Source organism: Chenopodium album, chromosome 11 (genome assembly GCF_948465745.1).
Source record: "Chenopodium album chromosome 11, dcCheAlbu1.1, whole genome shotgun sequence".
Taxonomy (NCBI): Eukaryota; Viridiplantae; Streptophyta; class Magnoliopsida; order Caryophyllales; family Amaranthaceae; genus Chenopodium; species Chenopodium album.
In genome coordinates, this window is record NC_137844.1 from 57,033,653 (window position 1) to 57,098,691 (window position 65,039).

Consider the following 65,039-nt stretch of genomic DNA (forward strand, 5'->3'; position numbering starts at 1 on the left):
TTAAATTAAAATCTTTTCGAGCTGTTTAGTGTTCTGAAGAGTCCGCATCAAGTCTTCATCACCCACATAATCACATTCACTTCCCCTTTAACTCTCTGTTTATCTCTCCTCACTCTCTCTCTCTCTCTCTCTCCAACTCACTTACCCGCCATTAAATTCAATAATTCCCAATTTTTTGATTTCTTTATTCATTGAATTACAACAATTGAACCGTTCAAAAAAAAAAAAAAAATTACAACAATTGAAGGTTTTATTTGGGATATTAATGTCAATTTTCCAAAGAAAATCTGTTAAATTTCTTGATTTGGGTGTCTTCTTACTCTGATTTCCCCTGTTTTTTTCGATACCCAGTTTATGAAACATGGAGTACGTACCAATAGGGAAGAGAACTAGGCTTCAAAAAACCCTAAATAAAGAGAATTTTTTAAATAATTCTGGGTTTTCTTCGAGTGATGATGATGATGATGATGATGATGATGATGATGAGGATGAATGTTGTTCCATTGATGAAACAGAGTTCCTGAAATCAATAAGTAGAATTCCTGAAAAAGTTTCCGCAAAATCTGAGTTGGGTATTGAAAAAAATATTCTTAGTAATTTGGGTAGGGTTTATGAAAATCATGGTGAAATTTCTAAGGGTTTGGATAATAATGCTGAGAGTACTAAGAATGATGATGATGATGATGATGATGATGAAGATGATGATGAGGAGGAGGAGGAGGATGAGAATGTATGTATGCTTGTCGATGATGATGGGAATGCTGGTGTTCTTGTTGATGATAATGGGAATGATGGTGTTGGTGTCGAGGATGATGATGATGGGAATGATGGTGTTAGTGTTGTTGTTGGTGATGGGAATGGCGGTGTTAGTGTTATTGACAATGATGATGATGATGGGAGTGATGATGTTGGTGTCGATGATGATGATGATAATGATGGGAATGGCGGTGCTCGTGTTGATGATGATGGAAATGTCGGAGTTTGTATCGATGATGTGAATGGCGGTGTTGGTGTTGGGGATGATGATGTGCAAGATGGTGTTGGGGACGATGATGATGATGGGAATGATGGTATAGGTGTTGAAATTGATGGAAAAATTGGTGTTGGTGTTGATGATGATGATCAAAATGATGGTGTTCATGTTGATGATGATGCGGAGGTTCCTCTAGTTAAGTCACCTAGGAGACTATTTGAGGGAGTGGTGTTGCCAAAATACATTGCAAAAGATGTTGGGGGAAATGATTTTATTGGAAAAAGAACAAGGTCTCATTACAAGTTTAGGAGTAAAATCAAGCATCATGGAACCCCTAATTCCCCTATCAGCATTGATATAGACGACGAAGACTCCTCTTCCTCTCATGACGAGGAGGACCATGAGCCTAATAGTCGCGAGCATGGTGAAGGAAAAAGAAAACGAGGCAGGCCGCCTTTGAAGAAGGATGAAAAAATGAGGTTGGATCTTGATGTGGATGAATCATCCTCATCTGAGGATGAGGAGGAGCACTTTGAGTTCAATAGACGTGTGAAAAGTCAGGAGGATGGTGGAGGAAAAAGAAAACGAGGTAGGCCGCCTTTGAAGAAGGTTAACAAAGAGGATTTCGAGCTTATGAAGCCAAGAGGAAAGAGGCTTAAAACTAAAGAGGTTCAAAATGTTCTGCTGAACGCGATTTTGGAGAATGGAAAAAATGCAGGGCTAAATAATATTGCCTCTACTTTTAGTGAGGCATTTCTTCCCCTTAAATTTAAGTATGGAATTGAGAAATCATCGGTGCCAGAAACTTCAGAAGAGGAACAAGAAGTCGAAAGCCTCTTTGCAAATATGGACTTTGTTCTTGGAGTTTCTGACATTGGATTTGAACCTTCTTGTTTGGTAAGGTTTCTCTAATCAGTAATCATACAACAAATTTATTATGAGTACTTGTTTGGTTGTTAGCTTTTCTATAAGCTTGGATTAAATATCATTTAAGGCCTCTTTGGTAGGCAGTGATGAATTTGTGTGTAGCTAGATTATACTCTAGTTATATTATGCCTGAATTTTCCTTTAATATTGTGAACTTTCTCTATATTGTAATGATGTCTTCGCTTCAGCACAATGCATTACGCATTGAAGTGATAACAATCGACTATATCTTGACTTGATTGTTGATAATAGTTAGTTAATGTACTTGTAGAGTTGTAGCAGGATTTATGAGATTTGACGTGCTGTACTTAAGTGAAAGATATGTTCTTTCATTTCCTTTTCGGAAGTGTAACACTAAGAACAGCAGCACAACTTTGAAATTTCAATTTGTATGCCATATTTTAATAAGCAATTGAGTCTCTAATGTATTTCATTGTTATATAACTTTGTAGCTCTATATCTACTTACTAACAGGCTTCACAAATGAGTTTGCAGGATAACGGTGATGATGAAGATGATATTGCTGTTCTATGTGATAGCGCGGTCTTGCAAGAAAAGCTTTGCCTTAAAGGAAAGCACTACTGGATTTATGATGAATTGATTGGAATCAAATGCAAGTTCTGTTCATTTGTGAAGCTTGAAATACAATATGTCACACCTGATTTTGTAAGTCATTACAAAATCACTCTTTTCGTTGATAAATTTACTGTCATTATTGTAATTATATATTTGCTTATGGTTGCACATCATGTTCCAAATGCTGTTCAATTTATCCGGTCAGTCCAGCATCTTTAACTGATGATTATTTACATAAAACATATATATAGCTTTATATTATGCATAGACGTAGTATGTAAAAGGGGCGAAATTTAACAAGTAAAGCTAAGCCTGTTAATCTATTGATTATATCAGTATGAAACTGGTAGTTGAATGTCCATTTGAAGATTGCTTTTGATGTAAACTACTTTATAAACTAAATACAATTGCATGTGTTTAAGTACAAATGTACAATTACTTGAACTATTTTGTTTTGATCTTTTCATTTTGTATTTCCATCTTAATGACTTGAAAATTTTGATTTTCCATGTGAAGAACAAGAATCCGTTTGGGAGGACAAAAGACGCGAGATACTATGGGCAATTCCCCTACAATGATAGCAAAGTTTCTGACCGATTTCAGTTTCCGGATTTGAGCTATGATATCCGAGATGAGCCTAGTATTCCAAATGATCATTTTTCGGGCACAGTGTGGGACCTCATCCCAGGGGTTGCAAGGACTTTATACCCTCATCAGCGCGATGGGTTTGAGTTCATCTGGAAAAACATTGCTGGAGGGATAAGAATCGACGAGCTTGCTAAGCCCACGGAATCTGGTAGTGGTGGGTGCATCATATGCCATGCTCCGGGGACAGGAAAAACTCGGCTAGCAATTGTTTTTCTGCAGTCCTTCCTGAGGCAATACCCTAAGTCGAGGCCTGTTATTATAGCCCCTTATAGCATGCTTCGTACTTGGGAAGAGGAGTTTGATCGATGGAACGTTGACATTCCTTTCTTTAACCTGAACGAGAAGGAACTGTCAGGGAAAGAAGACCTTCCTCTGCTCAGAGGTCAGAACATGAAGAATTCTATGAAAGACGAGTATTCAATTCGAATGGCTAAGCTTCTTACTTGGTCTATGGGGAAGGGTGTTTTAGCTATTAGCTACGGGCTTTTCCAGAGATTAGCAGGTGATGGGAAGAGCGTTGATGAGAAGGTTAGGAAAGTTTTTCTTGAACAGCCTGACCTCTTAGTGTTGGATGAAGGGCACACGGCGAGAAATGATAAGAGTGGCATAGTTAAAGTGCTGTCAAAGGTTGCAACAAAGAGGCGAGTGATCTTATCAGGAACGCCTTTTCAAAATAACTTTGAGGAACTCCATACAACAATTGCCTTGGTTAGAGAAGAGTTTGGGCTTCCGTCTTGTAGTCATTTGAATGAGGAACGAAAAATCGAGAAGCTAAGGAAACAAATTGGTCCCTTTGTACATGTTCACAAGGGTGAGATCTTAAGAGATACTCTTCCTGGATTGTTTGACTCATTAATTGTCCTAAGACCCTCAGATCTGCAAAAGTACATTTTTGCTCACATAGCAAGATTAAGAACCCCATTTCTCAAGTTCGACAACCAGATATCTCTGGCCGGTGTTCACCCCTCAATTTTATGTGAGACAGATTCAGGGTATGCTGTCGATAAAGAACAAGAAACTTTGCTGAAAGATCATAGAATGGACCTTGATGTTGGAGCAAAAATAAGGTTTCTTGTAGAGCTCATTAAGCTATGCAAAGGAGAGCGAGTTTTGGTGTTTGGGCAACGCCTTCTCTCCTTAAACTTCATAGGAGATTTGCTAGAATCTCTATTTGAATGGACCATGGGGAGGGAGTTGCTTTACATTGATGGAGGTCAAGATATGAAGGAGAGGCAATCATTGATTAAGCTTTTGAACGACCCTGGGAGCGAGGCTAGGGTCCTTTTGGCTTCCACCAAGGCATGTTGTGAAGGGATCAGCCTTGTGGGTGCTTCTAGGGTGGTCTTGCTTGATGTCGTGTGGAACCCCTCTGTGGAAAGGCAAGCCATAAGCCGGGCTTATAGACTTGGACAAAAAAAGGATGTGTTTGTTTATCACCTAATCATGTCGGGGACCCTGGAGGAAGACAAGTTCCGCAGGCAGACAACAAAGGAACATTATTCAAATCTTCTGTTCTCTTCCTCTTCTCCTTCAGAGAATGAAACCACCATGCACAAAAAGAGTATTGGATCGAGGATGGTTCCTGAGGATCATGTACTGGAAGCAATGACCCATCACGAAAAAATCAATTACATGTTTGAGAAGATTATCAGCCAGCCTAAAGCTGATGATGATATGGTCAAAAGTTTTGCTAGTTGAGATTCTTTTGTAGCCATCTGACAGTTATCTGAAATACTAATACAGTATGGTTTCGTTTATTCTGATTTCAGCCTTTCATTCTGTTTGGACCAGCTATCTTTCTTTAGGAGTTGCTGTAAATACTGCTGGGAAGATAAGAGTGAGGTGAACTAGCTGATAATATAACCGTGATTTTTATCACTAACAGCAATAACATATTTCTTATCACTAACAGTAGCCAGGCCAGTTCACAACCCACTTCTCTGCTCAGCAGTATTTACAGAAACTCTCAAGAAAGATCTCTAGTCTAAATAGAATGTAGGGTAGAAATCAGAATAGATAATCCCATATTTCTTCGGCATTTCAGAAGATTGTCAGAAGACAACACTATATCTTTTGCTTAGGATATCATGATACATTGAATTAAGGTTAACACAGTGTTTCTGTTAGGGGTTAGATAATTGATTGAAAGTAGGTGTTACAGGTGATTGAAGTTACTTGAGACTCTTTGATGTTAGCAAAGGTTGTATTTTGTTGGCAAGTTTTCTGTCAAATGTTTTCTTCAATATATGGTTTATACCGTGACAGATAATCTTCTAGGGAACTCCTTTTAAAGCTGTTATTATAAAGCTAGCCTTCTGTGCAGTGATTTTTCAGAAAATGAGCTTAGTATACTGTATTAATGAACTTTTAAGCATATGTTAGGCTAATTGGTGAATAAACTCGAGTTTAAAGTGCTTGTGATAAGAGAATATGCTGTGATTTGGGGACTGAATTTCCTTGAAATTTATTCAGGTAAACTGTTAACCATTTTGTTTTATGATGAATACAATTGGGTGATCTAATTACTTAGAAGAATAATCCATTTTTAATAAACAGCTGAAAAGCAGAAGTTGGTGTTACCTGAGCTTGAAAGACGAAGCTCCAGCTGTAGCAATAAAAAGGACCAGCGCCAAACCTCTAAATACACCAAAAAGAGCTCCAGCTAACAAAGACATAAACACAGTTCCTGGATTCATGAAAGTCCAGCGCCAAACCTCTAAATAATTTTTTTTTTTTTTTTAAATGTGGCGGAAATAAAGTTGCTCATGAGTTAGCTCACTTTTAAGTTTCAATCGTAGGAAATGAAGCATAGTTTATAAGAATCAATATCTCGGATAACATTATGGTCTAGCTTCTAAAAACCCACTAATACAATTTTTTGATATGGTGAGATAGTAGTGTCCACTTAAAACTTAAAACACACATCGCGTGCATATAAATCTAATTTCAACTAATTCAACAACACTTCACAAATACGAAGTATAACATTTGTGCTCATTTATCTAGCAAAATTGCACGATCAAATTTTGTATGAAAAACGTGAAAGTGTTAGCATGTATATGTCCCTCTAGATCTGAGTCTTCATACGGTTGATGAAGTGTTCCTTAAAAAAAAAAAAAAAAAAAAAATTGTTCCTTTGGTGTTCTCAGTTTGTTCCCCAACAAATTGGAGCTTTTCACTTCTACGCTGCACTCCCTCTCTTTCTCTTTCCTCAATTCCTCCTTTAAAACGTACTCTTGACTTCTCCATTGAAGCTGCTTCAGAAGTTTCTCTTCTCCATCGAAGCAGCGATTGAAGTAAGATGTTTATTCCTTTTCTTTTTTCATCTGATTATAGAAAAATTAATTTCAAATTGCTTTGCTAGTTATATTATTAATCCAGAATTATATTTAAGCTTCAATCTAAATTTGATTTTCGAAATGCTGCTGAATTTATAATCTGTCTCTTCAAATTACAGAATGAACCAAGAAAAGCGTAACTTGATTTTACAATCTGCCTCCAACTTCCCACCACCCAAAGGTACAATCTTTCCCCAATTTCCCCTTCAATTTCAATTAGTTATTTTGAATTAATCAAACAAGAAAAGTAAATTTATTCTTTCAATTTGATAATAAAAACAAAAAATGCAGGGGTGAAATTATCGTATGGAACAGCAGGGTTTAGAGCAGATGCAACCCTTCTGAGATCAACAATGTATAGGGTTGGAATCTTGGCTGCTTTAAGATCCCTTAAAACTCAATCATTGATTGGGTTGATGATCACAGCTTCCCATAATAAGGTTTCTGATAATGGTGTCAAAATTGCTGATCCAAATGGTGGAATGTTGTCTCAGAATTGGGAACCCTTTGCTGATTCTCTTGCTAATGCTGCTGATCCTCTTCAACTTCTTCAGGTTTATCTGCTAATCATGTTAAAATTATTCTTTTTTTTTTTTTTTTTTTTTTTTTTTTTTTTGGTTTTGTTTAGTTTGCTCATAGAATGTTGGAATTGTGCTCAATTTGCAATTTGTTTTTGTGGGTGTTTAGTTGATTTATCTAAGTTATAGTATGATTAGTATCTAATCCTGGTTGAAGTTTATCATGTTGCCTAGATTTTGTTTGACATTGGAGTGATTTGAGAATACCCTTCATAAATGTTATTCAGACTTGGTTACTTGTGTCAAATACGGGCATATGTTCAAGTAATCGACTCGGCTATTTAAGGAAAAAAAAATATATCAATGTTTTTGGTCCAAAGTGATGTATTAAGTGTTGATACTACCTATGTTGTGTGTCAAGGATATGATATGGGTACTTGAGATGAAATGAAGAGTTGAGTAGCATAGCCATTATATTATATTTGATAATATCAGTTGAGAATAACTTGAAATCACCATTATAGTGGAAATTGGAATATTGGATTTTGTTGGACCTATCTTTCTCTAATTTGGTCGTTTGATATTTTGATGGTGATGATTGAACCGTTGCTACTATTGTTCGTGGCTTGTATTGCTTATATTGTAAGCTTGCAAACAGGATTGTATTGAATATGAATTCATCAATACCCATATTGTTTTATTTTGAAAAAAGACTGTTGTTTATGGGTTGTTCCTAAGTTAAACTCATTTTCAAAACAGCTTATTGAAGAATTTGTGAGGAAGGAGAACATCTCATTTGACAATGCCCGTTCAGCAGAGATCTTGCTGGGAAGGGACACCCGGCCCAGTGGAGAGTCTCTCCTTGAAGCTGCAAAGCAAGTAATACTTATCTCTTCCTGAGCAATCTATTGATACAGGCATAGAGCAATGCCAATTTTGTAGTTCTTTGAATTATCTCCGAAGTATTAAATTACCTGCTTATTCCATTCAAGGGAATCAGCTCTATAATCGGTGCAATTTACCATGATATGGGAATTTTAACCACCCCGCAATTACATTGGATGGTCCGTGCTAGAAACATGGGTATGAATTCAACAGAGCAGGATTACTTTGAGCAACTCTCACATTCCTACAGGTTAATGCACGCACCATGCAATCTTTATTACATTTCTTCTTGAATCACCCAATTTATACCAGTCATAATTGGTTTAGGTGTTTAGTTGAATTGATCCCAGAGGGGAATAAAGGGAGAAAATCCAATGATAAAGTGGTAGTTGATGGGGCTAACGGTGTAGGAGGTGATAAACTTGAAGTTTTGAAAGACATGTGCGGTGGTCTATCAATAGAAGTAAGAAATTCCAGCAAAGGAGAAGGTGTTCTGAATGAAGGAGTTGGAGCTGATTTTGTGCAGAAAGAAAAGGTCATGCCTTCTGGGTTTGGCCCTAATGATGTTGGGCTGAGGTTAGTCATCTCTTTTTTCATTTGGTATTATTAGTATTGCTTTGTTTTCAACTTTTCACTTGATTCTTTTGTATCTGGTGGTGGTCTGGACTCTGGAACATTAAGCCTCCTTTTAACTACATGAGAATTCAGTATGTGCTTTCTTGGTCAAGTGCTAAAATTTGACGCAGAAGACAGATATATCTTATCAAAACTTTTAAAAACCTCTAGTCATGAATTTTAGGCTTTCTTACCTGGTAAAACTGTTTGGGATGAATTGATGTAATTTAACTTGGTTCATTTAACTGGAGATACATTTTTCAGTTTTATATTCTGGTAATGTCAATATCTCAATTCCCACCCTGCTGTAGATCATTCAAGTAACAAGAGAACTGCTTTTTTGGCTGGGATTGGTTAAAAATCTGGATTCCATGCCAAGCTTAGTATAGATTTTTATGTAAAAGTGGAATTTAAATCTTGTAGAAAAATAATCTATGTTTCTGCTTGATGGCTTTGGTGTAGAACCCCAAATCATTTTGCGACTAAGGCTTTGTTGTTGTTTGATTCTGCTTGATGGCATTATGGAAACCAGGAAATTTGGTTTTCAGGTTATCACTCTTTGTTTTACTCACATTGCTATAGATTAATTAGAGCCCAAACCCAAACCCAAACCCAAACCCAAACTAGCGTACAAGTGCTGTGAATGAAATGTGAAATGAAAATTTCTATAAATGAAACAGACGAGGTAAATTAAATAAGCAGTGAACTAGACTTATCAATACTAATATACTAAAGTAATCCCCAACCCTATCCCCCAAAGTACACATGTCGCGTTTGTATTAAAAAATTTCCCGCCAAAAACCTTTTTTTTTTCTCTCTTTTTTGTTCATGAAAATTAATAACATAGCTGATATATATATATATATATATATAAAAGAATATGCAACCTAAAAAATAAAGCAACAATAACAATTTAAATAAATAAAATATTTTTTTGTATATTCCCTTGAATCTTTAATCGTTAATATATAAAATGTATTGTTCGTTTTCTACTCTAAAAAGGATTTTAAGTCAATTTAAATTCATAAGATGTCAGGAAACTAAAATTAGAGATACGTACTCTATTACCTTATCTAATCTGTAATAATTTGACAACATAAATAGATACTTCTCAAACTTATAGTAATTTATAAAAATAATTTTTTTTTTTCTTGTGAATATCCAAGCATTGCTCGGGCAAAGAACTAGTTACTACTGAAGTTAATCTGTTATCCCTGCATAGTTTCATTTCATATTTCATGACTGAAAAGAAGTCCACCTTCAGTTCTCCTGCGAACTTGCTAAGTCTTCATAATAGATTTTCCATTTAAAAATTTAACTAATTAGTGTTGAATGATAATATTGGTTAGTATTCCTTTAATTAAGGTAAATTTTCAAATGTAGAATCCGGGCTAACTGTTGATGGTTCTAGCATTTCAGGTGTGCAAGTTTTGATGGGGATGCAGATAGGCTTGTATACTTTCTTGTGCAACCAGACAGTAAAGTGATTGACCTTGTTGATGGGGACAAGATGCTATCATTATTTGCTCTATATATTAAAGAGCAATTAGATGTTCTCGAAGACATTGATTATGAAAAATCATGCGAACCTTATCATCCACGTCTAGGCATAGTGCAAACTGCCTATGCTAATGGGGCATCAACTGATTATCTGAAGAACTTGGGATTAGATGTTGTCTTCACTCCAACTGGAGTGAAATATTTACATGAAAAGGCTTCTGAATATGATATCGGTATATACTTTGAAGCAAATGGCCATGGCACCATATTGTTTTCTGATAGTGTTTTATCTTGGTTGGAGGCTAAAAATAGCGAGCTCTCTTCCTCTTCTACAGGTCAGTTAGTGTATAATGTCATTGCCATTTATTCTTTTATGCTTCTTAATCAGACTTCCTAAGCAATGTTTCTTGCCTTTTTCAGGCTCGGAATATAAAAAGGCTGTGTTGAGATTATTAGCTGCCAGTAAACTAATCAATCAGGCTGTTGGTGATGCTTTGAGTGGATTATTATTGGTAGAAGCCATCTTACTATATACAGGATGGTCAATTCAGAAATGGAATGAACTCTATAAAGATCTGCCTAGCAGACAGCTTAAGGTCTGTCACTTTGTTGTATTCTTCATTGGAAAGTAATTGAAATATTCGTAATGACAGAATTCTCAACTCTGTTTGCTGGTTTCATTTTAATCTTTGAAAGTTTTCTGAGAGATCTTGATCTTTGGGTTTCGTTGATTTACTGCAACTACTTTTAGGTGAAAAGTTATTAACTGAGCTTTCACTGCATACTAACTACTAAGGGACATGTGTCTTGTAAAAGGAAGTTCCAGAGTAAATAGTTTGTTAGCTTAGAATTGTTTTGATTCTTAAGGCTGAATACTATTTCTATATACTCTGTAGTCTGTAGAGTTAATCAAGATACATCCAGTAAATCTTTGCCAATCCTGTTATCACCGTTTTTTATTTAGTTACAAAAAACACACTCTAAATTGGACTTTGACGTATTAGTTCCTGCCCTTTCACTGTGAATTGTGTTTTTTTTCTTTTTAGCTGTAGATTTATCTACATTAATCACATCAGCCCATAACAGTTTTTTTCTGCGTTGGAGTTTCAGGTCAAGGTTGTCGACAGAACAGCTGTTGTCACTGCAAATGCCGAGACTATAGTTGTGCAGCCTGCTGGCATCCAAGATGCGATTGACACTGCAACTGGTAAAACCTTCACTCTCTAAATTTGAATTCAAGTTCTTTTATGAGTTGGTGAAGTAAATTTGAATATTTATTTATTCCCTTTTTCATATGGCAGTTTTTTTTCCCCCTACTATCTTTGAGTGATCATCTAATTATTGACATTTTTTGCTTGAGAGCAGCAAAGTATCATCATGGACGTTGTTTTATCCGACCATCAGGTACAGAGGATGTCATTCGAGTGTATGCGGAAGCCACCACCCAGGAAGAGGCAGATAGTCTAGCTAGTGATGTAGGGAAGCTCGTAGATCAGTACCTTGGATTCGGCTGTTCTCAATAAACAAATTGACTGGCTGATTTTTGCTGTTGCAGAATTAGTTATAACATGGGATTAGCCTGCCAATCCCCTTTTTATAGATCAACATCAGAGATCCTTTTTCTCTTGACATATTTATAACTGAAATAATTGTATGTTCAAAGGTTTTACACAGAAACAAGTTTTCCCCTTGATAACAGAAGTGACATTAACAGATTTCCTCGACAATAATGCATTTTGCTTACATAAAAAGCATTATATTGTCAATTTTGTGATGTTTTCATACGTATTTGTCAAATTAATTCATACAAGTTTGATAAAATTTGATGCTACTAAATTTCTGTCTTTGATAAAATTTGATTCTTGATAGAAACTTAGCCCTTACTAAAAATGCCATATATGCCAAATATTTACATACCATATTTTCTTTCTTTATGGGAACTAGTACAATCAGAAATGTTTTATGGTGAAATTACGTCATAAATTTAGAGTATGTTGCTTAGCCCTGATCTCATCAGGTTATTTTCAGTTCAGCTTTAATAAGTTCAGTTTAGTTTAGTCCAATTCAGCTCCGCTCCTAATTTTCTTCTCTCATAAAATATTCAGTTCAATTCAGCTCAAATAAATTTAGCTCAGTCAATGAGAACAAGCCCTTAGTAAGCTCATGCTAACATTGTTATGTTCACGCTGTATAAATTATTGTCAAAATATGGCAATGTTCATGTTACCTGCATCCTTGTCAAGAGTATGGCAATGTTCATGCTGTATTCTCTGTAAGCTATACTAACAGTCCTAACAGACACAGTTCAGAAGTAGTTAGATCACTAGCCTTTATCTTAATATCAGCTATAATTTGCTCAATTCAATGAGTTAAAGGGTTGAATGGTTGATCCTCAAAAGAGGTAATAACAGAGATCCTCTCGTATCATCTAGTGCCAAGATATATCTACAATTCATCCTTTTGTGAAATCTTTTACACATTGCTTGGATTGAGAGAATTGGAGGGAAAGGAAGGGAAGAGAAGAGAAAAGAAGGGATTCATCCTCCCTTCTTTGGATACCTTTTGATAGGAGGGAAGGAAGGGAAATGGAAGGATTCATTTTCCCTCCCTCTTTAATAAACCAAATCCTTCCAATATTGGAAGATTTGGAGGGAAAATGTAACCTTACCTTCTCCCTCCCCTTCCATTCCTCCCCCTTCGTTTTTCTTCCTTCCCTTCCCTTTCTCTTCCACTTTGCTATCCAAACAAACTATAAGGAAAAAAGAAACTAGGCAAGTGTAGACATGTGCATGAAATATTGATGTTAGAGCTTCGACATTATCTGGAATTATCAACCATAGATAGACTTCAGGATAAGAACTCACAGAATAATGAGAAAAAAGAAAAAACAATCCTCTATTTTTCATAGTTTCATAGTTCTTCTGTTAGTAAGGGTATGTAATTGGACTATGGGGGTGAAAGGATAAATAGGAAAGCAAAGTCTCTTAATAGAGCACATTATACATTTCAAGAATCTGAGTGCATGAGATGAATAGGATAAAGGGTATGCATTAGTGCATGAGATGACCATCAAGAATCTGAGTCATTATACATTTCATCACACCTCATACCACCTTGAATTCATCCAATTTCAATGGTTTTTTCTGTAGAACACCGCCTATTTAGTCAAGAAGACCACAGATTGAAAGAATTATGCAGAAGGACGGTACAGGAGAAGTCCAACTTTCCTTAAAGATCCCTGATTCCCTTCCTATGAAAAACTAAGGGATAACTGTTTTCAACAACCACGAACCACGCACCCTCAACCATTATTTCTCCTCTCTTTCGACTCAAATTCATCCATAACTATCATAGCAGCAAAGGGTATAAATTAGATGGATTCTAGCTTAGAAATGGTAATTGTTTAAGTCTCAAACTGTCAGCAATTCCTAACCTCTCAGCATGCATAATTGACAATCCACACATCCTTACACTCTTACACTTCACCTACCCTAACACTTACAAAAATGACTAATCAACAAAAGGTTCAGCTTAAAATACACTCACTACATTAACACACAAAACACTAACAAAAAGCAATCATTTATAACCCTAATTCAATCAACAATTGAAATGCCATGAAATCAATCAGCCAACAAAAATTCAAAATCAAACCCCAAATTTCCTTTAGAATTTTCCATTAATAATAACATTCAGATACAAGAAAACCCTTAATTCCATAACATTGAAAAAAAAGGGAATGATCAGAAAACAACCCGAAATTGGGGGGCATTAGAATCATCAGCAGGGAGAATTTCCCAACGACAAGGCTCGAGTTCTTCAGAAACAGGGCAATACCCAGCAAGCGTAACCTTATCCGTGGAAGCAGCAACCGACCCGAATTCAAAAACGGTTACCTCCGTCGTAGCAGGACGCCGGACTTCAACGGCGCCGTTCAACCCTTCGACCGCTTCGCCGGGTTTTGATTTGGAATTCTCCGGTGGTGGTTTTGTCTCCGGGGACTTGTCCTTGCGCTTCCACCAGAGAATACCCATTTGGTTTGGTGATGCGGAGGAGAGAAAAAATAAGAGAGCAAAGTGGTTTGAAAGATTTGAAACTAGGAAAGGGTTTATCTTTATCCTTGGGAAGGAGAGGAGAGAGTTTTATTACTCCGTACGTGTGCGTCTTATTAGGCTCGGAACCTCTAGATTTTGAGATACGGAGTATAATCCTTACCAAATGCTATTTGAGCCGGCCAATTTGGCTACATAGTATTACAACATGAGAATTTCAAGATTAGTTTGTTCAACTTATTTCCACCTACAATGTTGAAAATTTTAAGTAAACTTATTTCAATTGAAGTAGTAAATCTAGCCAATTGCTTTGATCTACTATCTTTATGATTGTATATATATGAAAGAATGGAACATTCCTTCAATTTGATGTACGTTTATCTTTAGTTACCTTATGAACTTGTCACATGTTAAATGGTATCATGTTTCTGATAGAGATGAACTTTATTTTTTATTATTATTTTTTTATATATATACAATACTACTTGTGCAATCTATGAATATGAGGTCGAGATTTATGTCGAATGTATCTCATGAAATATTAGTGTCACTAGGGAAGAGCAAATCAGATACCTGGTCAAAATTTTAGGAGTATTTTCAAACCGGATTGGAATTTGTCGGGTTAATTTACTCTTTTTTGCAAAGAGTTAAAGTAACAAAAACTAGTAACAAAAACTAATGAGCCAAAAACAATATTTTCCCATTAATGAGCTGAAGCAAAAGAAAGCATCACAATTTTCCTAGAAAATTAATAGTTGCAAATTGCAATGACAACCTCCTCGACCCCTTCACCTTAATTTGAAGTTGATAATTGTGACAAACAATTTCATTTACTAATTACACATCACAAAATTACATACACAAGGGAAAAAACACATCCCATAAACAGCATATATCAACCTTCCTGGACCGAAAACAAGACCAAGATATATCAAAGGCTAGCATATTCATCATAGTCATCCATTTTCATGAAACACATAATGGCTAAAATAAATACAAAAAAGGAAGAAAGCTCCATGGTTAGGGCTCCCCAACCAATAATACCAGCGTGCTTTAAGATAGTTGGTATTGCAATACTGCCAACCACTGAAGCTCCCGTTAAAAATTTGGTCGCGTTCAACCAACTGTTTGACAAATAGAAAGAGGGGCACAAGAATGACATTCAGTATTGTTAGTTTGTGACATTAGAAAATCTCACAGTATTTTAGTACTAATACCTGTTATCAGAGGCTTCCGTAAAGAGCGAAGAGGCATCAGATCCAGCAAAGAACATCATGGGCATAGGGAGGAGGACATACATTATAACTGCAAATTAATAAACCCGAGCAATGTCAGAGTCTAGCACAAAAGGTTCAGCATTTGACACATCAAAACTTACTAGAAGAATTATGCAATTCAACTATTTTGTAACAAACCATTTTCCTAGACAAGTCACATTGACAAAAACATGACCTGTACTAAGGAAACATAGCAACGAGATTAACATTGACAAAAATGTACATGAACTTTAAGCATCCCAATAGTCAAGCTCAACACCTTCTCCTTCAATGTATATGCTTGTGCATATACACAAAATTGAATGGAGTACATAGTATATTCAATCATTTGTACCTGTAAGCATCGGCCACCAGTTATTGTACAGAGCACATGCCTGCGAGCAGCATAAAGCAGCTGTAACTTGTAAGACATTGATTAATCTATAAAAGATTCAAAACAATGAAAGGAAAAGATGATTTTGATACTGACCAAAATTTGCAATACAATTCCTCCAGACACAAGAATTGCCAGAAAAGCAAGCTTCCCACTTTGCACACAAGTCACCATATAACCAGGTAAGTCTGCCATTATGTTGTCTCACTCTCACCACATAGGTTGAAATCCCTGAAACTGAAATAGAAAGAAATAAACTAAAGTGACGAGTAGCAAATCGATCTATAAAGATACCCTAGTTATTATTGTGAAAATCGTGGTACAGCAATTTTGCAGACATACTAATAGCTCCATGCCTTATACTATTTCACCACCATTGAGTCCACGAGACAATATGCAAACATACAATCATTTGCACTACCATTTGTATCCCCCCACAAAGCTACAACTATGGCAGAATAGCTCTCAAATATTTCTGAAGAAATCCACAATTTTGCGCAATCTCCAATTTGGTAATGATGATGGGGCCATTTCTTGTCACAAATACGCATTCCAGGCCATGAGCCCTTGAATCCATTTGAGCACTGAGACTATATCTAATCATGCTAGAATTCTGAGTTCCAAGTCTTCCAACAACGAAAAATACGAAGCTTGACAATAATATACTGCTCATTGAAGAAACTATAACTGAACTGAAAAACCTTTCACAAGCACGGCGACAAATATGTGAATTGGACTAAAAATGAAGTTCCACTGTCTGTTTCAGCTTGTAAGGTTTTCATCTTCCATTGCTCAACCCTATTTCATGCTTGAGATACACCCATATATGAATATACACCAAATGCAACCATTCAGTCCGTTCCACTAGAATTGCCCCATTTGACCATTTTTATAAGAGCTAATTGGATTAAATGGGGGCAATTCCAATTAAATAGAGAGAGTACAATATAATCTAATTGACCTAATTCGCTAAAAAAAGGCAAATTAGTAAATGCGATTCATACAATTCGGATCTATTTTATCAGAACTAGGTACCCAATTACGCAATTACGTAACAGTGGTTTAATCTATTCGAAATACAGTTGCCATTTTCACTGACAATTGAAATCCAACAGTAACCAAATCGATGATGTAATACACATTAACAGACAAAAATATAATCAATTGATTGAATTCATTTCTACATACGATTAATCGCCATTAATAAATATAATCAGTATTGAAAGATCAACTATTGAATTATTAGCATGATTCTTAATTTTTGATTTGTCAAACAAGTGATTGAAACCCGAAAAAATAATAACGGACAACATACCAGGTGAGAATGATGTTTGATTCGAAAGGCGAGTAATGATTGTTAATGGAGAAATAAAAAGTGCAGAAATCAACGAGGGTTTTAGATGAAATATCCAGGCACGTCGACAGACAGGTACAAAGTAGAACCACTTCCTTAGACAAAGGGTTGGAGAGATAGAGTGGAAATTCCAGATGACTTGCCGGCTTCTCAATTCTTTTGTTTTGCTTCCTAGTTTGTTTTTTTTTTTTTTTTTTTTTGAAGGGGGGGAGATTAAATTCATTAATAAAAAGCCATACGGCACTTACATAAGAGATCGTAATCGAACAATACAAAGACAACCGAACCAATTACAAGTTCGAAATAAAAGAAACTACAATTGCTCGCGCAAAATGACTTTCTTAAGTACCCTTGGCTCATATAACGCTGTCCTATGCAGCCTCTTGCAAGGGGGTCTGGCAATATGATGTAATTTCTGACGAGAACCTTCATTGGCTCAGAATCCCGTACTCCTCGACCTGAAATCAAAATTGGTGTCGTACACTTCACCATAGACAAGGCAAACTCCGATTCAAACACGGATATCGGCATGGAAGCAAAACCCTTTAGCCCAAACCAACAGAAGATCAAACCGAAGCCCCATAGCCAAAAAACCCGGCTTAAATCCTGCACCAGAAGATCGGTACACCGATCTGCAAGCCCCATATCACCCCAACACACCACACAAACAGAAAAAATAATAAAACTAAATAGCACACAACGACTTCTAAAAGGAAAAACAGAAAGAAAACTAAAACCTAAAACAAAAAACGAAACCCTAACATCCCACCCCGCCGCCAAACCGAGCCCACCACCAACGCTCCGGGATTCACCGACCCAGCCCACGAACCGCCGGAAAGAAACGCACGGACCGCCGAGGCTCGCCTGAGAAGCCCGAACCCCACACGCCCCTGAGCCGCGGCAACGACAACCCTACACGAGGGACTTAGAACGGCCCTACACGAGGGACACAGAGGGAGAAAACTCCCCCTCCCCGTTCTCGTACTCAACATCGCGGCAACGGACAAGGGGTGGGGCGTAGGCGCGGTGGGGAGGCGGTACAAAGAAACGACGGCTGGCCGGCCGCACGGTCGAAGAAGAACAGCGGCGGCGGACGAAGAAGCGGTGCGGCGCAAGACGAAAGGCTGAAAAAACGAAAAACCATAACGGAAAAGGAAAGAAACAAACTAAAGGGGTAGACCGGAGGCTCGCCGACGCTGTGGCATGGGCGGTGAGCCACACGCCCGCCGGCGAGCCTCATAGCCGGAGAAAAAAGAGGGGGGCGGCGGTTTTTGGGAGAGGGAGAGAGAGGTTTCTAGAGAGAGAAAAGAGGAGGAAATAATTAAACTTTTGCTCTTTATTAGGAGATAATGGAGTTATATATATATATATGCTTCCTAGTTTGTTAAAATACTTGCCTTGCTGTCTACTCGATATTTATTGATTAAAATTAATTTTTACGAGTAAACCAATACTTTAAGGTGAAATTAAGTTTTAACTTCTATTAAGCCTCGAAAGATTACGGTGAAATTAAGGTTATTAGGCTCAATCAAGTTTGATAAGTTCAATTATACAAAGAGAATGCACTCTTAGTGTGCCATAATGAGTTAGCTTCTACTCAAACTTTATTGCTTCATAAAAGTTGTAACATAGTTTTATAATGTAATACGGTTTAATTTCTAAAGCACAAGTTTAAAAATCTAAAAATAATGCTCTTGATATAAGAAAATTGATTCATACATGTAGTGTGTCCATCCACAATTAGCACTTATGTTACTTCATTATCCTGTTGTATATTGGGTATCGCATGTCAGATTATCTCATAATTTGACACCATACACAACATATAGTGGCTCGTATAACTTTTTTTAAATATAAAACCTAAAGTGTCGGAGGAGTCGACATCTTGCATACCCAAATTTGAGTTGATTCACTTAAAGTCTTAAATCAATTTTTATAATGTATAGAGGAAGTACTTGTAATTTTTTTTCTTCAATCCTAAGCTAGGCGGATCGTGTGGGTTCAAAGCGACTTCCAACTTCGTCTCTTGATCTAGAATTCAGCAAGTTAGCTCGTGTGAAGGTTGCTCACATTGGTTCTTCATGGGGCTTTGTCACTTAAATAATTAATGTAGTTGTCTTTGTCCTGTGTGTTTTGCCGTATTGTTGATTTTGTTACATCATCTTCTTGTAAAAATTAATAATAATAATAATAACTTTTTTTTAAAAAAAAAATTCTTAATCTTGATTTAAAATTGATTAGAGAAATCAAACAATCTCAATTTCTTAAGTGGGGGGAAACGAGAAGAGAGAAAGAGCCCTTGACAAACTGGAATGATCCTCTTCCTTTTTCTCGCCAGCAGATCAAACCACAGTTGAGCAGCAGCAACAATGTCTTCTTCAACACCAAGAAGACGCCCAAAATCATCTCCCATAAACCCTAATTCCAAATCAATCCCAAATTACTCTCAATCTCCTACCTCTTCTTCGACGCTTACTTCATTACTTGCAGAAGTTGAACCTCCCCCTAATTTCCTTCCTTCCAAATCCGATTTTCTTAAGCTCATTGTTGTCATCACAATTGCTGCTTTTGTCGCCGTTTTCTGCAACTTCTTATCCAGCATCATCAATCGCCCCTCTTTGCCTTTCTGTGATTCCGACGTCGGAGAATACGATGTTTCATTGCTCGGTATTCTTCACTCTTTGCTTTCATGTCGCAATTTTGTCTATTTTGTGTTGCTCTAATTGTTACTTAATTTTGATTTATATCATGATTATGGGCATTAAGTAGTTTAAATTATTGGAAATTCTAAGATAATAGTTGGGTTATTCATTATTTATATACATTTTGATTGTATTCAAGTTATTTTAGAGTAGTATAATTAGAGAAGGAGAGAGAGTTTGCACGGTTATATTGAATCATAGCTCCCTTTTTGGGTTTTATAAACTATAAAAGCAACAAAGTACAAATCAATATGAATTGTGATTTATACGGTGTTGAAGGAGGTCTAAATGTGCATGATTTTGGAAGATCATGGCTGAATTACGCTTCATACAGTTGCTGTTTTAGATGTTCTTCCATTCATTCTCACTAAGGTTGATAATTTTCTAGTAGAGAAGGGTTGAAATATGTTGCATGTCTTTGAATTTCCTGTTAGTTATATTGATCATTAAGTGGTATGGAAGTGGGTTGTCATTAAACCAAGGGTCTATTAGGAAACGAGTAGGGGAGGTGCGGTGAGCGAATAAGAATACCACTGCTCTTGTTTGCATACTTCGTATTAGATAAGAGGAGGGAAAAATTATCAAGTAATAATTATCTTCGATGACAGGAATGTTGTATGAATGTTGTTTTGCTTCCATGAGAGTTGTTAGCCCCTTTATTTGCTATTTTTCTAGCCAGACAAAGGAAAACGCTTCCGTTCCTTTTCTGTTCACCAATTCCTTCTATCCAAACAGAGTGTTAAACTCTATGTAAAAGCTAATGCTCTAGAGTAAAATAAACAAATCTATAAGCAGCGGGAGTTCTTGTTTGTGTTTGCTTGAGCTGTTCAATATGAAGGTCTCATACCAATTCTTTTGGGAGTTGGGTGTTACAGTTACTTTAAAGATTTGATTAAATTTATTTCACATTGTTGATCTTACAGATACATGTGAGCCTTGTCCAAATTATGGAAGGTGTTTTAAGGGCCAGTTGGAATGCATTCAAGGATATAGGAGGTATGGAAAATCATGCATTGAAGACGGAGATATCTATGAAGCAGCTAAGAAACTTGTAAGCTGTCGTGTCCATGTTTTTTGTGCAGTCATGTGATCTTCTTTTTGACTGAACTAATAGATGTTCTCACCTTGCTATGGCTTTTTTTTTTTTTTTTTTTTTTTTTTTTTTTAACGTTGATGATTACAGTCAGTATGGGCAAAAGATCATCTGTGTGAAGCACATGCACATTATATATGTGATGGAACTGGGACAATTTGGGTTTGTCACTTCTCTGCTGTCAGACTTTGTGATTATTTAGCTCGACTCCTGACAGTGCCAGAATTGGTTAACTCTGTTAGAACTTTCTTTCTATTGTAACTCTGTTTAGGTGTCCGAGGACAAGTTGAAGGACATGCTGGACAAAAAATTCCAAGGTTCTACTGCATATGATATTAAGTATCTGTATGCAAAAGAAAAAGCATTGGAGGACATTAGTGGACTGCTGGATACAAGAACCATTGGCAACAGGTATGCTTTCTTCTACAGCAAATAGAACAGTTTATATTGAATAACTAATCATCAGGATTGCGGTCATAGCTTCTAACTTTGAAATTGATCACACGTCTCTAAATAAGGGGTCAAACATGATTCTGATTGCTGACCTTGTTCATCAAACCTTAAGGCACACAATTCATCTTCCCTTGTTCCCTATTATACTTCCAATTGAACCTTTTGTGCTAATGAATTAAAGGTATTGAATACATGATTTTGATTGACTATCTCAGATCTGCAATTGAATTATTGATGGACAACTATTAAGCTTTAAGCACAAAATTAGAGTGGTGTCTGCCTGGGTGGTGCAAGCTTATGGATGAGAGAGATAAAGATAGATAGAGAGGGGTAAATGTAACAGGGTTTTGTAATTTGAATCAGTCTAAAATATTTTGTGAATCTTTTCTTGCAGGGTCAAAGAGTTTAAGTGTCCTGACAAATTAGCTGAAAGTTACAAATCAATGACTTGTCGTGCTCGGCAATGGGTAGCTAAGAATCTTTTACTTCTCATGGCAGTATTTGTACTGGTATTCAACTCTTATCTCAACTCTAAAAATGTAGAATGAACTTCGTGATCATCATGATGATATTGATATTTACAGCTAGCAGGATCTACATTGTTGCTGTTGAGAATTCGAAGAAGATGGTATTTGACAAAAAGAGCAGAACATCTTTACCATCAGGTTAGCATTTGGCATTACCTTCCTTAATACTTCAAACAATGTAATACCTAAGTTGGTGCAAGACTGAGGTATTGGATGTCACAGTGGCTCACTTATGAAGATTTATGGTGCTTGTTTATGAGTAGTTGATACTTGTAGGCTTGTAGCTGGTGATCCTAGAAATTAATTTTGAAATCAAGCTTGATCATAATTAGCCAAATTTTGGATTTTTTTTTCCTGTGGCGTGGGCGTAGGGCCTAGGCCCTCCTTTATATAGAATTTTGTTGATAATAGCTGTAGTTTTTATCTTAATATGCACCTAGAATTCATAGTATGGAACTGACTTTTAAATTAAACACTTTTGAGGGTGGTCATCAAAACATGGCTTCTATAAATTCTTTTTCAAAAATTTCAGTCATGATGTGAACAACATGTCTCTGAATTGCAGTTTGGCATAAAATGTGGAGTACCTTTACCCTCTTAAGTAACTTTTTGACCAAATGATCAGGATATCAGAAAGTACTTTGAATGTAATGTCTCTATGAGTACAAGCTAATTAAACTGATTGCATTTGTGTACGTAGAATGCTCATATCTATGAAACTGACTGCAGCTTTACAATGGAAAAGTGGGACCTTGTAGGCATATCCTTTGGTTACTTTCTTTCCATGTGCCCACTACCTCATTGCTAATGAAAGTATGGAACCATCTTCCATGCTCGACATTGTTTCATACTTTCATGAAATATCTAGCCTTAAAACAATTGAAAATGTTGATTACAGAAAATAGCCCTAATTTATTGGGTTGTAAATCAGCTATATTATGAGAAGAGCACTCACTGGTCCTACTGCAGGATATGAATGCTATTGAAAATTTTGAAGTGTGGAAGCTGCTGCTATTTTTAAATCTGTAATCTGTTCATTGACTTCATTCTCATGACAATATCTAGCTAATGCTTCTTATTATTGACATTTTTATGTACTGCTTTTTAAATTTGTTTTGAAAAATTGTCAGGTTTGCGACACACTTGAGGACAATGCTATAATGTCTAGAAGCATGGGTGACAGAGAACCCTGGTTAATTGCCTCAAGGCTCCGAGATCATATACTTGCTCCCAAGGAAAGAAGAGATCCTTTTCTATGGAAGATGGTATTTCTCTCCTTTTTCTTTACCCCCAATCATTGGAGTTCTTAATGCATTTTAGAATCTTCAAACATGTGTAATTACATTGTGTCCTCTCACTTGTCACCCTGTGCTCTTTTTTTCCCTTGCAAACAGGTAACACATAAATTTTAATTGCATTCCCTCATGTCAATAATATTTGCTAACTTAACTGTCTTCAACTCTTCACTCCCCCAACTAAAAAAAAAAAAAAAAAGAGAGAGAGAGAGAGAGAGAGAGAGAGAGAGAGAGAGAAGGGGGGGGGGGGTGTCGATTGGCTGTCTGCAAATGAATCTATTACTTAATTTGATTACTTATTTTCTGTTAATCCCCTGTTTACATTGTGCTTCCCTGAACTCCTCTATATCAACCCAGATTTTGTAGGTGGCTTTTTAGGGTCTGTCTGTTTGTTTCATGTATAATAGGTTCAGATTAAAAAAAAAAAAAAAAAAAAAAAAAAAAAAAAAAAAAAAATTATGCAAAATAAGTTCAAATTTTTTAATAAAATAAGTTCAGATAAAATAAAATACTAAGTTCTAATAAGTAAAAAAATTCAGACAAATGAGATGAACCAAATAGAGCCTTATCTTGTTTGGATATGTCTTGCTATCATCAGCTTGATGACTAATTATTGGTAAGGAGTTGCTAGTTTCCCTACTTTAAAATTAGATTTCTTTTGCAAACTTTTTTCCGTTGATGAGTGAGAAGCTAATGATTCTCCATAATATTTTTTCTTGGAGCATATACATTTGCTCTCTGTTTAAGTTTTCTCCAAAATTTTGGCCTATTGTGAGTCTACTTGGCAACACAATGTTGCTTAACAGCTGAGGGTCATTATTAAGTATGATATTTACCATCCTCATTTAATCAAATAATAACTTTTTGGCACCAATGGAAAATATCTCTGATTGGAGCTGTGAGCTAATGTGACTGGCTGTGTACTTGTGTAGTGTTGTCAAAAGTACAATAGTTTAACTTTATGGTATTTTTTACTTTTTTTTTTTTTTTTTTGACTGTATATACACGTTTCTATTTTTATAGTATTTATACTGATTCTCATTTGATCTTTCTTCAAATTAGGTTGAAGATTTGGTGGAGTCGGATTCTCGTTTGGACTGCTATCCAAAGCTTGTGAAGGGTGAATCAAAGGTGGTGTGGGAATGGCAAGGTACGGAGATGCAATTTGGGCTCTATATATACCATATCATTATGATTTTAATTAGCTATCTTAGAGCCTCATTTTGCAACATAAAGTCTAATTGAATTGATAGTTTATCTAATTAAAGGGAAAATTGAGATGACTATAATTTATTATGTATCACTTGAATTGTGAATTACGGACGTGTCACTAAAATGTAGTTCAAAGAGAAAATATGATTTCTAAGTGTTATTGCAATCTAATAAGAATCTTCATGACAATTTGACTGTTAACCTTTCCCTAAGAGTTGCTCTTGGAATTATGCTATTGTTGCGTGTAGACTTTGCTTTGCTAGTTATTTGATTAGTGTTTCCTTGAAAAAAGATGGCTAGCTGTCTCTTTGAATTGGTAAATTGGTATGTTTTTTGAGGGAAAAAAAGAATTTTGTTAGAAGGACAATTTGTGTAAAGAAAAATACATCAAGAGAATACCCTAGGTCGTTTAGAAATTTGGGAAAGAAAAATTGTATGCCAAGATTGCCAGCCAAGCTTTACATTGGACACCTTTTTTTTTTTTAAATAAAATTTTCTCACAAAGCAACACCTGTGAAAGCACATTAATAAGGGTAACAACTCTTATCTCACAAGGGCTTATGACCATTAGGTCCATTCGAGAAAATTTTATTGAAAAAGACCTGAGAATAGCAAAGCATGGAGAACCAAAGGAACATTCTTTAATATTTTTAGTGTTAAACTCACCCATTCACAAATAGTGGATGTGAGAGTTTAAGAATGCAAACTATTATTTTGGCTTCCCCTGGCTCCCCAAGATACTTTTCTATAGATAAGTTCATCCTTTTGTTATACTCTGTCGTCACATAATCACATATCTGAGCTTATATCAAGAGTTGAATTATCAGTGCAATTGAGCACCTGTAAGATGTAACCATAACATGCTTCATGTTTGTGCTGGATTCTTTACTACTTAGTATGATTTTTAAACAAGTAGTAGATTTTCTTGGCTCTGGTTTAATCATTACTTTGTCCTTCTTTAGAGATTAGTCATTACTCATTAGTTCCATCAATAATAGAAATAAAAAGATTAATTGTTAGCATTACATTAGCTACCTCCGTTGTTTTATTTTAGTTGACACATTTCTCTAGGTATTTTTTCAATGTTTTTTTTAATAGAAAAAAATTGTTAAAAGTGTAAAATGTTTAAAAATTGGAGTGTGAGAGTCATGACTGCCATCTTCCTTTGGCAAATCTGGGATCAATACCTTTTTATTTAGTGGGTGGTGGTGGAGCATAATACAGTAAGGTCCTGGAAGAATGCAGTATATGTTAAGGGTTTGAGGAATGCCTTATATAGTTGAACGAATTATTCAAGGAATAACTTTAATCATTATTATGCATTTTCGAGAAATGAAGCATATTGACCTTGAAATTGTATAGTTGACCTTTTCATCTCTCTTTAGAGTCATGCTTGTTCTATTAGCGTATCTAAATTAAGTGCTCTCCTGTTCCCACAAATGAATGGAATTGTGAACTATTTCCTGTAGTTTTTATGGCACTTTACTCTGTTTAGCCTTTTTCTTGTATCTTTGAAATATGAACTTTTATTCCTTGTCTTTCTCTTTATTAGTGGAAGGTTCTTTGAGTTCTTCAAGGAAAAAGAAGGTGGATATTGGCAGTTTGAATAATGTTGCAGCTATGAATAAATCATATGGCTAAAAGCATCAAGTTGGTGAGATACAGAGTATAATCATTTGGAGATTCAATGTTTTGACAAGTTATCTATCGATTTCCAGTTTTGGATTATGATGATTGAAGTAAATGTTAGTACACTTCTGTCCTCTACTCGTATGTGTGAAGTACTCTGTATCATGCAGTTGAGACAACTTTGTAGTTGCATGTGGAAGACTAGGCACATGTCCACGAAAGCCCCAAGAGGTGTTAGACTTGTGCATATTTTTGGTAATTTGATCCTAATTTATGTACTTAAGATGATCTTAATTTACCTTGTTCTATGTGTGCAGGCCCTCAGAAGTTTGTATTAGAACGTCCATGTTACCAGAAGAAAATTGTGTTGTATTAGTTATGCTGGAGACGATTGAGGGGAAAATTTAGCCATTGTCAGGGGCTGGTTTCAACTTTCAACAGCTACGTCTTGGTGTAACTGATTGCTGTACATCTACATCCCTTTTCTAACGCTATTTTTTAGCAGCAACTGGCCAAGAAGCATTTTTTTCCTAGCAGGCTGTGTTTCTGGTCTTCAGTTGGTAGTTTTGGTCATAAAGCTGACTAACTCTGGAAGATAGCTAAGACAGGATTAAGCTAGAATTCTACAGAGTACAAACTTGCAGAGACGTACACACCATAAGGCCCTCGATCCCCCTGGAAACAGTATCAATCTAGCAAGGAAACATCATAAATTTTCATTTGTGTGGAATACCTCTCATGTATCAATCTTGTAATTATTTATATTTTCATTTCATTTTACAAAGAAATTTGTTGGGAAGCTTGCGCTGTTTTCAAAATTTGTGCTTCTAGCATCTCATTGACATTCTTGTGTGGAATGGGATGCTATTTGCCGGCTTGTATTGCATGTCGCATCTTATAAATGAGATTTTGTAGTCCTACGAATCTGTTGATTGTGTTAAGTACGCAGTTGAATGGTCTCTACTTTGTGCTGTCAATCTACATGTATCTGGTGTCTATAATTATAGAATCCCCCCTTATGACACGTGTGGATTGTGTTTCTTGAATGTCATGAAAAAATCTTGCCCTCGTATACAAAATAAATCTTTTTTTTTTTTTTTTTTTTTTGCTACCCACCTATTGGAGGTGGGTAAATAAACTGTTTTAATTAAACAATTTTGAATTAATTATAATTGAAATTAGACCTTGAAATTGATCATGGAAGGAGCTTATATTTGCTCTTTAATATGGAGTACATAAAAAAATGTAATACGAGTATAATTTTTTAAAACACATAGTATCACATGAGTTCAAAATTAATTCACCATTATAGACTTTTTTCTATTTAAGCTTTTGAATAACACTTAAAGACTTTTAATTTAATAAATTTCCTTGTATTTTCTTCTTAAAAGTTAAAATTTTTATCTTCACAACAAAACTTAAGTGAGAATTCATAAAATAAAATAAAAAATACTTCAGTGAGAATTAATGTTGACCGTTGACGCTGTATTTCTTAATAGATCTGACGGCTGACATGTATGCAGTATGCGTGTGATTGATTTTCTTGGTTATTTTTTCCTCTATGTTAGCTTTTTTCACTTTTACGCTGCACACCTCTTTCTCTCTTCTCCATTAACAAACTCTCAATTCTCCATTGAAGCGGCTTCTTTGCTTTCTTCCATTGAAGCAGCTTCTTAGGTAAGGTTTTTTTTTTATCTTTTTCTATAGTACATCTATCAATTTCACAATCTAGGGTTACCGTTAATTTTACTATGTATAGTCAATTTAGGGTTCTTTAAGGTGGACTGCTGAACTATTGATTATGATTACTCAACTTAAGAAACTTTATAACCAGCGATTTTGTTGATAGCATTTTGGTATTGTGCAATTTATGTTGATATTTTTTAGCATGTAGAATTTTATGCAATTTTTTGAGCATAATATGCTGCTAATTGTGTCAAATTTGGCTGCTAATTTGTTGCAAGATTTTGTTTATAAATCTTTAAAGTTATGACGAAGCTGTGATAATGTACCTTTTTTCCCTCAGTTTGGCCCAAGGCTCAGGGACGGCCTCGTCGTAGAAAATGAAATCTATTGGCAAATAGATTCCTCTTTCTTTGCCTATCTTTTGAGTTAGTAAGAAAATGTAAATTATAAGATAGGAGACAATGTAAATTCATGTTTAAGAAAATGAAATCTATTGGCAGAAAGACCCTTAAGCTAAGTCGCTCTTGGTTACATATGAAATAAAATTAGGGGTTTCGGGGAAATTTTAATGCTAGTTGTTCGTTTAAGTTGCTTTCGGGTAGCCTCAACTAGGGGTGAAACCAAGTAAGATAGCTTGGTTGTGTCTCATAAATGGTTAGCTTGAGCCTTGCTCGAAGGTACCAAATCAAGTGGTAAGGAACTCAAGCTCAGTGCATTAGCTATTGATAACCCCTGAAATTTGATTTTAATCAACTAGAAAGATTGCTGAATTTCCAACGCCCCAATTGATGAAGCTCACTCTTGTAACTTTACTACTGAATATTATTATTTTCTTTTTTTTTTTTTTTTTTTTTTTTTTTTTTTTTTAATTGGCTCTTCATTTGAGAAGATTCAAGTCTGTTGTGCTTTCTGTCTACTTGTGATGGTTAAATTATGATCGAGTACTTCACTAGTTTTCAACTTTTCATTAGCATTATAGCTAATAACCTGTGATTCAATCTAACTTTTGATTAAAAAAAGGGGTGGTTTATTCATGTATTGGAGAAAGTGTTGGACGTATATTTTGTTTATTGGCCAGTTGTGGTGGCGCAGTGCTGTATGTGATTGGCTGGCACTTTTGTATCTTAGCTTGTATAATAAAGCAGGTTCAATGATAGATGTGAACTTGTTGGCCTTGACCTGCTTGCAACTTTGCAGACCATGTATAGAGAGAGACATCATCTTCACAGAATTTGTGTGAATGTGTATGTATATGCAATTTACTTTTTAATCTAACATCGACTTTTCTTATATTTTGGAAAACCAATTAGGGAACGGAATTGATCTAGGGGGATGGAAACTACTCAAGTAAATGTTTCTGATGAGTTTGAGGAGGGTGCTGTGTCTGATGGCCATGGCCTTGATGATCAATTAATTGGAGAACATACTGCTGTATCAAGTTTTGAATTCTGCTCCAAAGAAATGGTGCCATCCTTTGAGAACAAGAAGCAAAGTAATCCTGGGAACTTAAAAGAATTTCCTATGCATCTGGGAATTAGTTGTGATCCCAGTTTACAAGCTCCATCTGTTCCTGGTAAACTTCTTTAAAATTTCTGGCTGGAAAATAAATCTACCACTTTTTTGTTGAGTTTTATTTTGGGATAGCTTGCTTGCTTGGTTTTCTCTGAAGGACAATAATTTAGATTATTTCCTGATTTAGTTATGCTTTGCCAACCTTCAACGCATTTGACTTGTTTAGTAGGATAATTCTATTGGATTGGTTTGGCTTGTTGGATTCAATTCCTATGTGTCCAGTCTAATGAATTCTTGCGATCCAGTTAGCTTTCTTTGCTCCCTTAAACAGAAATTATTCCTAAACAAACTGCAGTGGAAGGGTCATTATGTTCCTTAAATCTTATCATATTGTATCATTTTTATATACTTCGTATGTTGCTATCTGACGAGTTCAAGTTACTTCTATATGTATAAATAAACTACTGTATTTAGAAGTTAAGTCTACTCCTTACGTTTACTGTGCAGCATTTATGTAAGATTATAAATAAACTAATGTATTTAAATTAAGTCTACTCCTTAACGTTTACTGTGCAGCATTTATGTAAGATGAAAGTCAATATGAACGAATTTTAACGGCCGCAAATCAAATTTTTTTGGTTGCTTAAATTAGGTGTGTCAAAGTGCTATGTATTCAAGAGCCAATTACAGGAATATGCCCAAAAGGTTGGGCTTCCGACTCCTGAGTATGAGACAATTAAAGAAGGCCCTTCACATGAGCCTTCTTTCAGGTCAACTGTGATCGTGGATGGTGTCCGATATGAATCACTGCCTGGTTTCTTCAATCGGAAAGCAGCAGAACAATCAGCAGCTGAAATTGCATTAATGGATCTATCTAAGAGCGGGGGTAAGAAGGATTCGATTGCTGTGCCTGTGGTAAGTGAGTTAAATTACCAGTTATTCTTACTAATAATGAGTTTAGGTGGAAATTTTTTACTTGAATGTATTGTACTATTATTCATTTTATAGGGTATATTCTGATGAACTGCTTCAGGTGTGCACCTTTTCTGTTTCTTATTGGCTGACTTGAGCACACTTTGAGAGGAAGTTAGAGGAAATTTTTTATTGTTTAAAGGTTAAGCCAGCTTCAGTGCAATTTTAAATATACTGTCAACAAGTAACCATTGTTAACTGAAATCATTTGCTTAGACATGATTAATCTGATCTTCAAGCATTTTGCTACTTAAGCTAAATAGATCCCTCTGCCTTTGACTACTGTTCAACAAGGCCTTTCTCAAGACATGATACATTAAGCTTAACATGACAGTCTCTGTAATCTTAATTGCAAACTCTATCTGTTTATTTGAAGTGTAAGAGTGTCTCTCCTACAGTCCTACTGTGTTTGATCCCTGAGTTTCAGGTTCGGTTCAATTTATGGGTCATTGAATCTTATACTGGCTTATCACTGCAATTATTTTTGTCAGCATGAGACAGGTTTATGCAAGAATTTGCTCCAAGAATACGCACAGAAGATGAATTACGCAATTCCTACTTACATATGCCGGAAGGATGACACCCCTGGTAAGACGGCTGTCTTTTCTTGTACTGTTGAGATAGGGGCTATTCAGTACATTGGGGCTGCTGCAAGAAATAAAAAGGATGCTGAGATCAAAGCTGCAAGGACTGCCCTGCTTGCAATTCGGTCAAGTGGTTCTGTTGGAGGTCAGAAACTTGACGATAAACCTCTGTATACAGTTATCCCAAGCAAAAGAAAGATGCAAGAGACAGCTCCTCCACAAATGGAGACTGTAAAAGTGAAGAAGCCAAAGAAACCCCGTTCTTCAAAGAAATCACAAAACCGGATGAAACCTTATGATTCTGATTATCAAAGTCATGCTGGGATCATGGGTGTTTTGGTCAGTAATGATATCGGTACTCCAACTGCCTGTCAACCATATGAAAATGGTTTATCTGATGGCCAAGTACCAAATCAAGGTCAAAATCCCAATTGTTTGGCAAGTTCGGATCAGGATAATTTGCCCGTGAAGAATTGCCAACTTAATGGTAAAGCATTTGTTGTCGAAGGTTCTTCTGATCCTGTAGTCTGTGTGGTTGACTCTAGCCCGACTCATGATCACAGAAACTCTGATGTTGGTAATGACTTGTCTATGACAATGGGTCCACCCTCAGTGCAATCTGACAACGATAAAATTGATCAGGGTGTTGGCAAAGTCACCGGTGATGCACTCCAGTAGCTCCACTTTCTAAGCAAGTTGAGTGCATTGCCTACAAATTTTGGGATACTCAGGAAGATCCAGCAACTGCAGTGGCAGCTAGAAGGCACATGGGGGAAGGAAACAATGCTTGCACAATGTACCTTCTGACCGATAATATCTGTAAGTTTTATAGTATGGTTGGATGAGATTTTTGTAGGTAGGGAAGAGGGAGTGAGACATCTATTTACCAATGTCTCGAAAGAGGGGTCCATTGGGGATTGTAGAAGTAACCCTAGATACACTTTAAATTGAGCATGCCATTTGTTATTGTTATCTAGCAAACAAATGAATTATCTAGAAGTGAGATCATACATAGTTTAGAGTGGTTAGAAGGGCAATCATAGATTTGTATGTCCGTCTTTATTTATTTTTATTCAACTTCACACCGGTGGCTGTTCAACTGTTCAAGCACAATGAAGCAATAGTTGGTTTTGGTTCGACTGCCACAATAACTGGTTTTGGTTCGGCTGCAGTGGCTCGTGGCATAACTATCAGAATTTTCTTCTTTATCCTTTGATTTCTGGTAGAGGTCCAATTTCGACTCCCCCGACCAATGAGAATTGAACCTGGATCTGCCTACACGGAGATGTATACAAATGTATTGAGTATTGGTTTCTCAAGGCAATAGAGTATTTGTTTATTATTTGACGGCGTGGGAGTTGCTGCTATAGCGCAGTGTAGTAAGTATTTAAGTGTTGTTTATAATACAGAGTACGAAGACTAGCTTTCGTATTTCTGCCGACAACAAAATATGTACCTATTATTATAAGATGTAGAGTGGGAAACAGCTACTTGTTTGTATACGTTATGTCATTTAATTCATATCGCAGACTCTAGGAATTTTTCTTTTATGATATGATTACTTTTAGGGAGTATTGCAGTTAAAAAAAGGTAATTGATAAGAATTTATGCATTTAATGTAGGTGCAGAATACAAGCATTGGATACACTTTCATGCTTATTAATTAGAAGTTTGCATGTCATAATCACCGTGTAAATTACTGTATAACTTAATAGTTTTATAAACGATAATATTTCTAGTTTTGGTTCCTTGCATAGATAATAGATGCATGCAGGTTTAAGTACTCGTAATGCTTATATCTTTTTCAAGGTGGACTTTACATGCAAAAGTATTAAAATCCAGTATGAGTTTCACAAACTTGCTGAATTTTTTGTTGGCTTCTTCAGTTTTTTTTTTACTTCACCCGTTTTAATTTTTAGACTATTTACCATCTCTTCTTTGACGGTCTTTTTAAATTCGTTCTAGATAGTACATAAAAAAAACATATCAAGTAAAAAAAAAAAAAAAAACAAATAAAGTATATCTTAATAAGCCTCAAATTTTCTTTCAAAAAATAAAATAAAGTAAGCCTCAAATTTTTAATTTTTTTTAAGGTGATTCTACCCAAGGTGTATTTTTTTTCTTTTCCGTTTTTGGAAGTTTGGCTTTTATGTACTCAGAAATACTTGCGTGGACCTGGTTCACAATAATATTTTGTGGACCCGAGGTTTATACACACGCAACTGACATTATATTGAACATAGTGACCTTTATTTTTAACATAGTAACCTTATTTTTAACATAGTAACCTTTATTATAAGTTGTATAACGTTTAATACTATTGTGAACTTGAAGTACGACGTTATGACCTTAATTTTAACATAGTGACCTTTATTATTAATATTGACCTTATAAAATATTTCATTAAAAAAATTAACCTCTTATAGACTATATATTACCAAAATGACTTTTATTTTCAACATGGTAACCTTCATTTTATTATAGTGACTTTTTTTTTTAATTAATAAAACAATCATAGTTTCTCTAATGTTAGTGGTTCACAATAAATTAGTGTGAACCAGGTTCATTTAAGAATTTGTATTATGTACTGTATATCAAGTATCAACACATAAAATCGAACATTTTATCAACCAATTAATTTTAAGAATTGTTAAAATTGCAACGAATCTAACATTCCTCCCTATATAATGTAACAAACCTTCCAGAAGATGCAAATCTAATGTTGATTTAAGATAATCCAAACTGAAATCCTCAAACAAAAAATAATTGATATTTGGATTTAATGAAGTTAGGCTGTTAATCTTTATCCTAAGAATAACAGAAAACTCAAACAAGCTCATAAGCCACCGCCAGAAGTAAATACACATTGAACTTTCGATCTCTTTCTCTCTCCTCTGTCACTCACTTGATTAACTATTTATTTAATCAATTAATTAATTAGATTCTTTCATTTCCTTCAACTTTTAACACATCACACTTCACACTCATTACTCCCCACTTTCACTCTCATCATATCTGCCCTTCTCCTTTTATCACTCACTCACTTCCCTCCTTAAGATCTGCTTCAATCACTATTCAAAAAAGAGCTCTCTTTTTATCAGGTAAATTCTCATTAAATTTTCAATCTTTTTTGCCAATTTCTGTTTTTCCAATCATTCTTTGATTTGATCTCAATGTTCTGCATTTACCCAGATTGTAGATTTAATTTCCAATTTTGCACTTTCTTTTTTTGAAATCTGAATTTGAGGGTCTGATTTATTTCCTATTTTTTGGAAGAATTTAATGTAATGAATCTGGGTCTTTTTGGTTTGTGATTTGTGTTGAATTATATTGTAGAAAGATATAAGCTTGATATGAAATTTGTTACAACCTTATATGCCCATTATATAAAGATCGTACCTTTTTTCCGACATTTAATTAGTACCTTGTAGATTTTGCAGTAGCTTTTAGAGATTAATATAAAATTTAATGTGATGTGTTAAGTTCAAATCTGGGATTCTATGGTTGATTAGCCATAATTTGTGAACAATTCTGTATAATTTGGTAAGACTGCTTGGAAAGGAAGGGAGGGTGACTTCATATAATATAATTTTATATTTGTATCATCTTTAGCAATTGCCAATTTAAGTGTGCTCTTTGTATATAATGTAATCCTACATCATTGTATGATTTGTATCATTTGTATGTGGGTGAATATCACCATCAATCTATGTTGTTGGGACATAGGGACAAAGTAGTGGATTTGGGTCGGATCCGAGTCTGTGTCCTTGAGTGTTACACAATGTTCTGATGGAGAGTTGTGTATTTGTTTCGGTCGAAGCTGAACCGGATTAATGCCTTGATATGTTCTACTTGTTTATGTAATTTTTAGTTGAAAGGAAGAGTTTGAATAGAATGGATATTAATCTAATAAAAGTAATATCTGAAAGCTAATGAAAGAGGGCTTGGCCTATTTTTTTTTCATATGTGAATTCTCTACTTATAGCAAGAAGGAAAAAGAAAAGAAAGCTAATGTATGTGTTATCATGTGTTATGCTGAATGTTTATTATTGGTTGTTGATGGATGCTATCTATAAGCAGGTGATTGCATTGTGATCTTTCTTTGGAATAGTGAGTGAGAGTCCAGCTTGCCATCATGACCCCTAAACATGGTGGTAGATCCCGAGGGTCCATGTCGATATTTATTGTGCTTGGACTTTGCTGTTTCTGTTACTTACTAGGAGCTTGGCAAAGAAGTGGCTTTGGCAAGGGGGATAGTATAGCCATGAAGATGTCAAAGGTGTCTGATTTGACAGATTGCGGTGTAAAATCAGATTTGGATTTTGAACCTCACCATAAATTTGTTGGGACTTTTGAGTCTTCTGAGGTGATAGTTAAAAAGTATGAGGTATGTGATGAAAAATACTCTGATTATACTCCTTGTCAGGAGCAGGATAGAGCTATGAAATTCCCAAGGGAAAATATGATCTACAGAGAGAGACATTGCCCACCAGACGAGGAAAAATTGCGCTGTCTTATCCCAGCACCTGTGGGATACACAACTCCATTCCCCTGGCCGAAAAGTCGGGATTATGTTTACTATGCTAATGTGCCTTATAAGCATCTGACTGTTGAGAAGGCTGGCCAACATTGGGTAGATTTTCAAGGCAATGTATTTAAATTTCCTGGTGGTGGGACAATGTTTCCTCAAGGTGCTGATGCTTACATTGACGAGCTTGCCAGTATAATTCCGATTGCAGATGGTACTGTTAGAACAGCACTGGATACTGGCTGCGGGGTATGTTTTCTTTCCTATCATAAATGCTCTCTTATCATGTTTCGTGATTCTTTGAACTCCATTTAAGAATTTGAAAAGCATTTCATGTTTTCTTTTTCTCTGGAATGTTTGAGCAGTGATAATCTTTTATTTGACTAATTTACCTAGTCCATATTCTTTTGGGATGGTTGTCTGTTGTAAATGCTTGCCTTTTTTCTCTTTTGCATCTGGTATCCATTAATTAATGTGAATCAGCAGGAGACATTAAAGGAGTGCTTTAGTCTCAGTTTAAACTCCTTGGCAAGTAGTAGTGATTGGCCTTTAGTGAACTTGATCTTGTTAAAATTTCACACTTTTGATATGGTCCATACTCCATAGTTACCTAATTCACTAATCCCCCCGCAAACTGGAAAGGGAAAAGTAATACATTAAAGCAGTACATTTTGTGAATTACATTCCCATATCCAATCTCATACTGGAAAATTAGCTAACACTGCTAGTTGTGGACTTGTGGTTATAATCCTCACTCCGTTTTCCCTTCTCTCATGCTGGAATCTTGTCTATCTGTGATGAGTTTGATTATTTTGTAGAGATATGTAATTGTCAATGACAATCGTTTTTTGTTTCTCAAGTTTTCTAAAGGCCATTAATACAAATGTGTTTTATTCTTTTTTTTTTTTTTTTTTTTGAGGAAAATATGCTTTAGTCATTTCTATCTTGTTAGCTTGTTTGAACACTGATTCTCCTACTTCTTGCACATTGCCTATTAGTATTCCCATATTAGTTGTGGACTTGTGGTTTTGTGATATCCATTACTCCAATTAGCGTACTCCTACATCAGAGCCTCTAAACATAGCAGATTGGAAAAAGCAAAAAAAAAATAAAAACCCAGTAGATGTTCTGTTTCCACTCTACACTTGCAGCCTGAATTGTGAATAAGCCTGTGATTTAAATCAGATCAGTCGACTAACAATGTTTGTTTTTTTGACAGGTTGCAAGCTGGGGTGCATACATGCTGAAGAGAAATGTGTTGGCTATGTCATTTGCACCACGAGACAATCACGAAGCTCAAGTGCAGTTTGCATTAGAGAGAGGAGTGCCGGCAGTTATTGGTGTACTTGGAAGTATATATCTTCCATATCCCGCAAGGGCCTTTGATATGGCCCAGTGCTCCAGATGTTTGATACCATGGGGAAATGATGGTAAGTACTGGAATTGATTCGGGAGATATTGTTGTTGCATGTTGTTCGCCTTGTGTCTCATTTAGAAAGGAGAAAATTGCTAAAAATCTTGGGAAAATTAAACTCCTAAATCTATTGATTTTTTGACTAGAGAAAATTAAACTCCATAAATCTATTGATTTTTTGAAAGGCTCCAAAATGCTTAACCTGTTCAATATCTAATACCTTCTTTGACTTATCTGACATTCGTTCTTGCCTGCATACAGATGGGAAGTCTCTGATGGAAGTAGACCGTGTTCTGAGACCTGGTGGTTACTGGGTTTTGTCTGGTCCTCCTTACAATTGGAAGACATATCATAAAGTATGGAAGCGTACAACAGAGGACTGCAAAGCTGAGCAGAAGAGAATTGAAGATTTGGCTGAGTCTCTATGCTGGGAGAAAAAGTACGAGAAAGGAGATATTGCTATATTTAGAAAGAAGATCAATGCTGAATCCTGCAAACAAAAGCCACAGAATGTCTGCGAGTCACGAAATCCTGATGATGTCTGGTTAGTAGATCTTACTATTGTTTCAATTCTTGCGGTTGGGTTGTTAGCACTTAGAAGCTAGGGATGTAGTATGCTCACGCTGGAAAAATCCTTGAATGCCAATCGTAAGCTACTAAGAATTGATTGTTCCCATTTCCTTTTCCTTTGTGGTTTAAAAGAGTTTCGCAAAGGACATCAATCTCTTAAGAAATGGTGTAAATTCAAACTAGTAATGAGACTTTTATTGTGAGACAGAATGATTATTTGCTGTTTATGAAGTTATCTTATGTAACTGAAAATTATAAATGATGCAGGTACAAGAAAATAGAAACTTGCGTGACACCTTTCCCTGAGGTATCAAGCTCAAGTGAGGTTGCTGGAGGTAAGTTGGAGAAATTTCCTGCCAGACTTTTTGCAACTCCTCCCAGAATTGCAAAGGGGTTGGTTCCAAGGGTCACTGAAGAGTCATACCAAGAAGACAATGCAAAGTGGAAGAAGCATGTCAAAGCTTACAAAAACCACAATAGATTAATTGGAACAACCAGGTACCGCAACATAATGGATATGAATGCAGACCTTGGTGGTTTTGCAGCAGCACTTGATTCACCCAAGGTTTGGGTAATGAACGTTGTGCCTAATATTGCCGAAAACACTTTAGGGGTGGTATATGAAAGAGGTCTTATTGGCATATATCATGACTGGTATGTGAGATGAAATTTGTTTATTTTGTTCCTTTTAACAATATTATAATCTTTTTTCTGTATATAACGACTATTTTAAATGTGTTTGTCATATACATGCTGTTATAATATGTAATTATCTGTTTTTCTAGGTGTGAAGGTTTCTCTACTTACCCAAGGACATACGACCTGATTCACGCTAATGGTTTGTTCAGCCTGTACCAGGATAAGTAAGTCTCTTCTCTTTATTAAAAATATTTTGGTTCTTCATATGATAGCAACACTTTTTTTATGCGTTTTCTTCTGTAACTTTTCTGTTTTTGTTTGTTGATGGAAAGTTGGACCATATACCTTGTTACTTTTATGTTTGTAAATCATATTGTGTACGGAATATATCTAAGGGTTGGCCAGTCAGGGAAAACTTCTTTCTCTCTTTACTTGCTCTGTCTAAAGTAAAGTGTTTAAATTGTTTAGGTGTGATTATGAAGACATTCTTCTGGAGATGGATCGAATCCTGCGCCCTGAAGGTGTAGTCATCTTCAGAGACGCGGTTGATCCTCTAAATAAGGTTAAGCAAATCGCTCGGGGTATGAGGTGGGATCTCAAGTTAGTAGACCATGAAGATGGCCCATTTGTGCCTGAGAAGATCCTCTTTGCAGTTAAACAATATTGGACTGCTGGTGAAAAGAACAGTACATCAAGCAGCCAATAATCCTTTCAAAGATCCAAGAACCGGCATGTCAAAGGAGAAAAGGAAGGAAGATGTGACCAAGATGTTAGAGCTCTTAGTCGGATCACTTTGTGAAATCGAAGGTGAAATTCTTGGCATTAGAAGGTATTTTTGTTACATTATTTGATGTTATAGGTAATTTATATTGCTTTTGAAGAAATGTAGTATTTTAGGTGGAGAAGATGTATTTTTGTGGGAATAGAAGGGTTGTAAAGAGCATGACCCTTGAGATCATGTGATCGATCTCTTGCCTAAAATCCAGTTTAAGGTATCCACTCGAAGTATAGCTTGATAACACAATGTAAGCTACAAGTAAAAAAAAAATCATAGTGATCCATGCCTAATTTATGTTCTTCCATAACTATAGCCTATATAGGCACGATCCTGCTAATGTATCGTCTCTCTAGTCTCAACCTTCTCGTCTCTCTTCCTTTTCTTGTCAATTTGTTTTGTTCTTTGCATCGTGGCTTAGAAAATCAACTCTGAAGAATCTGTTCTTAAGTTGAATTCAAAGTGTATTGTGCTTTTTACATAAAATTCGTTGCAGACTCTATTACTCGACAAATTACATGTTTGAAAACAATAATATAATTTCACCAAATAGTGTTCTTTATAACTCCCAATTGAGATTAATTTGCACCTTCAAAAGGCTATGAACTTACACTAATCGTCTGTCTTTACGAATATCAGCACCTAGTCCTTGCAATTTTTCAATAATCTTCGAATATCCTCTTTCAATATGATGAATTTCGCAAATTTCAGTTTCACCTTCTGCAAGCAAACCTGCAATGACTAATGCAGCTCCAGCTCGTAAATCAGATGCTACAACACTTGCTGCTGTAAGCAAAGTTGGTCCTGTAATGATAGTTTTTCCTCCTTCCATCCGGCAGCTAGTATTCATACGACATAACTCGTCAATGTGTTTAAAGCGCTCTGGGTAAATTGTATCAGTAATCGTCGAAGATCCTTCTGCCTGTGTCATCAACACAGAAAACGGTTGCTGTAAATCTGTTGCAAAACCAGGGTAAACACTTGTTTCTATATCAATCGCCTTTAAGTTTTTAGACTTCGGAATGAAAATGGAGTCTTTGCCTTCTTGAACTTCTACACCCATTTCACGTAGTTTTGCAATCAAAGCTTCCATATGAGACGGAATTACATTGTCGATTGTAATTCTGTCTCCAACAGCTGCTGCCATGATCATGAACGTCCCTGCCTCAATTCGGTCTGGCATAACCGTATGCTTTGTCCCATCTAATTTCTCAACCCCGTCGATGCAGATGACATTTGTTCCTGCTCCTTTGATTTTTGCACCCATCTTAATAAGAAGAGATGCAACATCAACAATTTCAGGCTCTTTTGCTGCATTTTCGATAACAGTTTGTCCCTTAGCCAAAACAGCAGCAAGCATGATATTGATTGTTGCACCAACACTAACTACGTCTAAGCAAATTTTTGCACCGTGCAACTCATCAGCGCGCAAATAGACTATTTCTTGTTCATTTGTCATCACTTGTGCTCCAAGGGCCTTAAAACCTTTGATGTGTTGGTCAATCGGGCGTCCCCCAAGGAAACAACCGCCGGGTAGCCCAATGACAGCATGTTTGAAACGGCCAAGCATGGCACCCATCAAGTAATATGAAGCACGAAGCTTTTTAACATTACCACTTGGTAAAGGCGTGGCCACCATACATGTCGGGTCAATTATCATCTTTCCATCTTCAAACGTTACTTCTCCGCCAATTTCTTCCAAAATCTTTTTAAGTATCAACACATCGGAAATGTCTGGTAAGCCCTCGATTTCTACAACAGAATTGGCTAGTATTGATGCAGGAATTAATGCCACTGCACTATTTTTCCCTCCGTCAACTCTAATGGCGCCTGATAAGTGATTGCCGCCTTTTATTTTATATACATCTATCATTTTGTAACCATCTGTCGACCCCATTCACCTTAATTCAATTATTAGTGATAATATAAGTTTAGGGCAAAGGCAATTTAATTAAAATTTGTTCTTATTGAACAAATCATCAAACATTTTATCATTACTAATACGAAGTATATATTAGGATACTCATATAAAATGCCATATCTCTAACAATTCGTTAAACAATTGCCAAACGAAAATGAAAAATTAGGTACGTAAGCACTTCACGAGATAAACTATGGGACATGCTATATATAACATGACATGCATACCATCTTGCAGTAAATCACATAGGTCATGCAACTCGATCATAAAGTGATCATAGTATTGTGTTTTCATCTTTAATTTATATACTTCCTCTGTTTTTTTAGTTGACACATTTTGTTTATCACGCTTGCCAACGCGTGTTTTTAACGATTAATTCTCTAATTATCAATATTTTAAAATTATAAAAAGTAGATATTAACAAAAATATACATTCAAACAAGATCTCACATGATTATGTTTTATCTTATCCATAAACCACAAAAGCGAGTCAAAACGTGTTGTATAGATACTATAAAAATCAAAAGGTGTCAACTTCTTAAACAGAGGAAGTATTTTTTAGCGCAAGAAAAAGACTTGAAAATTAAAATACAAAACCATAATGTATTACGGAGGGAGTATAAAATTAGGCTAAACGGAGTTGGCAGCCGACAATAGTTTGCATGACATGCATGTTGTATCCAATCATCCGTGTAAAGACAAAAGCTTGCATTGCATTATGTACGTGACCTTTTTTTGGTGGAATGTACGTATGTAACATTTCTTCTGTCTTCTTAAAATTTTAATTAACAATTTGTAGATTAACATGTTTAACAAATTTTATTTGACCGCACCTTTAATTTCTTTAATTAGCAATTTGTAGATTATAAAAATTTAATGATATTTTATATTTTGCATTTAGCAACCAATCCAATAACGTTTTACATGCGTAACTTTTTAAAGATTTTTTGACAAGTTTTACATGTGTAATAACATTTATATATTACCACCCTCAATCTTAATATTTTGAATTTAAAATTTTACAATTTAACTTAATTTATTCACTCGTTAAAAAATTATTGGATAAGTAAAGATCAGGTGAATAGAACACACCCTAATTCTAGCAACAATGTAACCCTCTCCATTGGATAACAACAACATGCTTTTATAAATTTATTAGTTTTTGGCCCCGTGCAATATACGGATTTATAAAGTATGAGTTATTAATAATAATAGTTAATTGAAATAGAGTTGATTAAAATTAAATGACTTTTGTAACACTTTTTTTTTTTAAAAAAAAAAAAAGTAGAGCTTTTGGAGGGAAAATTTTTCACAAAATCATGTCAAGTGTCCTTCCAGTGATTACTTTAGTATATAGTATAGATATGTCTCACACATAATTTCCAACCTCATACTAAATAATTTTACAATAAGTATTGTATAATACGAACTTACATTAATTTATTATAAGACCGTCAATTTAAGAAGATAACTTATAATTTTTAATGATAACTTTATTCCTTCTAAATATACCTTTTTAAATTGTAATGAGTTTGATTATACTTCCTTCTCTTCTTCAATAAGGTCACGGAGTGATTATAATTCCTCTTTATTTGGTTGTGCTCAAAGTCAGATCTAAAATTCTTAATTTGTTCTTTTTAAGTCTCCCTTTTTGCATAGAAGAATATAACTTTTGCAAAAAAAAAAAATAAAATAAAATAAAATAAAAAATAAAAAAAAATCGGTCTTTTAGTAGTAGACGGCGTTGTTTCTTAGTTTTAATTCGGCGGAATCTTAATGTGTAATTTCTAATTGAAACGTGTATTGAAGGATAATATTATTAATTCAATAGATTATAAGTGATAAAATTTATTTTAGAAAAATGAAAACTTTTGTAATATATAAGGGTAACTTTAACTTGTCTTATAATAAATTAATAAAAGTCCGTCTTAAAAAAAAAAAAAAAAAAAAAAAGATTGAGATTATTTTAAACTATTGCGAACATTTTTTTTAATTAATTTACAATTTAAATATTATAATCATGCATGATAAAAATATATTTGTGTTGTGAAAAATATGTTAAAAAAAATACCCATTTAAGTTTTAATTTCATTTGTTTCTTAAACTGTTTGCAATTATTTCGTTTCTTTTTTCCAAAAAAAAATCATTAGTACTCCAACATGCATGTATACTAATTAAATTTTTGTAATTATATATACAAATTATATATACAAATTTACTACAACAGAGTATACATGAAAGAAAGAAAATTTTACTACTCCGTTTGAAAAATCCTTATTTACTACTTGAAGGTTGTCACTTGAATATTACACAGTAAGTATTAACCCTTCATTATTAGCAAGCAGGGTGCTCAAATATATCGCTGAAAAAGCCCTTACACAATACTATAATTTTTTTAAATTTCCATTCAAAAAAATCCAACAATTTTGTTTCTTGGGGCAAAGAAATTAAAAACAAAAAACATGTAAAATTTCAAACTAAATATGAAGGGGAAAAAAAAAAAGCTCGCTAATAACGATAGATAGCACCGTGTATATTATTGCTCAATGATGAGAGAGATATAAACGTAAGGATTACATTAAAATTTAGCAATGCATGCAAATGTTAATTACAAATAAAATTATAAAATGTTATAAATTTGAACTTATACGAAGTACGTACCAAGCTAAAGAAATGCAGATCAGAATTTTACCAGAAGTGCAAATGGATAAAGGATTTTAGCTTCCTTTTTGAGTAGTATCCTTTTTCTTAATATTACTAATAATGGAGAATTTGAAGAAGTAATGTAAGTTGGGGTGTTCTTATTTAATACACCCTCTTACACTTTGATGCCTTACTTTTTATAGTATGAATAAATGATTAAATTAATATATTTATGCATGTGGAGTTTTTCTAAACACATCCAAATACCGAATGACTCAAAAGTATGGGAAGGGGGGCATAGTGTGAATTTGTGTGATTATAAAATAATATGATCAAGAAGACAAGAATCATTTTTGATATGATCTTCATATATAATAATTTAATGTATTTTTCTTATCTTTATCTAGAATAATATCTCTGCGGATATGCACATAAATCCTCAATTGGCTTGATAATATTCTTTAATGGCTGGATGATATCCTCTACTGTCCGAATGATATCCTCTAGTAGCTGGATGATATCCTATATTGGCTATATGATATGTCATGGTTAGATGATATCATATAGTCATATCATCCAGCCATGATATCATGTAACCAATAGAGGATATCATCCAGCCAGTAGATATATCATCCAACCAGTAGAAATATCATATAGCCAATAAAGAATATCATCTAACCAGTAGAGGATATCATCCAGCTAATAGAGGATATGATCCAACTAATAGAGGATATCAAATTAAATCCGTATTTCGTCAGTGCGAACTGACGCAATAGCTTGTGTAATTTAATTATTAGCCTATTCTTGTATTATATGTACTACCGCCGTTTCTGTATAGATAGTTACAACAAAAGAATTTTTTTAATTTACAGAGTATATGTCTTACAAATAATATATCATTGTTGCAACTATATAGTAAAAAATGAAGATAATATATTTAATGGTATTAATCAACGTGTGAATGTATACAACTTATTCGAACTTTACATGTAAACGGTAAGACAAATAGATGAAAGGAGAAGTTTAATTTATTGGAGGCTAGATGGCATAGGTAAGTGTAACTGTTTGATTTCAAAGACCAACAAAATAGTTTAATTTTGTAGTTAAGACTTTAAAGTAAAGTCTTGATTACAAGACGATGGATTGGACTTGATTTCATGGGGATAGGCCAATAGGATAATAATCCGATGGATTATAACGTTATTATAAGGGTCACGTTAAACGGGCTTTTGTTAAATAGGGTTTAATAATACATGATCTTTATTGGACAATAATATTAATATTATAACCAAAGTATATATTTACTAATTTATTAATAACTTTGAAAAATAACTTATTATGACCCTATATTATTGCAATGAGATATGTCTTTGATCATTGAGATGTATAGAAAGAAAAGGTCAGGTATCTTAAGACATGATTACAAGAGAGAATCAAGGTATGAATGGTATACGAAGTATACAGTATTAGACACCAAAGGCCTCTCAAGGCCCCTAGGAAACCTTTAAAACAACTCAATGCCTAATCATGCTAGGTCGAAAAATGTTCTCCAAGGGTTAAATTTGAAGGTTATAATATACAAAATTGAATTATTTTGCTTATTTTAGAACATGGTGTTGAATAATTAAGTGATGGTAGAAAATGCATCTCACGGCCATATAATATTATTTTAAACCATATATAACCGCTACTTGCCAACTACACACGACCTAACCTTCCTCAGCCCACCAACGCCATTCATGCCAACCGTCTAATATACACACAATACACCTCCGCTAATGCACAGACAACAACGTCACATCATCAGACCTACGTACTCATCAACCACCATATGCACCCACTTACCACAAATAATACAAACTCAGACATAATTACGCATACATCATACATGGTATGTATTTCAATCCAAAACCTAAATACGACTTATTTTAATTTAATCAAAACTCGTAACCTTAGAAGACCTTCAATACTATGCAATTATTTTCTAAATTTGTTTTAAATGCAAATAATGTGTACTCCACATTTTGAAATACATGTGTCAACAGTACAAATACCCATATTACATTAGCATTATCAATCCCTACCTTATGAAAAATGGGAGAATACTCTTATGAATAGTGTGAAGACTATTATACCCTTAAAAAAGTTAATTTACATATATTGCCCCCAATGAAAATTAATTTTGATGCATTTAAGTATTTAACCTTTCGTATTTTTGTCCTCTATTTCTTTTGTTTATCTTCCTTCTTATCATACCATCGAAAAGGCCAAAACTCCTCATTTCTCAATTTCCTCTTTTCTCACGAACTCCTTTCCTGGTTGTTGGAAAATACTGCTAACATGTCGGTTTCCATTCCGGTACCCCCGGTCACCACCCATCGCCGCGATAATTCTATAAGGATGATAACCCTGCTGGTTGTTTTTTTGTACTAAAGGAAATGTAAAGTTTGTGCAATCTATTTGTTTATGTTATACGAAGAGGTGAATAAGCATGCTATTTGGAGACGCCCGTATCCGGTTAGACTTGGGGACAACTCAAGATTGGTGGAGTTGACGGATGAATGCAATAATGGTACCTTCATAGTGGTGGAATGTAATTACTTGGATACCATTAAAATGATAAAAAAAAATAAAAAAAATAAAAAAGTAATACTTTTGATGTAATCTCTTTTAGTGTGTTTATAGGGGAGTCAAACAAAGCAACTCTTTTGATGAGTTTTCTACAGAATGTAGCAGTTATAACTCACATATGAGGTACTATAGTCTTATGCTTTTGATTAAGAGGCTGTTTGAAGATGTATTCTGCTTTAGTTACTGTGTCATTGTCTCCATTTTTATCCTAGGAAAAGCTTATAGTTTATGATTATAGGAAAGAGTTAAGATGTACTCATTCATCATCAATTAAATACTCGTAGCTCATAAATGCTATCTCCTCCATTATATGGTCCAAAGACTATCTAATTACAGGTAAATATACTAATTCACATAGCTTTTGTGCCAGGGTGTTCAATGAGGGTTTTGTCCTCTCCATAACACTCCTATTGTAGTCATAGAATGATGCAATAATTTCGATTGCCTTTTTATATAGTAATACGTAACACTGGCGAGTTATAATATATATGATCATTTTCAAAATAAATAATCATAACACAAAACATGTTTCTACAATTAAATAAATTAAGATATAATCTCTTATTGAACGACATAAAACAAATATAATTCAACAGCAACTCAAAGTACGTAAACTTTGAGGTTCGAATTTGTAACTCCCCCATGATGACTAGCTGTATCGCGTGCATCGCGCGTGTAGGCTTTCCTAGTATATTAATGTTTAAGAAAGTGGATATAAACATAAGAGTGTTTTTGAGTTATTTTAAATCACATGGACCATTAACTTGTATAATAGTGATAGATATAATTAACGTGACTATTATATTCCATGAAATTGCTTAATTGGACGGTTGCTTTACTCTTGGTCTTCCCTACTTTTGATTAAAATATATACTACGTACGTAAATTTTATTAGATTAATTGCTTGGATGACCTTTTGCTTGACTTGCCTTAATTCTACTCCGTATTTTTAAATGAATTATTAAATGGATTACAGATATTATGCATCTGACTATATGAAACAACACAACATAAGAGTTTAATACCAATCATGATCTCTTCATCAACACGTTATACCGGTCTTATTACCATTAATATACACTCAAATATACCTTGTATTCAAGGGTTATTTCTTGCTATTTTCATAATTATTACTCAAAAAATAATAATAATAATAATAATAATAATAATAATAAAACTCTTGTTTAGGTGCGATTAGGCAGCGATAGGGTAGGTTTCCTCGTTCTTTTTCCAGCAGATTCTCCAGCGCTTTCCGGCGATCAGGTTAGTGCGTATTGGTCAGGAGTGGGTTCTCGGTTTTTTGGTGCAGTTTTCTCGTCATTTTGGTGCAGTTTCGGGTTGGTTTGGTGCAATTTCCACGCTGATCTGGTGCAGTTCTGAAGCGTAGTTCCAGCAACATCTCCGGCGTAAGGCAAAAAAGGTGAGTGGTTTTCAGTCAGGGGTATATCAAGCGGCTATTGGGCGATTTTCAGGCGGTTTTCCGGCTGTTTCTGGCGTCTTGTTGTTGCTGTTCGTGTGTACTTGGTGTGGTGTCTTGTTGTTGCGAGCAGAGGGTGTGTACGTGCGTGTTGCGTTTGTGTTGTGGTGCTTGATTTGTTTCGGGTGCGATTTTCTGGTTTTTTCTGGGTGTTTTTGGTCAGTTTTCAGGCAGCTTTCAGGGGCGTTTTTGGGTGGTTTTAAGGTGTGATTCTGCTATGTTTTCAAGCGTGGTTTGTGCAGTTTTAGGGTGATTTTTGGTGCAGTTTGGGTGTGTTTTTGGTGCTATTTTAGGTTCAGTTTCAGTGTGGATTTGGTGTTGTTTTTTGTTGTAGTGTTGGTGTGATCTTCTCGTGGCAAGTTGAGGTGGGTGTTATGCCTCCTATTGTTCCGTTCCATTGCCCATTTGTGGGTCTTAATAGGTGTCATGATGGCCGGGGTAATGGGCTCTCTAAAGCTTATTTGCTTACTCATCTTCGTGATCGTCATTGGTGTGCAAATGCGCGAGATTTGACCCGGCACTCTCTTTCTTCTAATTTGCTATTTTCATGGAGGCGGAGTCAACCTTTCGTCGTATGGGCATTTGGCTTTGTGGGGAGTGTTTCAAGACACATACTCTTCGTACGAAGTGTCGGCATGGTCCTAGTCCTAATGATTTCGTGGCCCCTCCTGATTCTGGGGATGGTGTTGTTTGATTTGTTCTTTATGGTTTTCCTAAACCGCAGGCTCCTGCTTCTGAGTTATCTGATCTTGTTCCTAGGGTGCCTAGTGCGCCTCATTTTGCTTTTGATGTTGCTCTTCTGGATAGTTTGTTATCCAAGCGGTTTCGTTCGGTGAAATCTATCCATCCTAAGTGTCGCTTGGGTTTTTCTCGGGTTCTCAAAGGGGCCCTTGAAAAGGTAATTGGAAAGCCTGATGACATCTCTTGTTGGGTTCAATTGCTTGTGTTGCCTCTCTGTGTCCTTAAAACCTTTTCTCCGAGGAGTAGTCGAGAGTGTTCTTCAGGTGTCAGGCGACAGCGGCAGGAAGAGAGTATCACCGCTACTATTCGTTCTTAGTGTGAACCTGGTGGTTCTGTGCAGCTTGTGTGAGACACGTTGGCTGATGTGTCTCCACCTTTGGTGGATGCTGATGAGGACCATGATTTGTCCGAACGTAATATTAAGCAGTGTAAGAGAAAGATTTCTGACGGACATTACACTGCTGCGGTTAGGGTTCTTTCGTCTTCTGGTCTTGCCCCTTACAATGATGTTACTCTTGCAGATTTGCAAGCTAAGCACCCTTCCTTTCCGGCTCCTATCTTACCGGATATTCCCGTTGATCAGCACCTTATTGCTACTCCTACTGTTGTTTTGGATCAGATTAGGGGTTTTTTGCGAGGTACGTCATGCGGTAGAGACGCTTGAGTGCTCAACACCTTATGGATTGTTTGAGTGGTGCTGTAGTTGCTATTTCAGATGAGTTGGTGGACTCTATTACGCAGGTGGTTAATATTTTTCTCGCTGGGAAATGTCCTGCTGAGTTGGGATAATACATTGCTAGTGCTCCTCTTACGCCACTTGTTAAGCCTGGCGGTGGTATTCGGCCTATTGCTGTGGGTACCGTTTGGAGGCGTCTGGTTTCAAAGGTTGGGGCTGCTTTAATTGGTCCGCGTTTGGGAAGCTATCTAGGAGGGCTTCAGTTTGGTGCTGGGGTGCCTGCGGGTGGCGAGGCTATTCTTCATGTTGTTAATCGTTTGGTTGAGGCGTGTGGTGGTGATGTTGGTCTCTCCATGTTGCTAGTGGATTTCCAGAATGCCTTTAATTTGGTAGACCGTTCGGCTTTGTTGTGTGAGGTTCGTCTCTTTTGTCTAGCTCTCTCGTGATGGGTTGAATTCTGTTACTCTACTCTAGCCAGGCTTTTTTACGGGAAGCATATCTTATGGTCATGTCAGGGAGTGCAACAGGGTGATTCTCTAGGCCCTTGGCTTTTTGCTTTGGTTCTTCATCCGTTAGTGTGCCAAATCAGGGATTCTTTTGACTTATATTTTCAAGCTTGGTATTTAGATGACGGTGCTATTATTGGTGACACCTTAGTGGTAGGAAAGGTTTTGGAGTTGATTTTGGCGGAGGGACCTCGTCTCGGACTCCATGTCAACGTTGAGAAAACAGAAGTATTCTGGCCCTCGGAGGACCCTCGTAGCCGTCTTTGAAGGAATTATGTCTTCGATAAGTGCAATTACTAGATATATCAAGGATCACTATTATGGAGATAATAAGTTCATTCTATTGGGGCGTCATCCTCTGTTGCTAGACTATGAGAGATGATCTTTGGGCTAGTCAAATAGCCCAAAGCCCTTTAGAATGGATCCTATATTGGTCACACAACAAGGGTATTGGGTTAAGCAAGTAAGAGGCCCATTAATGGGCCTCATGAGCAATTAACTAATCATGAATTGGATTGGGCTAGCATAGTTAGATTGGAATTAGGTTTTGGGCTTATGACATGGGCTCTTATTTAGAGATGAGATCTATAAATAAGATTCATGCCTAGGGTTTGTAAGAAGCAGTCATAATTCACACACTGTGAATTTTGACATCAAGGCAACCAATCCCAAAACCCTAATCCTCTCTCTAAATCACGGCTATCTCTCTCCTCCCCTCACGTTTGTACGGCCGCCCCTTAGGTGGTGGTTCGTGGTGGTTATCGTGGTGGTTCTTGGTTAGCATGTCGCTCTTCTCCATAGAAGGTCAATTGAAGGTTTCAATTGCGACTAACTAGCATTAGTGGAGGTCTTAATCTGTGCCCGTGGACCAAGTAGAGGAATCACGCTTGGGGTTCTTTATCTCCTTTTGTTCTTGCTCGATCGCACGTGGAATCACGCTTCAAAGGTACGATTATTTGTGCTTTATGTGTTATGCATTAGATCCTAGGATTAGGTACTGTATGAATATGATTCATGTTATTTCCGCTGCGTAGTACCTATAAACTCCTACAGTGGTATCAGTTAACCTATTGCATTTACGCATATTGCCAATAATTCTTTGATAATCCACAATTTTAATTCAATTAGGAGGGAGAATAATTTAATTATGAGTCAATTGTTATTTTAAATGTGATTTAACAATATAGAATCATTAAAGGTGTTTAATTTGCTCCATATTAGCCATAATTTGATCCGAATTTGCCCCAAATTAATCAAAAATTCGAACACCTAAACCCTAATTTCGAAAATTTCGAAATTTTGAACCCTAATTTATGAAATTTGTGTTTAATTTTGATTTATTTTGATGGTAATATGTTTAAGGAATTTAATCTATTTGATTACATGTTAAAATTATGAATTTTTCATGATCAAATTATTTAATTTAAATGTTAAATTAAATTGGGGATTAATTTCATCAAGAACCCTAATTTCAAAATTGAATGTGATTTAATTTTGGGATTAATAGGACCACATAAAGTTTAATTGATTTTTACAAAATTTGTTTGTTTTAATTAATTAAAATCAAAAAAAAAAAAAAAAAAAAAAAGGGGAAATTACAGCAGCAGCCACCGCGGCGGTGCTGCTGCTGGTGGTCCGGAGGGAGGGGCGGGGCTGGGTCAGGCAGCAGGGGCAGCGCAGCAGTGCACCACCCCTTTGCGTGTGCTGCTGCTGCTGTTCCTGCGTCACTGCAGGGGCAGCGCACACCGTAAGGTGTGCGGCCACCGTGGCCGGCTTCGGCTGGCCACACCACGGTGGCTGACGCGGCTTTTTTTTCAAAAAAAAAAAAAAATTTGTTCTTTATTTTATTTTTGAATAAAATCAGATTTCAAAAAAAAAAAAAGGAAGATAAGTTTAAATTTTGAAAAGATAATTAACAAAATTAAAGTTGTTATTTTTGTTAAGTTTGGATAATTATGGAGCAAAAGATTCTATTTGGATAATAATTGATTAAATAATATGATTATCTCATAATTATTTATGGATAATAATTGATTTAAAATATTGTGATTGGCTAGTAATTAGGATAGAATTTCCTAACTTTGTTAGGATAATCTTTGAGGATAAATATGATTTATCTTTTAAGATTAAAATAAGATTTGATTCTATCTCATGACTAATTTAGAATATATGATATTTTATTGATGATCATGAATAATATATGATATTATCTAATTACATTAATTAAAATATGAGATATTTAGATGCCATGTTTCCTTAATTATGATCATTCGATGTTATAGTTTAGGAAAGCATGATGAGTGATTTATTATGTGGCAATTTTATAATATATGATGTTATTTATTGCTATATAATGACTAGTATGGCCCAGTAGATTGCTAAATACGATCTGCGCATCGTGATGTATTTTTGTAATCTTAGTACGGTCTACGTACCGATAAAGTATTTTGTAATTTTATTTTATTTTATTTAAGTAGTAGATAGAATAGAGTAGAATTACAGGTTGCAGTTAATCCAAGAAGCCCATGAAGTGAAGGCCCAAAGGAGCAAGGTGGATGCGATCCATGATGATTCAAGTGGGAGCATTTACTTTATTAGCTTTCTTAGGATTAGGGGCCATGCTATGTCTTATTTATGCATTCAGTATTTTATGCATGTTAGATTTTATTGATGTTTTGTGATGACGCGCTAGAGTTCACTATTTAATCACAACATAATAAATCTAGGTCCCAGTAATATTGAGGCAACTTTTCCAATTAAAAACCCGATGAAACCTTTGACATTTATGATGGGTCATGCCAAAGCTGGGCATCATATTTTTCATTGGGGAGTGGGGGTAGGACAAATTCTACACTTTTAATTGGTTATACTCAACAAGGTTACCTAAAGATAAAGTTTAGAACCTTGAAGCTAAGGGTAATAATTAAACATGTGATGGTTAATTATTCAACCAAGAATTACAAAGAGTTGTAATCAGTAAAGAGTTTACTCACCTTGAAAATGTAATGGTTGATGGCAGGGCCAAAGTCCGGTTAATTATTGCACGAATAAAGGATCTTGGAATCATTTAATTCAATAGGGATCAATTTAAAATTGAATGAAATGCTTTAAAGTTACCAATTTAATTCGCTTATGGTACTTTAAATTTTATAAACATAATTGAATTTTGCGTTTACTTATTAGTAACATGTCGTTCTAATTTTATTATTATATATAATCTCCTCAATTGAAAATAAAGTTGAGAAACGTTCTCAAAAGAGTTTAAAAGATAATCCATAAACCTATATTCCAATTTTGCTAAGATTGTTCTAAAAGGCAAGTTTTAGAAATTCATGTTACATGTCTAAGGTTGGTTTCATTCAAAATGTTTGAGTAAAATGCCAACACATCTTCATTTTGAAAAATGTTTCAAGGGATATAATGAGATGAGAGGTACAAACCCCTCCAAAGACAAGTATAAAAATCCAATAAAATCTCTTATCCTCAATATGATTGAATATAAGAAAGTGATTGGAAATATCTATGATCAAAAGTTGATCAAATGACAGTATTATTCATCTACTTTATATAGAGTTTAATACTTGATTAAACTCAAATATAAATAATGATAGAATAGACTTAGCAAAATCATGAAAAATGCTTAAAGTAGTTGAGCAAGGTATCATTTTGAACCTAAGAGAAATGTTCTAAGTGGCTCAAAGGGAAAGGTTTAGGAATATATGAGGATCGCATTAAGAAGTAATAGGCCAAGAAATGCAAACAAGTTGCTACTTCTCAAACCTAGAACTACTTACATGCTAAAAGCTGTTATGAACAACAAATGTTTCAAATTAAATGGACCAATTCCAATTGATTAGAAGCTACCTCATATAGTTGGAAGGTAAAAGAATGGAAATGTTCCAATTTAAGAATTATATTATAGAAATTGATTTAGCATATTGCTACTTCTTGGACATATGATGTCTTGTTTAGATCACTCATTGCACAATGTGATTGAACTAAAGGAAGAAGTTATGGATAAAGGAGAAATAAATCTATAAGTTTAGAAGCAAATGTTGCTACTTCACAAGTAGAATCTACAAGTTTGGAAGCAAAAGTTGCAACTTTCCAAGTAGAACCAGTATTTCACCACTAATAATTGGCTAGAATTAAATAAATGTTATTCATTCTTGCCATTATCAAAACACCATTCAATGTTAGTAATGACTAAACATCGAAGATTCAAAACGTAGAATAAATGTTATTCTATGCTCTTTGAGTCATAATGTGTTTTGAATTGCTAAATAGGTTTAAAAATTCTATATGATAGAAATAATTAAACCATTTCTATATATATATAAAAGTTATCTCTAATATGTCAATTAATTCGAATGAAAATGAAAAAAATTGCATGCGGAAGATCCAAAGGGATGGACTTTCAATATCATTAGATTATGAATCTATTGATATATGTAATTTACATTCTAATTTGAAATTATGACTAAGTCACCATTTAGAGAAATGATGATGTGAACTCGAGGTCAAATACATATTGATGTAAGAAAACCAAAGGTTCAAAGGCTAGAGACGGACAACGAAACTTCATTTGTGATACGATCACTACTTATGCTTAGTTGAAGCATGGAAGTGAAGATTTTGAAAAGTTCAAAATGTTCAGTATGAAGTTCAGTATCAACTTGACAAGAAAATGATTACATTACAATATGATTGTAATTGTGAAAATTTAAGTCAAGACATGTACTTGGCAACACATTCGAAATATTGCGATATGCTCGTAATAATGAGAATTTAAGCCAAGACATTGATAAACATCCAAGAGTTGTGAAATCGTTTTACAACAAACTCCGAAAGAAAACCTTGTGAAGTGTTTATGAAGGAAGCTATCAATCTATATGAGATATATGTTGATAATGGATGTAAATTACCTATCTTCCAACCATTGTTCAAGGGATATACTTTTAAGAAAAGCTACAAAACTAAACAAACTACATACGTCAAATCAAATGTAGCAAAGGCTTCACATGTGATATGGATAAGAAAAGTTCTTATTAAGTCCTTCTACAAAGCAAGGAATAAAACATGTATTAAACCGTTTGATGCACGTTCGATTCCTATATAGAGCACGGGGTACTACTACACAAACCATACTTAGCACAAAATGGTTGTTGCTCAAGTAGGTGCCCTTATGGAAATTGTTCCAAAAGGTCAAGTGGGAGTAGTGTTAATCTCAAAAGAGTTCGAGAAAAGCAACAAACAAACATGGTTCAAAACCTTGGTTGGTTCACCCTATGCTAAATATGCCTCCTCAAAAGGCAAGTGGGAGTATAAGAATCTCGAAAAGTTCGAGAGCCTTGAAAGAGTTCAAGAAAAGTGATTTCGAAATTCTCGAAGAAATTTGAGAAGTTATCGAATAACAGCAACAATATGAGCATGATTCACCTCATGTTACAAATGACAACGCGTGGTCTCATTAAGTGTAATGGGATTAATAACCATGTGTCGAAGGTAGTACATTCCAAGTGCACATCCTCTATTGTCGTTTCTCATTGAAAACTAAACAAAGTTGTTGTATGAGTTTCAATTGTTGCATAAAAACCCACAATGATGACTAGCATACGTAAAACTTAGCCAAAGAAATATGATTTCATATTGACTAAGAGTTCTAAAATATTTATTTTGGAACATGATGATTATGCAAGTAATAAAGATGATTTGACAAGTTATGACTCCAAGTGGTTTAAAACCAGGAAGTCTGAAATAGATCCTAAGTCTGTAAGCAAGTGTATGACACTTGAATAATTTGCCTAAATTGGGTGAAACCCATTGTAAGCAAAGCAGACAAGAAAGAAAAATGTTTTCTAACTAAAGCAAAGACTTGTTAAAGGATTCAACTAATTCATAGTATGACTATGATTACGATGAAACCTTTACATGTTGCAAAGATCTATTAAAGATATTTAGTGATTTCTACCTTATAAGATTTGGTAGATGGATTTCAAAACACTTTCTTGAAATTGTTCATGAAATAAGATTTGTATATGATACAATCAAAAGTTTGGAGATCCAATAATCCTAGGGATGCATAAAAGATCCATAATGGATTGAAGTTAGCATTAGGGAGTTAATGTTCTTAATTTTGTGAGTTAATCAAATCGTTTGATGTTCTTGTAAAATGAAGAAAAGGTCTTGTATGTACAAGATGTTTAGTGGGAGCTATGAAGTCTTCTTGGTCTAGTATAAAGAGCAATTATTCATTGCTTGAAGAGTCAAGTGGTGGGTAATGCATTTTGTATGAAAATCTTGAAGAAGATGAGTACATTTGGAATTCAAGATCTATATAGATAGGTCTCGAAGGATGTTTGAGTTTTGGTTAAGAAGCTTATATTGATAAGATTCTTATAAGGTTCAACATTATATTGAAAAGAGTTTCAATCCCATGTGACATGGCACGTTGCTTAATGATTCAATACCTTGAGAAAGGTTGATGAAATTAAGACTTTGAGTGATGATCCTTATGCAATTCGCAAAGGATGCATCATGCACATGCCATGGACTATACTCGTCCATTTGATTCGTGTGTTTTAAAGAACAAGTGATGATAGATTTCAATCGAAATCCAATGTAACGTTGGAATACAAATTAGAAATTCCTAAGTTCATTCCTTGCGAAAGGGCGAAGGAAAATTCTTAGTGTATGGAGATAAAAATGATTATAAGATTTAGAAATTGCAAAGTTCATGTTTATGAGAATGTCTCATGAACTCTACTTACTGAACCCCTTCCACGACCAAGGCATGAGAGTCATACTAAGGTTTTTGGATTGAAGCAAGTTATGTAATTTTAGTTGTGTATGTTTTGAGAAAGCATATTACAAAAGTAAATACATTAGCTTGCAGAATTATGTTTATCAATTGGAACAAAGTTTCAATCTTATTTAATCGTGGTTACAAGATTAAATAAAATGTCCAAAATAATTATGAATTGATGGGCTCACTAGGTTAATGACCTTTTGAATGAAACCCCACAAGTGAACTAAATTCATATATTATTTAAGTTCCTAGTTCGGAATCATTAAACTGGACATAAATGATTTCCAATAATGGACTAGCATGTTAAGATTGATTGGATAGCGCAGTTTCATGGGCTATGGGAGTGTAGTGATGCTCGGTCAATCACATGGATATGCATGAATGATGCATGATCGAACTATAGACCAACTTTGAAGTTCAAGTATAGAACTTCCGGATATATTAGTGGATTCCTTTGACATGAGTGGAACATTGGTTTCATTCAATGGATGATATAACTGTGGTACATTCAAACGTCTTCCCGTAACTGGAGATTATAAAGGGTGTTTCCCGGTTATTTCAGAAGTTGAGTGGGAGCTTTGGTTGCCATAAGATTGGATTGAGTCTACCTATTTAATTAGGAATGTGTCTTGGCCCCTTGAAGAGGGAGAATTCAGAAAATGCATGGCCGTGCTCAAATGGATTACATAGTAACCATTTGTTTTGTAATTCTAACTCAGATTTCAAGAAAGATTTGTAGATTAATATGATCACGACATAAGATGCAATCATATTATCAAATCGACACACATTGACTTAAGGAATTTGAATATTGCGCACTTGTCTCAGACAAGTGGGAGATTGAAGGAATTATGTCTTCGATAAGTGCAATTACTAGATATATCAAGGATCACTATTATGGAGATAATAAGTTCATTCTATTGGGGCGTCATCCTCTGTTGCTAGACTATGAGAGATGATCTTTGGGCTAGTCAAATAGCCCAAAGCCCTTTAGAATGGATCCTATATTGGTCACACAACAAGGGTATTGGGTTAAGCAAGTAAGAGGCCCATTAATGGGCCTCATGAGCAATTAACTAATCATGAATTGGATTGGGCTAGCATAGTTAGATTGGAATTAGGTTTTGGGCTTATGACATGGGCTCTTATTTAGAGATGAGATCTATAAATAAGATTCATGCCTAGGGTTTGTAAGAAGCAGTCATAATTCACACACTGTGAATTTTGACATCAAGGCAACCAATCCCAAAACCCTAATCCTCTCTCTAAATCACGGCTATCTCTCTCCTCCCCTCACGTTTGTACGGCCGCCCCTTAGGTGGTGGTTCGTGGTGGTTATCGTGGTGGTTCTTGGTTAGCATGTCGCTCTTCTCCATAGAAGGTCAATTGAAGGTTTCAATTGCGACTAACTAGCATTAGTGGAGGTCTTAATCTGTGCCCGTGGACCAAGTAGAGGAATCACGCTTGGGGTTCTTTATCTCCTTTTGTTCTTGCTCGATCGCACGTGGAATCACGCTTCAAAGGTACGATTATTTGTGCTTTATGTGTTATGCATTAGATCCTAGGATTAGGTACTGTATGAATATGATTCATGTTATTTCCGCTGCGTAGTACCTATAAACTCCTACAGTCTTGTCGGTGTCTTTCCTCCAGATATTGGTCGCCCTGTGCATGGTGTTAAGTTGCTGGGTGGTCCTGTCAGTGCTGATTCCTTTTTCTGTGGTGAGCTTGTTTCACATAGAGTTTCGAAGACCATTGTGCTAATGGATGTTGTTGCTAAGCTCGATGATCCCCAATGCGAGTTGTTGCTTCTTCGTGCGTGTACTGGGGTTTCAAAACTCTACTTTGCTATGCGCACTTGTCCTCCTCGTCTTTTTGAAACGGCACAGATTTCTTTTGACGTGGCCCTTCGGGCTTCTTTGGAGCGTATTGTAACTGCTTCGGGGCCTGGTTTTGGTGATTGGCAATGGCGAATTGCTACCTTACCTTTTGCATATGGTGGTTTGGGTGTCTATTCGGCGGGTGATGTTCGGCACTATGCTTTCCTTGCGTCGCATCTACAGTCTTCTGGTCTTCAGGCTTCGCTCCTTCGCAATTCTGGTATTGTTGGTTCGGGACCGGCCTTCGAAGGTGCTCTTAGTCTTTTTAACAAGACTGTGGAGATTGACCTTATGAGTAACCCTAGTGAGATCGCTGCCCCCAAGCTCATGAAAAGACTGATAGATATATATTTCACGAAGGTCACTACATCTGCGGATTCCACTTTCTCATTATCTCCGCGTCAGGTTGCATTATGGAAGACCCAACAGGGGGATCACACTTCGGCATGGTTGCGGACGGTCCCGATATCAGGTTTGGGTCAGACTATGAATGGTAAGACTTACCATTGTGTACTTTGCTACCGGTTGGGTGTTCCTTTGTTCTCCGTTTCAACACCGTGCTCTGCTTGCTCAAGGGTTAATGATGGGGATCATGCAGTGTCTTGTGCTGGGATGGTGGGTATTAAACATCGGCACAACATTGTTCGTGACACCCTTGTTGATATTTGTTTTCGGTCTGGGATTTCTGCTCGAAAGGAAGTTAACGTTGGGTTGACTGGAGGGAACGACGGGGCTCTTCGACCAGCAGATGTGTTGCTTTATTCCTGGGATAGCGACCTTGATGTATGTATTGACTTGACGGGGTCTTCACTCTTGACACAATCGGAGTTGTCTGACTTCGCTCTTAGTCGTGTTGTGTCGGCGGCGGCTCAGCGGAGGCAGGACAAGTATGCGGCGCGTTTCAGGGCTATTGGCTATGGTTTTCTTCCTTTCTTTGTTGGGGGAATTAGAGAAGGATGCTATTGCGTTACTGAAGCGGGTCCAGGCATTCACTAAGACTCGGGATATTGGTGCTCGTGCAGCTGCTCACATTTTCAGCAGAATCGGGTTTGCTATAGCTAGAGGGGTGGGGGCCCAGATTGTATCTCGGCTCCCCATTAATTTCTTGTAAATTGGTTGACTTCGTAGGTTTTTTGATATTTTTATAATAATAATAATAATAATAATAATAATAATAATGACTATAATAATAATAATAATAGAGGTTCAATTTCTACTAGGAATATTTTGGTTTTTAGGGCAAGGATTTCCTACCTTTTTCCTGGTGGATCTCCCAAATTGTTTAACCCGGTTAAAATAATAATATTGAGCTCTCGCTCGAGCTGCCAATAATCATATCAAAGGTGAAACGGAAATTTTGATTAAGATTTTGAGCTCTTAATCACTAGTGAAATTAAAGGTGCAATTCTTGGCATTTGAAAGAATGAAAGTACTTCTGTTACATTGTTTGATGTTATAGATAATCTATTGCTTTCGAAGAAATGTAGTATTCTAGGTGGAGAAGATGTATTTTTGTTGGAATGGAGAGTTGTAAAGAATATGACCTTTATCATGTGATCTCTTACCTACAAATCTACAATTAGGTTTTAGGTTTCCGCTTGAAATATAGCTTTAATAACACAATGTAAGCTACATTTAATAATTACTTAGTGACCCATGCTTTAATTTATTTTCTGTCATAACTATATATCGCTTATATTTTGCGTGATTCTACTATGTGTTGTCCTTCTCAAATCTCAAACCTTTTTATTTTACAAAAATTAATTTATTACATAGTAATAAATAGCCATACGGCATCAACAGCAACAGCAACAAAAACCTTGCTTTGATCTCTAGCAACACACAATATAGCACTGCGAATATGTGCAATGAGACATCTCTTGCACATATCACTTCAACACAACTTTTTTTTAGATAACAAGCGAACTCCACACTAGTTCATTAAATACGTGATCTTGTATATTAAAAACAAGAAATAATATCACGTAAAAAAGAGGAGAAGAAAAATTGTATCTTAAATCTATAGTACTATATAAAGAGAAAAGACCTTTTGGTTGATAAATTTTGCTTTTCCTAAAATACCCTTTGACATTTTTAAAATTACATTTTTACCAAAAATAAGTGCAATTAAGAATAAAAATAAAATAAAACTACCCTTTGACATCTCATTTTTGTCTTTTAAAAAAAAAAAAAAATCCTTAAAAAAACACCATCTATAAAAATAATTCTATCTGGAAAAAAAATAAATTAGAGAATTAATCTTGATAGATTAATAATACGAACACACACGGATCTTCGTGCGTCTCTTAGCTCGTAAAATTATAAAACTAAAGTTGCTCGTAAGCAGAAGAAATGTGGTTACGAGTTTTTACAAAAATGTAGTTGGGCTGATACTTGACATAAGGTAGCCCACCGGTCTTGGGCTGATATGGCTATATGTACCGGCCCAAGAGTAATTTTACAATGGGTAAAACTGTAAAAGCATTAGTCTCATTTAGCTCAATGATGAAGAAATTGTGGTCGTACGGTAAACAATAATTATGTACTTAGGTAAAATGTACGTGATGAGATAATGATATGAGTGACACATTGTGAGTCAGCTTACTAGATATGACATGCATTCACACAATAAATCAAGGGGTCGTGTATTTGATCATATCAATTTAATTCTTACCAATATCGTATAACTTCCATTTGGCTAGTTTTTCTTGATCTAGGAAAAGGTTAGGCTTTGACATTTCAAGCAAATGTTTGAAAACATTTTCTCTTTGTCTGCCCTTCCTTTTTTGTTACCAATATGCTGCCGTAAACATTTTTGAATAATGTAAATGTGTAATCTAGTCTAGTGTTAAATCTTGAAAATTATGCTACTATAAGATAACACGTGGAATATTTTATGTTCATACAACAAAGAACAAATCTCTAGGACTTTGAATTGAGTAAGCAATTTTTTTTTAATTGGTTCTTACAACTAAGGCCTTTGTAATAGGCTTACAAAATGATAAATAATAACTCGAACGTATCATCATAAAATGTGTAGCAATCATTAACGTTCTACATAGTATAATTTATAGCTACAAATTAATCAATAAATAATTTATCATTAATTACTACAAATAAATAAGATCAATAATATTGATAAATTAAAACGTACTGTATTATGTTCTTACAGGTCATTACATATTAATTATTACTTCCTCCGTTCTTTTTTACTTGATCCGCTTTGACTTTTACACTATTCAACACCCTTCTTTTGACTGTCTTTTATGAATAATATATAAGGAATAACATAGATCATATGAGATCTTTTTTAATTCGCCTCAATAAGTACTAATATCATGATATATAACTTTTATAATTTTTACTTATGGAGAATTAAAGTTATTCATCATTAAAGTTTTGCATTAACAAGCGTGCTAAAAGAAATAAGTCAAGTAAAAAAGAACAAAGGAAGTATTATTTTACCAATCATCTACGTTACTACGCGTACATTTTATATATCAACTAAATTGGTAATAGTAGATTTTATCAATATACGAACAACCAAACCAAATTTAAATAGAACAACCCGACTTTTTTAAAGGAAAAATAAACGGTGTATTAATTAATTAATAGACAAAGTGTCCGAGAGTACATAAGAAGACACTTCCGACGGACAATGGTTTATCCATAATTGTTTTACACCAAAGGGCCTAAAGTCTAGCTAAGTGATGAGCGGCAACTTGGCAAGGCCGGCAACATTGCCATCCTGCAACATGTGAACAACCAACCTAAGTAGCATATTGCATAATCCGTAGGAAAATTTGTCAGGAAAAACCTTTTAAAGTGACCTTTTTGTTCAAAAAAACCTTTTAAAATTTTTTTTGCCAAGAGAAACCTGTTTTAAAATTCTTTTTGTTCAAGACAGCCAACACCCACTTTTCGACGTTGACTGAACATTTCCCGGCGTTGACCATGTGTTTTCCCACATGTGCCACGCACATGACTTCTAATTTCCTAATGACACCCCATTTTTCCTAATTTCATACTCTTTTCCCTCCAATCAAACACTCTCTCTCCTACTCTCTCTCTCTCTCCTTCTCTTTATTCTATTTCATCTCTTTCTCTGCTCTGTGTTCTCAAATTCTCACGCCATTGCTGGAGTGCAGCCAATTCGAAGCAATAGAAGGCTTTCCCATCAATTTTCGACTAGAGGTAAGTGTTTAATTTGCCATCTCTGTGTTTTTCAATTCTTGATTGGAAATTAGGGTTTTTTCCCCTTTTTAAATTTTCTCAATTATGCAGCAAATATGGATCGAATAGGTGTTATGAGGTGTGGTTGTGGTTTTCTTGTTGCGAAGAGGACTTCATGGACCCATGATAATCCTGGGAGGAAATTCATTACATGCAAATTTTATGACCATGAAACTGGGCAGAGGGGTTGTGACAAATTCTAGTGGGTTGATGAGGGTTCTAGACTGGCAAAGAGATGTGACAAATTCGAGTGGATTGATGAGGATATTCACAGAGATTAAAGAGAAGGAGAGAGAGAGTAGGAGTGAGAGTGTTTAATTAGAGGGAAAAGAGTGTGAAAGTCATGTGCCACGCACATGTGGGAAAACACGTGGTCAACGTCGGATTGTGGGTGTTGGCTGTCATGAACAAAAAAAATTTAAAAAGAGGTTTGTCTTGAAAAAAAAAAATTTTAAAAGGTTTTTTTGAACAAAATGATCACTTTAAAAGGTATTTCCTGATAAATTTTCCTAATCCGTAACATTTGATAATAAATTGTCGAGCAAAAGCCTAATAAGTCTTTTCCCCTTCAAACAAAAAGAGTGTTACTAAATATTACCCAAAATTTCCACCTACCACACCATAATTTTACGTTTTTTTTTGTTATGCCCTTGCCCTTCTATGTTCTCTCCCACCCTTTTCTCTCCTCGTATCATATTGACCTACAACACCCATCAACCATCACCAACCAAGGCTACCACCTAACCATACAGTAAATTACGCCATCTATAAAAAGCGTTGTTCTCAATTGAATGTAATACTATAAAGATGTAGCAATGTAGCATATATTCATACGTACTTTACAGGAGTGTCAATATCAATCATCAGAGTACTTCCTAATAATTTCTATAAACACAAGAACGAGTGTCACAACTTGCCAAGAGGGTGAGCCGTTATACCACATACATATCGACTTACGTTTAACTTTTTCCTTAGCTAATAGGGTGTGGATTATGCATTAATGAAGGGTATGGAAAAGGATTTGACTAAGAGCATTAATTAAGTCTGTTGGTGAGTTCATTTCATGTATATAAGACAAAATTCTGACAAAAATCTATAAAAATAGAAGATTACAGAAATAAAGATGACAATGTTAATTTTATTTATGACTCTCTATGAACAGCAAGTCTATGAACAACAAGAATTGTGGTTATAAATCAAAGTAGGATAAAACAAGCTAGAAAATATGTGAAAACTTGTTCATGAAAATAAATTGCATGTTTGCTTGTCAAAAATAGATGATACATAACTTAGAATTTAGAAAGTAGGTACAGTTACAGTAACTCCACTAGTCATTATTATTAGTAGGGCAAAACCATCAAAGTTTATGTGATTTTTTGAGTGAAAAGTTTATATGATTAATTATGAAATAATTTAGGTTGCATAAATATGTGGGATCTTTGTTTCTGTCTTTTTCTTCTCTTATGTTTTCATTTCAATAATCAAAAAAGTTCAAAATTTCAATCAATCAACCAACATAAAAGGAATGAAAGTGTGAAATTCTAAAGTCTAGCCCACAGTTTTGCTTAAGCAGAATTCAGTGCTAGTCACATGTATGTTGGTCCTTCTCAACAACCATGAATCATATAGCTCTTGGCATTTTACTTAGAAGGAGATAGGGTGTAAATTCGGTTTTACGTTTAGATTTGGCTTAAATAACTCAAATCGATTTTAAAATTATCTATAAAAACATGTACATTGTAGATTCAAGTTCTTACTAAATCCAAATCAATTTAACTCTAATTTGAGCTTGTTTTGGAATCTAATTAACTTTTATATATAAGGGCTACTCATGTTGCACAATTATTACAACACTATTAATTCTAATGTTGATTTGTTCATATCTTCATATTGAAGAGCTTTAAATAGCAAGGAGCATAAATGTATTGTGTTACAATTGAATGTACAATGCATGTTAGAGTGTTTTAATAGATATATGACATTGTTTATTACTCCGATTATGGATTATAATCGAATCAAAATTGTTTAGATTTTTGTAAATGACTTCCAAATATCTATAAGACTATAAGTTACAATAACAACAAATTAATACGGAGTAATAATTTTGGTCAGTTTGGCACAATAAAAGTGGCACGCCGGTGGTCACGGACCGAACATATACATCATTTTTGATTTTTGATACGAGCACAACACATGGGTGGATTATTCGTGCATAACCTGCCTATTGGTTTGGCTCTAGCATATGGACTTGCACAAAGCAGCAATATGTTTTATACTCTATCACTTCCCCTCACATAAAAAAGTTTCCATACCCGACGCGAATTAATTTCCCTTTGAAGGAGGGGTGGATGAGATTTGAACTCGTGACCTCTATGTCACGTTGGCTCCGACACCATGTTAGAGGACCATTTCAGCCAAAAACTTAATCTGATGGTTGAGACCCAAGAATGTGTTTTATATTCTATCATCAAATACAAAAGAATTTGAAAAAAAAATAATAATAATACAAATATTGTTTTTTTTTTTTTTTTTTTTTTTTTTGAGCAAATGGCTGAAAGAGCCACAAGAATATATGATTATTTTTAAACGGGTCATCATAGTTATTCATTAGATCAAAATCTCATCGAATCATTGATAGAAGAACACAACAATTATTAGAAATTTAGAATTGTATTATGCCAATGTTGATACAAATATTAAAATATACAGATAAATTCCCAAATGCCAATTATGGAAAGATAAAATAATACGAGTATCTTAAAAAGATTTTGTCTTTTGTGTTGAATCCAAAGGTACCCCTGCTCAAAAAGATAATTCTCACTAATCACCACATAATACTTAAGGCCTTTAAATAAACACGTATAAATCAGATTAATCACATGTTTGTTTTGGCATT

At 35.2% G+C, this 65,039-nt stretch overlaps 7 protein-coding genes across 9 annotated transcripts; 5 read left to right on the forward strand and 2 right to left on the reverse strand.

The window, feature by feature from the left end:
• The first annotated feature begins 361 nt into the window (after positions 1-361).
• LOC145566957 (SNF2 domain-containing protein CLASSY 4-like) lies at positions 362-4,822 on the forward strand. The gene is made up of 4 exons (XM_081626210.1): positions 362-607; positions 713-1,875; positions 2,389-2,566; positions 2,993-4,822. Exons 1-4 carry the CDS (start codon positions 362-364, stop codon positions 4,820-4,822), a joined length of 3,417 nt encoding a protein of 1,138 aa, XP_081482336.1.
• Positions 4,823-6,238: 1,416 nt separating this feature from the next.
• On the forward strand, positions 6,239-11,746 carry LOC145569377 (phosphoacetylglucosamine mutase-like). The gene is made up of 10 exons (XM_081628722.1): positions 6,239-6,420; positions 6,582-6,643; positions 6,754-7,016; positions 7,740-7,859; positions 7,973-8,115; positions 8,193-8,441; positions 9,900-10,315; positions 10,401-10,576; positions 11,091-11,187; positions 11,346-11,746. Exons 2-10 carry the CDS (start codon positions 6,583-6,585, stop codon positions 11,501-11,503), a joined length of 1,683 nt encoding a protein of 560 aa, XP_081484848.1. The 5' UTR covers positions 6,239-6,420; position 6,582; the 3' UTR covers positions 11,504-11,746.
• A 3,079-nt stretch (positions 11,747-14,825) lies between these two features.
• Positions 14,826-17,168, reverse strand: LOC145569378 (vacuolar protein sorting-associated protein 55 homolog). Of its 2 annotated transcripts, none has more exons than XM_081628724.1 (5): positions 16,998-17,168; positions 15,779-15,919; positions 15,644-15,683; positions 15,250-15,337; positions 14,826-15,156 (listed from the first exon to the last, which is right to left on the reverse strand). In XM_081628724.1, the coding sequence occupies exons 2-5, from the start codon at positions 15,875-15,877 to the stop codon at positions 14,964-14,966; spliced, it is 420 nt and encodes a 139-aa protein (XP_081484850.1). In that variant the 5' UTR covers positions 15,878-15,919; positions 16,998-17,168; the 3' UTR covers positions 14,826-14,963. The 2 variants fall into 2 exon arrangements, with proteins under 2 accessions (XP_081484850.1, XP_081484849.1); XM_081628723.1 differs by having other exon boundaries at positions 15,779-15,913; positions 16,998-17,164.
• Positions 17,169-19,305: 2,137 nt separating this feature from the next.
• Positions 19,306-26,746, forward strand: LOC145569379 (uncharacterized). Of its 2 annotated transcripts, none has more exons than XM_081628726.1 (10): positions 19,306-19,703; positions 20,662-20,789; positions 20,922-20,993; positions 21,103-21,242; positions 21,679-21,793; positions 21,869-21,949; positions 22,942-23,076; positions 24,169-24,256; positions 25,871-26,063; positions 26,265-26,746. In XM_081628726.1, exons 1-9 carry the CDS (start codon positions 19,406-19,408, stop codon positions 25,957-25,959), a joined length of 1,146 nt encoding a protein of 381 aa, XP_081484852.1. In that variant the 5' UTR covers positions 19,306-19,405; the 3' UTR covers positions 25,960-26,063; positions 26,265-26,746. The 2 variants fall into 2 exon arrangements, with proteins under 2 accessions (XP_081484852.1, XP_081484851.1); XM_081628725.1 differs by having other exon boundaries at positions 19,307-19,703; positions 25,871-26,178.
• A 762-nt stretch (positions 26,747-27,508) lies between these two features.
• On the forward strand, positions 27,509-32,251 carry LOC145567875 (double-stranded RNA-binding protein 8-like). Its single transcript, XM_081627288.1, has 4 exons — positions 27,509-27,624; positions 28,944-29,206; positions 29,798-30,060; positions 30,609-32,251. Exons 2-4 carry the CDS (start codon positions 28,966-28,968, stop codon positions 31,377-31,379), a joined length of 1,275 nt encoding a protein of 424 aa, XP_081483414.1. The 5' UTR covers positions 27,509-27,624; positions 28,944-28,965; the 3' UTR covers positions 31,380-32,251.
• A 1,323-nt stretch (positions 32,252-33,574) lies between these two features.
• Positions 33,575-38,989, forward strand: LOC145567877 (putative methyltransferase PMT14). Its single transcript, XM_081627291.1, has 7 exons — positions 33,575-33,802; positions 34,782-35,478; positions 36,449-36,659; positions 36,905-37,187; positions 37,481-37,867; positions 37,999-38,076; positions 38,321-38,989. Exons 2-7 carry the CDS (start codon positions 34,837-34,839, stop codon positions 38,556-38,558), a joined length of 1,839 nt encoding a protein of 612 aa, XP_081483417.1. The 5' UTR covers positions 33,575-33,802; positions 34,782-34,836; the 3' UTR covers positions 38,559-38,989.
• A 245-nt stretch (positions 38,990-39,234) lies between these two features.
• LOC145566958 (uncharacterized) lies at positions 39,235-40,524 on the reverse strand. The gene has a single exon (XM_081626211.1). It carries the CDS (start codon positions 40,522-40,524, stop codon positions 39,235-39,237), a length of 1,290 nt encoding a protein of 429 aa, XP_081482337.1.
• Between the last annotated feature and the right edge of the window lie 24,515 nt (positions 40,525-65,039).

Coding starts and splice junctions, on each gene's coding strand:
- LOC145566957 (XM_081626210.1), top strand. CDS start 362: ATGGAGTACGTACCAATAGGGAAGAGAACTAGGCTTCAAAAAACCCTA. Junction 1,876..2,388: donor GAACCTTCTTGTTTGGTAAG/GTTTCTCTAATC, acceptor TTCACAAATGAG/TTTGCAGGATAACGGTGATG. Junction 2,567..2,992: donor AATATGTCACACCTGATTTT/GTAAGTCATTAC, acceptor TTCCATGTGAAG/AACAAGAATCCGTTTGGGAG.
- LOC145567877 (XM_081627291.1), top strand. CDS start 34,837: ATGACCCCTAAACATGGTGGTAGATCCCGAGGGTCCATGTCGATATTT. Junction 36,660..36,904: donor GATACCATGGGGAAATGATG/GTAAGTACTGGA, acceptor GCCTGCATACAG/ATGGGAAGTCTCTGATGGAA. Junction 37,188..37,480: donor CGAAATCCTGATGATGTCTG/GTTAGTAGATCT, acceptor TAAATGATGCAG/GTACAAGAAAATAGAAACTT.
- LOC145567875 (XM_081627288.1), top strand. CDS start 28,966: ATGGAAACTACTCAAGTAAATGTTTCTGATGAGTTTGAGGAGGGTGCT. Junction 29,207..29,797: donor ACAAGCTCCATCTGTTCCTG/GTAAACTTCTTT, acceptor TGCTTAAATTAG/GTGTGTCAAAGTGCTATGTA. Junction 30,061..30,608: donor ATTCGATTGCTGTGCCTGTG/GTAAGTGAGTTA, acceptor TATTTTTGTCAG/CATGAGACAGGTTTATGCAA.
- LOC145566958 (XM_081626211.1), bottom strand. CDS start 40,524: ATGGGGTCGACAGATGGTTACAAAATGATAGATGTATATAAAATAAAA.
- LOC145569377 (XM_081628722.1), top strand. CDS start 6,583: ATGAACCAAGAAAAGCGTAACTTGATTTTACAATCTGCCTCCAACTTC. Junction 7,017..7,739: donor ATCCTCTTCAACTTCTTCAG/GTTTATCTGCTA, acceptor TTTTCAAAACAG/CTTATTGAAGAATTTGTGAG. Junction 8,442..9,899: donor CCTAATGATGTTGGGCTGAG/GTTAGTCATCTC, acceptor CTAGCATTTCAG/GTGTGCAAGTTTTGATGGGG.
- LOC145569378 (XM_081628724.1), bottom strand. CDS start 15,877: ATGGCAGACTTACCTGGTTATATGGTGACTTGTGTGCAAAGTGGGAAG. Junction 15,684..15,778: donor GAATTGTATTGCAAATTTTG/GTCAGTATCAAA, acceptor TGCTGCTCGCAG/GCATGTGCTCTGTACAATAA. Junction 15,338..15,643: donor CTGGTGGCCGATGCTTACAG/GTACAAATGATT, acceptor ATTAATTTGCAG/TTATAATGTATGTCCTCCTC.
- LOC145569379 (XM_081628726.1), top strand. CDS start 19,406: ATGTCTTCTTCAACACCAAGAAGACGCCCAAAATCATCTCCCATAAAC. Junction 20,994..21,102: donor ATGGAACTGGGACAATTTGG/GTTTGTCACTTC, acceptor AACTCTGTTTAG/GTGTCCGAGGACAAGTTGAA. Junction 21,950..22,941: donor CAGAACATCTTTACCATCAG/GTTAGCATTTGG, acceptor AAAAATTGTCAG/GTTTGCGACACACTTGAGGA.